We start from the raw sequence: 68626 nt of genomic DNA, 5'->3' as shown, positions 1-68626 counted from the left end.
GGTAGCTTCAGTCCCTCCGTGCTCCACACGCTTATGCCAAGCTGCTGCGCAGCCCTTTCCTCACAGTGAGAGGCGGGTGTGAGCAGAAGGCCACGTTGGCCTACCTATCTGTGTCTGACGCCCTGGCTGGGCTCTGAGGACAGGAACCATGTCTTTCTAATTCTTCTGTTCTGGGTGCTTCATGAAGCTAGTTAGAATAAAGGCTAGAAGTCTGCAGAACATAAGAAAGATCCTTGCATTGGGGTCAGAAAGAGGCCCCCACAAAGTCTAGATCTACCCCTGACCTGCTGTGTGACCCTACTTAGGTAAGTCATTTGACCTCTGTCCACTCCAGGTTCCTCAAGGTAAAACGAAGGACACATATTTCTATAGGGAGAATTTTTTAATTTTGGTTTCTCTAAAAAACGCAGAGTATTGTAAGAATATGTTTTTGATCTGGGTGGCACACACCTGTGATCCCAGTTCCTGGGGAGGCAGAGGCAGGTGGATCTCTGCGAGTTTGAGGCCAGTCTGGTCCACAAAGTGAGTGAGGACAGCCAAGGCTACACAGAGAAACCCTGTCTTGAAAAAGCAAGAAAGAAAGCAACAACAACAAAAGAGTATGTTTTTGTTTTAATCCCAGGTGTGGGCTATGGGGCTGCTTCGAAGCAGCCGACTATAAATTGTCTTGTGCTCTGGCACGGGCATGATTTTTCCTGCTGCAAATAGTTTCTGCAAGTGTGTGACACTTGGAATTCTGGGGACTTTTCAGAGGCTATATAAATGCAGAAGCAGGTGGATCGTTGTGAGTTCACAGCCAGCCTCTTCTGCAAAGCAAGTCCAGGGTAGCCAAGGCTACACAGAGAAACCCTGTCTCAAAAAACATAAAAAAAAACAGAACAAACAAAACAAAAAACCAAACCAAACCAAAACAAAAACCAACAAGAAAAGAAAAGGAAGAAGGAAAGGGGTGAAGAAAGGTGAAAGTACACACTCCAGCGTGTGATCCGGACCATTCTGGGTTTTCTGTGACCTGGGTTTTGATCCGCCTCAGTTAGGGTTTCCGTGGCCATGAAGAGACAACAACCAAGGCAGCTCTTACAAAGGGAAATGTTTGATTGGGGCCGGCTCACAGTTTCAGAGGTTCAGTCCATTACCATCATGGCGGGAAGCGTGGCAGTGCGCAGGCAGACGTGGTGCTGCCGGAGCTGAGAGTTCTCCATCTTGATCTGAGGCAGGAGAAGGGGTCTGCGTTCCACACTGGGCAGGGCTTGAGCACCAGAGACCTCAAAGCCCACCCCCACAGTGACACACTTCCTCCGGCAAGGCCACGCTCCGTAGTGCCACTCTCCATGAGCCGAGCCTTCAAACACATGAGTCTGTGGAGGCCAAACCTAGTCAAACCACCACATTGTCCAAACCCATATAACGTACAAACTTTGCCACATGTGAGCTGGGTGGCCCTGGCTGTGTGAATGAATTCCTCTGGACTTTTAAAACTAGTTGTATAAAATAGTCTTCAAGACCCTGTCTGATCTGGACCCTGCCCGCTCTCCACTTTAACACTACTTCAGGGTCTCCCTAGGTAGCCCAAGATGGCCTAGAACTTTCCATCCTCGTTTCAACCTCCCAGTGCTGGGATGACAGGCCTGTGCAGTCTGGCCTGGCTTCTCTGTTTCTCTTGGTTGTATTTATTATATTCCTTTTAGCCTCTACTACAGCCCGAACTCCTTTCTCCCCTCCCCAGTCAATACATCGAAGCCCTCTGTGGCTGCATTTGCAGATAGAGCGTGGGAATAGAGGAGGCAGAGGAATGAAAAGTCACATCTGTGAGCTTTTCCGCTTCTTATCTAGCAAATGGGATTGAAAGCCCTTGCCATATTCAACTCATGAGTTCTGCGCTGTGTCCCAGTTTGCTTCCTATTGCTGTAATAAAGACCATGACCAAAAGCCACTTGAGGAGGAGAGGATTTATTTGGCATGAAGTTTCTACCATCGTCCACCTTTGAGGGAAGTCAAGTCAGGAACTCAAACAGGGCAGGGTCCTGGAGGCAGGAGCTGAAGCAAAGATCACGCAGGAACCCTGCTCCTGGCCTGCTCCTTCTGGTTTGTCCAGATTGTTTATGGGTCTTTTCTTTTGTGTTTTTTTTTTTTTAGTTTTAGAGCAGGTCTCTCTCTATAGCCCTGGCTGTCCTGAAACTCACCATGTAGGCTAGGCTGGTCTTGAATTCACATACATCTACCTGCCTCTGTCTCCTGGATGCTGGGATTAAAGGCACAGCTTGCTATTAAACGACCTGTGGTAGTTTGAATAAGAATGACCCCCATAAACTCACACGGTTACATTATGGTCTGGGGTTTTATATTTAACTGTTAATTATTTTGCTCCCCAAGGTGTGCTTGCTGTCTTTTATGAGCTGACTCTCATGTACCCCAAATGTTGCTGTGTAAGCTTGCCTCCAAATAATCCCTGATTGAGCAATAAAATGCCTACACCTGGGCAGGGCAAAAAAAAAAAAAAAAAAAAAAAAAAAAAGAGAGATAGGTGGAGCTAAGGTTTGCTCTAAGGACAGAAGGATCACAGGAAAGGACAGAGAGGTATGGGAGAGGAGAAAAGGCAGTCGGCATGGGTTAGCATAAAGAAGAGCCACATGGCCGGGAGAAGCTTGCTCTGAGGTCGGGAATGGAGAGTCGCAGCCTAAATGAAAAGCATGAGCAAATATTTATGGCAGTTATGGGTGGGAAGTAGCTCGGATAGGAATAACTAAAGCAAGTGACATGGGATGTGGGGCTGGGTGGTGACAAGGTAGCCAAAGGGGTTAATCCCTGCCCAGCCTGAGGTATAAGGAATATTAAAGCTCTAACGGGTGTCCGTGTCTTTAACGGCTGTGTTAGCAGCTAAATAATAACCACTAAAACAATGTGTGCCTTAATAGTAAACATTCACGGCCAATTTTCCACATCACTCATCTGTTCTCTTCTATTTGTGTTTGGTTCCCAGTTGCTGGACTGTTCAGGAACGATTAGGAGGTGTCCTAGGTGTCAGTTAAAGCTGGGGCCTCCTCTTCTGCATGATCCACTGACGACTCAGACAGGGTGAATTAAGTTAGCCTCACAGCCACTGAGGAGGAAGACAGCCATGAGCATGACTCACAGCGCTCATGATAACGGTGTCTGCAGAGAAACCGTGCTTAGATACAAGCAAGGGAAAGGGATAATTATATCTGTCCACACCGCCGGCCCTCCTTTTTACTTCTTATCAGCCTGAACAGACTCGTAGGGAGTTGGGGTGTGAAGCGTGACACCCCGAATTCTATTCCTGGCACTGAGAAGGAGGGGAGGAACGGATGAAGGGAGAGGCGGAAAAAGAAAAGGAAAGGCTATGAATGTCTGTGCTTGTGTGTAATCCTAGCACTAGGGATGCTGAGGCCAGGGGATTTCACGGTCCAGGCTGGTCTGAGCTGCATGTTGAGCCCTGTCTTAAAATTATAGAGCGTGAGAGAACGAAATCTAAGCCCTTCCACTGCTCATCCTTCATGGATACATCCAGTTGATTTCCAGATCTTGTCTATGCTTCACAGAAACTGGCCTCCTCTCCTCGATGGGGGAAAAAAGCAAAATGCAGCAAGGTGCAGATGTCTGCACCTGTAATCTCAGCACTTGGCAAGCTGAGGCAGGGGGATTGTCCAAAGTTTGAGGCCAGAGTGGTCTACACAATGAGTTCCAGAACTGCCATATAGTGAGACCCTGTCTCAAAATAAACAACAGAAAGTGTCTATATGCAAGGAGGTGGTGGCTCATACCTCTGCTCCTAGCACTCCAGAGGCTGAGGCTGAGGCAGGCGATTTCTTAGTTCAGGGTTCTACAGTAAGCGTTCCAGGACAGCCAAAGCTATATTGAGAAAGCTTGTCTTAAAAAAAAAAAAAAGAGGAAGAGTTGAGTTGAAGAAGAAGAGGAGGAAAGAGGAAAGGATATAAAAACCAGGGACTAAGAGCTGGGATGGCTCTGTGGATAAAATCATTTGCTGTGCAAGCATGCAGACCTGAACTGAGTCCAGATCTCTGGCATTCATGTGCTTTTTGAACTGGCAAGATGGCTCAGTAGGTAAAAGCCTACATCACAATAGTAGGTGAAAGCGCACATACACACACACACACACACACACACACACACACATAGAAAAACCCAGTGCTGGGAAGGGGCAGGATAGAGAGAGGCAGGAGGATTGCTGAAGCTTGCTGATTGCCAAACAGTGAGTTCTAGGTCCAGAGACCGTGTAAAAAGAGTTAGGCAAAGAGGAACAGGGGAGTGCAAGATGCACACACACACAAACACAGAGACAGACACACACACACACACAGACAAATACAGAGAACTACAAAATTAAGCCCCAAACCCCAAACTGCCAATCACCACACAGGAAAATGCACTAAGCAGGTGGTTCTCAAAAGACGAAATCCAAATAGCCAATAAATGTTCTTAAAAGTGTCCAACAGCCAGGCAATGGTGGTGCACGCCTTTAATCCCAGCATTCAGGGAGGCAGAAGCAGGCTGATCTCTGTGAGTTTGAGGCCAGCCTGGTCTACAAATCGATTCCAGGGCAGCCAAGGCTACACATACAGAGAAACCCTGTCTTGAAAAAAACAAAAACAAAAACAAACAAACAAACAAAAACCATGACAAGGAATTCTGGGGAGAACAGGGGCAAAGGAGAGCCCTTATTCATTACTGGTCAGAGAGTGAACTGGTTAGTCACCATGGAAATCTGTGTAGAGCTGTCTCAGAAAAACTAAAAATAGGGGCTGGAGAGATGGCTCAGTGGTTGAGAGCACTTGCTGCTCTTGCAGAGGACTCAGGTTCAATTCCCAGCACCCACGCGATAGTGCATGGCCCTCACTAATGCTGATTCTAGGGAATCCGCTGTGGGCTTCTGAGAACACCAGGCCTATTGGTGCACAGATGTATATACTGGCAAAACACTCATATAAATAAAATAATAATTAAAAAACCCACTGAAAATAGCAGGTGTGATAACCCATGCCTTTAATCATGGCATTTAGGAAGGCAGAGGCAGGTAGCTCTCTGTGGACTCTAGATTAGCCTGGCCTACATACTAAGGTCCAAGCCAGGCAGGACAACATACACTACGTCACAGAGAGAGCCTGTCTCAAAACAAAACAAAAATCTAGAATTACCATGACACAGCTGAGCCATTCATGGCTGCATTCTGAGAAGACAGAATCCAGCCACAGGGATACCTGCTCACGACGTGCACCGCTTTTCACAGCCAGGAAGTTAAATCAGAGAGTGAACGGATAGTGAAAGTGTGGGGCTTATGCACAGTGGAATTTTACTCAGCTCTGAGAAAAAAGGTCACTATGAAATTTTCGGGAACGTGGGCTAGAGCTGGGAAACATGACATGGAGTGAGGCAAGCCAGGCGCAGGCAGACAAATGCTGTGTTCTCTCATGTGCAGTGTCTAGCTTCTAAATTTTAACCGTGTATGTCTGGATGAGAGTGTATGTGGGTGAAGGCCAGGGAAGTAGGAAAGGTTCCAGGAGATGGAGGAAAAGGGGCTTTAAGAGAAGAGGTGGGGGCTGGGGTGAGGTGGCTCAGCCTCTAAGAATTCCCTCCATTCTTGCAGAGGCCCAAGTTTGGTTCCCTGCATCCACATACGGTGGCTTACAACCCTCTGTAGGTCCAGCTCCAGGGAATCCCACACCCTCTCCTGGCCTCCATGGTGTGTTCATGAGCACAAACCCACACAGAGATGCACACATGTACACATAATTAAATAATAATAGTGATAAAATCTTTTCACCTGATATGGTGGTGCACACCTTTAATTCCAGCATCTAAGAGACAGAGACAGGCACATCTCTGTGAGTTCAAAGTCGGCCTGGCCTACACAGTGAGTTCCAGGACAGCCAGGGCTTTGTGAAGATACCCTGTATAATAAAACCAAAATAAAGAAACATTTTTTGAAAAGTCAGAGGGTGGAAAGACCATAGGATAAGCGAGCTATCGAAGCAGAAGGAGAACACTGGATTCAAAGGGGAATCAGAACAATAGGAGAGATGGTGTCAAGAGAATCTCAACCAGAATGAACTATGTATAAAAATACCATTCAGAAATGTCATTTTATAAGCTAATTTACGAATTAGAAAACTTTGATCTAATATCTGCATTAATATAACGCCACTTTCATAGGCATTCCTGTAGACTTTTCTCCTCTGTCTACACATAGGTATTTATGGTTTTGTTTGTTTGTTTTCTCTAGGCAGAGTTTCTTTGTGTAACCCTGGCTGTTTGTCCAGGAACTCAGTATGGGGCTCAGGTTGGACTCAAACTCAGAGATCCCTCTGCCTCTGCCTCTCGAGTGCTGGGATCAAAGGAGAGAACAATCATGACTTCCTTGTTTCTTTCCTTTTAAATATTTATTTACTTAATTATGTTGGCTTTTCAAGACAGGGTCTTGACTGTCCTAGAACTCCCTCAAACTCAGAGATCCACCTGCTCTGCCTCCTGAGCGCTGAGACCGAAGGCAGGCACCACTACTGCCCAGCTTATTTATTTGTTTTTATTTTATTTATGCATACCTTACAGGTATGGAGGTCGGGGGCCAACTTGCCAGTCAGCTCTCTGCCGCCACCGTGTGGGGGTCCTGGGAATCAAATCCAGGTTGTCTGACTTGCTGGTTTGTCTTGCGGCCCACGGTGATGCACTCTTAGGCGAAGTTTTTCTTTTCGCTGCATTGTCTGCATTTCCTACCAAATGCTTTGGGCTGAATGAAAGACAAAAGGTTCCTGGTGATATGTGTCTATGTGTTTGTGTGCACTCACCTGTCCAGGCACATGCAGAAGCCACAAATTAACCATGGGATGTCTTCCTCAATACTTTTTTTTCAACCATGCATTGGTGTTTTGCCTGCATGTATATATGCCTGGGTAAGGGTGTTGGATCCTCTGGAAACGGAGTTACAGCCTCGTGGAAGAATGCTGAGCCATCTCTCCAGCCCCTTCCTCGATCATTTTTACCTTCCTTTTTTTGAGGCAGGGTCTCTCACTGAACCAGGAGATTGCTTTTTTGATCGGGCTGGCTGGTCATCTGCCAGCTGCCTGTCTCTTCAGATAAGCTCCCTCTGAGTTTAACATGGTTGCTGGGGACCTGAACTGAGCTCTGAATGTCTGAGCAGCAGGCACTTTACCCATGGAACTGTTACCACGGTCCTAAGGCAACATTTTGAAACCTAGTTTTTAAACCTTGATCACACCCAATTCCAAATCTGTCGTTATAGTTTGGGGATTCAACCAAATTGGCTCAGGTTTCGTGATGGTTAAAAAGACCCAAGACAGGCCTTTGGACATGCTGGATGCCAGTGGCATAGCTCAATGGCCTGGCCTCAGAACCAAGCTAAATGCCAAAGGAATGGAGGTCTGGTATAAGAGCAGAGTCTGGGCAGCTGGAGAGATGGCTCAGAGGTTAAGAGCACTGGCTGCTCTTCCAGAGGTCCTCAGTTCAATTCCCAGCACCGACATGGCTCACAACCATCTATAGTGAAATCTGGTGCCCCCTTCTGGCGTGCAGCCTACATGTAAGCAGAACACATACATAATAAAGAAGTCTTCCTTTAAATGAAGAGTGGAGTCTGAAAGCCTTTCTTTTCTTTTTTGAGACAGGGATTCTTTGTGTGGGTGGGGTGGAGGACAGGGGGTTGGGAGGGTGTTCCTATAGGCTCTAAGACGGAGCTGAGAGCTGAAGCTGTGGGAGTACAGGACTGGAGCAAAAGACAGCCCAGAGAGTTCAGGGGAAAGGGGAGCCAGTAGCTTTGGAAAGATCCAGGGCCTTGCTGCCCATGTGGTGGGTGTCCCAAGGGCAGAGCAGGCCCCAGGATCCAGAGAGACAGTTCTGGCACAGACAAGGAGAAGAGCGGGTACAGAACACGGAGAGACGAGCAGGAACTCCATCCTGGGGAGGGTTCCAACAGCACAGAAGCCATGAGGGTGCAGAGAGGCTGCAGGACTTAGCAGGCCGCTCCCAAAGGGAGGCGAGGAAATCTGCACCAAGTATAGGTGTTAGGCCCAGCAAGAGCCTAAATATAAGAAGGTATGAAGAGAACTCAGGAAACTAATCATCCATCGATGCAAAAACACAAGAGACTCTTCTTGACCATTGCATAATGGGGTCACCCCTGCTGGTCAGCTAGGAGTGGCACCGAGAGACAAAGACCTTGGGTTTTTAAAAGACACAAGGCGGGAATCTCCTGGGGTTGCCTTCTTGGCGATTTAGGGTTGGAGGAAGTGTTTAACTTTTAAAATAATTGGTCAGTTCTGGTCACCCTTAGGTCCAGTCAGCCCTGTCGTAAATATCTGATCATCAAGTCAGTTTGGAATTTCCTGCCATCCATAGTTAAATGTGGGAGGGTGATTAACTCATCCCATGTCTGTTCTGAGGAGTGGGGGTTACAGGCTTTGGATCAAAGGTCAGGAGAAGGATTGGGGCCATTTGGCCCAGTTTCCAAACAAAGCCCATCTCACCGGCGCCAGCTGCCGACTTTTTCTCCATTTAGTAGAGATCTCTGCTTGTTCTCTTCCTTATCTCTGCCCTCACAGATGGCTAATGTCAGGAACTTTTACATTCCTGGGTTCTCTGGAGAAACACTAAGAGGCTTTAATTAACATGGGCCTAAAACTTGCAAATATAAGTTATTAGGCAATTAAAAGAAACATAGGTTACAAAGTTAGTCTGATTCTTTCATAGGCCCAGGAAGGCATGAAGAAAGACAGAGCAGGTAGCTCCCAGGGGGAGCGAAGGGGGAGATGTCCACGTTGGGGTGGCAGGCCAAGGGTACCCCCTTAGCAGGTATCCCTTAGCAGGCTGGGGGAGCCAGAGAGAGGTGCCCGTGTACAGGGCACAGCAGGCAGAGGGAGGCGGCCACTGAAGAACAGGACTCTAGGATCTGGAATCAGATTCTGTGGGGGGCAGGAGCCATCAGAAACAAATGAGCCGTACACAGGGTAAGAGAGTCAGATCAGACACTCGGTTGAAAGAAGGATGCAGGGGGCAGCAGGGAGGCACACAGCTAGTGAGGGAGCTGTGTGCACGCTGCGGCTCAGCTCACCTACCCTTTTGCTTTCTCCGGCTCCTGCTAGGGCGCCCTTTGCCACACACTTACAGACCCATCCACCGTAATTTAGAGACAGGGCATTTACACAGCATGAAATGGAATAAGAATCTCCTTTCTGTTCCCCTCGACTGCTTGCAGTATTTGAATAGGCCCTGAGTAATACTGGGTTCCAGGATGCTATCAGTTGGCAGCATCTGGATTGATGAAGGAATAATGAGGCCAAATTTGATTGCAAAAGTGAATAAACTTGGAGAGCTTCAGGTCAGCTGCCAGGTGAGGGGTTGGACGCCCTCCAATAGGCATCTTGAAGGGAAACCAGGAGGCATGCCATAGTATTCAAGGTCTTAGACCTGAAGTCCAGTGTCCAAAGATGGAGGGGGCACGGATCCCGAAGACAGAAGCTGTTCAATGGGTTGTCACCTCGTTGAAAAGGCTGAGGACACTAGTACCAGGGTTTTCGAGGAAAGCCAAAAAGTGGAAGCTGAGCTCAAAAATGAAGCCTAACTTTAAGGGAAAGGGTCTGGTGCAGGGTGGGCTCTTGCATCTCCAAGAACACCAGAGACGCAGAGAAACATTTATGCTGACCTAGAGGGATCATTCACCAATGACCAGTGGTAGATGGAGGGCCAAACATTGTGGACCAGAGGTGACTCTGCCATGAGTGGAGCTGGTGGGGAGGGTCCCAGTGTGGCTTTGACCCCCAGAGGACACTAGGGTATCATCCTTGTGGTGAAAGTTTACCTTGGTGAGTCAAGGCCAAAGAATGTGCAGAGATCTCACGAAAGAGATGTATTGGGTGGGGCACAAACAGCCAATTCTGAGTGTGTGGGGGGACTGATGACATGGTGAAAGAATCAGACTAACTTTGTAACCTATGTTTCTTTTAATTGCCTTATAACTTACGTTTTCAAGTTTTAGGCCCATGTTAATTAAAGCCTCTTAGTGCTTCTCCAGAGAGCCGAGGAATGTAAAAGTTCCTGACATCAGCCATCTGTGAGGGCAGAGATAAGGAAGAGAAAAAGCAAATCACCGGCTGGCGCCTGTGAGATGAGCTTTGTTTGGAAACCAGGCCAAATGACCCCAATCCTTCCCCTGCATAGCTCCTGACCTTTGATCCAAAGCCTGAAACCCCCACTCCTCAGAACAGACACGGCATGAATTAGTCACTCTCCCACCTTTAACTATGGCTATATCTCATATGGCAAGAAATTCCAAACTGACTTGGAGATCACATATTTACGGCAGGACTGACTGGACCTAAGGGTGCCCAGAACCAACCAATTATTTTAAAAGTTAAACACCTCCTCCAATCTTAAATTGCCAAGATAGCAACCCCAGGAGATTCCCACCTTCTGCCTTTTAAAAACCTAGGGTCTTTGTCTCCCGGTGCCACTCCTAGCTGACCAGCAGGGGTGACCCCATTGCGCAATGGTAAAAATACACCTCTTGCGATTTTGCAGTGATGGATGACTAGTCTCCTGGGTTCTCTTCATACCTTCTTATATTTAGGCTCATGCTGGGCCTAACAACGGCTTTATAAAGAATACGGTGGCTGTGATGATGTGGCTGCTGGCACTGGGTCTCTGAAGGCAGGCTGGGTTCTGGAGTGTGGGTAGTTCCTAACATATGCCCCGCCTGTAACCTTAACTATAAATGGTACTATATTGCCCCGTTCCAGAAAATAGCAACCATGTCTTTGTTCCAAAAAATCGTTATGACCTTCTTGCAACCGTACCTTTGTTTCAAAAGGCTGTTAATACCCACCTGTTGTTATGACTACCTTGTTATAACTGCTCTATTATAACCACATCCTTCTGTTCGGCTGTAACCCCGCCTATTTGCCTGCCAAATCCTCCACTTGGAACCCCCCCCCCCCGCCCCGAACTATTAAAAATCTTCTCCAGTCTAAGGCTGACCTTTTGAACACACCTTAGGAGCAGGCAGCCAGTGTACGTGAATTTACAGAGCTTTCTTTGATTTCCTTGGCCATGATGATTTGGGTCGGTGGTCTTTCTCCTCCTGTCTTTGGGATTAACAGGACCCATCCATTTTTAGGTTTATTTTATTTTATTTTTAGTTATTAAAATTTGGAGTAACGGGTCGGGGGCGGATTGCCCGAGTGCACGTGGGGGTCAGGGCCAACTTGCACTCTCCAACCACATGGGTTCCCTACATAGAACTCGGGGTGTCAAGCTCGGTAACAACCACCTTTCCCAGGGAGCCTCACTGGCCCCGAGGTCTCTGTGCCTAATGATCTGGATGCTTCTCTTTTAAAACTGGTAGCGCGCGAGAGGCGCAGACGAGGCGTGTCTGAACTTCATCTCCAACTTCTGCCTTGACCGTAAGATGCTAGTGCATGGGAACTGATACAGACCCCGTGAGCCCTCTCTTCTGCGGCAGCCCCGAAGGCTGCTGCGTACGCACCGCTACCAAGGAAAGCCTGCCTACGACACAAAATCCTGGGGTTAGGCTTGCAGGGCCCGGGTCCCCCGGCCAACGGCCCCAGCAAGATGGAGGCAGGGTCTAAGTCTTCAATCCCTCCCTGCGCTTGCCGGAGCCGGCTGCCTTTCTTTGTTTCTCCACCTTTGTCTCCGCCTGCCGTCCTTTGTTCCGACTCCCGCCCGTTCCTCTGCAGGCCCCCCGCCTCTGAGGGGCCCCTGACTCTGCTCGCACCAACTGACGCCTCCCTTATCTGTTTCTCAATCTCTTTGTCTCCGGTACTGGGTCTCTGCGCATCGTCTCTGGCGTCCAGGCTCTTAGGCTAGGACTTGGCGGGCTAGGGCTCGGCCTGGGCGCCCCCAGCCCAGCCCCCACCCCAAGCTGGGCTTTGCCCCCCCCCACCTCGTCGTCCCGCCCCGCCCGCCGGGTCTTTGTAGTCCTTTGTCTGCCTCGGTCTCTCCCACTCCGTCCGTCCCCGGGCTCTTTTCCGGTTGTCCCACGCGGCCAGCCGGGCGCCGGCGCGCCATCCGGACGAGGCGAGGAGGCGCGCCGCGGGGCCCCGCTGGAAGGGGTCCCCGCCGCCGCCACGGAGCCCCCGGCTCCTCCGGGTCCTAGAGCGGCTCGCCGAGGCCCGCGCTTCCGCTTCCCGTCCCGCCCCGCGGCGCCTGGGACGTGGGTCGAGCCCCCTCCCGGCGCGGCGCGGCGCGGCGCGGAGCCCGCATCCCCGCCGCTGGCCGCCGGGGCCCTGTTGCGCCCCTGGGAGCCGGACGGCGGGCGTTCGGGGCCCGGGGATCGCCGGAGCCGCGCCCGGGTCGCCGGCCCACGGTGCCGCGCGCGCGACACCGCCCCGGGGCGCCGAGCTCCGCGGACTGGGAGCGGCTGAGAGGCGTCCGCACAGGTGAGGGCGGCGGCCGGCGCTGCGCCCACAGGTAATGGGTGTCCGGGGGCCCGGGAAAGTCGGACGTGGGTGAAGGGGCCGCAGGGCAAAATCTGAGGGGCAGGAGCCAACGTTTCTGAGCACCTACTGTGTGCCAGGCCGGGAGGGGCACCCTCCCCCACGCTCTCCCCTCCCCCCGGCCCTCCCCCATCCTTACTTGCCTCAACCCTGCTGCAGGCCTCCGGGCTCAGTTGTGTGCCCCCCCAAACACACACACACACACACACACACACACACACACACACACACGCTTTTTCCCCAGCAGCGTGCATTCTGCAGCCAGCCTGGTGTAAATCCAGCCCTGGTCCTGGCTGCCCTCTCAACCTCCTCCAGCCTTCCTGCTCTCTAGTAGTTGAAAGCCTTAGTGAACCTAGCGTTAAGGACAAACCTTGCGTGCTCAGGTTAATCTCTTTCCCCCACGGAACCGCATTCCTTTTCGTGGTTTTTCTCTGTTGCTGCAGAGGGATGCCTGTCCTTGACTACTTATCTCTTGCCTCTTTTGGGACAGCGGAGCTGTTCCGAACCCGCAGTTAGACTCCTTGCCACTCTGTCTTTTCCCTCCTACCACCCCCGTATCTGTCTGTCTGTAGGGAAGTAAGTATACAGGATCGTTGAAGTTACAGGGGTGTGTGTTAGTGACACGGGCCTGTAATCCCACCAGGGTGGAAACTCAAAGCCAGCCTGGACAGTAAGACAGTCTCAAAAACTGGTGGGAAAAACAAAAGACAGGGATTCAGTAGGAAGACTACATACTAGGTTTTTGAAACAGACAGTGTAAGGTAACACAGGCTTGGGTGGACAGGAACTTGGCTGTTCTCTCCTAACTTTCATATGGTAGTGGGCACATGCCTTGAATCCCAGCTTTCAGGAGGCAGAGGCAGGGGGATCTCTGTGAGTTTGAGGCCAGCCGGGTCTACCCAGTGATCTCCAGGACAACCTCTGTACACAGAGAAACCTTGTTTCGAAAAAAAAAAAAGAAAAGAAAAAAAATTTTACCTTAATTCTCTGTTTCAAGGAGCGTAAAATAAAGAGACTAATATTATTAATAGAATTTGTTTAGTTTAGTGGTTGTTGATTTAAAACACAGTCAGCCAGGAGGTGGTGGTACTGAGAAAAGGCTTTGTTTTGAGACAGGTTCTTACTGTGTAGCCTTCTTGGCTGGCCTTGAAATAGCTCTGCCTAGTCGTGCCTCCCCAACGCCGTGATTAGAGGCATGTGCCACCATGTCGGGCAGGACTGAAGGTTCAAGGCCAGCCCGGGCAAGTCCTGGAAACCCCCCGTCCCAGCTGCAGCTCTAGCACGGTAGCACTTATGATCACTGAGAGACAGGTAATTAGTGCTCCTTAAATTCAGCAGGGAGGGAGACAGTTCAGGAGATGGAACAGCATTCAAGAAGTCTTACTGGGGAAATTACCGGAGTTTACCACTAAGGGTCGAGGCCCCAGGTTCCACTCCAGCAGCACCAGAAGGAAAGGTGAGGTTGAGCCGACGGGTAGACGTATAATTCTGTTTTCTTTTCCCAGGTCTAGGGAGTGAGAGCATGGAGGCCTCTCCGGGGAATGAGTTTGAACCCACTCTAGAGGAGAGGGATGGCTCAGAGTTCAAGGAAGAGGACCAGTTAGCCGCCGGCCACGAGATAGAAAGTGCTTCCCTCAAGCCTGAGGACCTGCAGAGCTGGGGGGAGGAGTTGTGGCTCCACAGAGAAGGCCTTGCAAAGCGCCAGCCCGGAGACCCGGGCCCCCAGGTCCTGGGAGAGCCGCGCTGGGGGCAGGGCAGTAATGACCGAGCTGCGGTGTGCGGCGAGTGCGGCAAGAGCTTCCGGCAGATGTCCGACCTGGTGAAGCACCAGCGCACGCACACGGGCGAGAAGCCCTACAAGTGCGGCGTGTGTGGCAAGGGCTTCGGGGACAGCTCCGCCCGCATCAAGCACCAGCGGACTCACACTGGCGAGAAGGCCTATCGGGTCCGGCCGGCAGCCCCGGGGCCTCCCAGGATGCCTCGATCCCGGGTTCCTGCCGGCGAGCGCCCCACTATCTGCGGGGAGTGCGGCAAGAGCTTCCGCCAGAGCTCCGACCTGGTGAAGCACCAGCGCACGCACACGGGCGAGAAGCCCTACAAGTGCGGCGTCTGTGGCAAGGGCTTCGGGGACAGCTCCGCCCGCATCAAGCACCAGCGGACACACAGGGGGGAGCAGGTCCCCCGGCCCGCGGTTCCCCGCCGGCAGCCAGCTCCGGCAGCTCCAGCAGCTCCCAGCAGGCCCAAGGCCCAGGACAAGCCGTACGTGTGCCCCGACTGCGGCAAAAGGTTCGTGCTGAGCTGCAGCCTGCTGAGCCACCAGCGCAGTCACCTGGGACCCAAACCCTTCGCCTGTGACGTGTGTGGCAAGGAGTTTGCCCGGGGCTCGGACCTGGTGAAGCACCTGCGGGTGCACACGGGGGAGAAGCCATACCTGTGCCCCGAGTGCGGCAAGGGCTTCGCCGACAGCTCCGCCCGGGTGAAGCATCTCCGCACCCACAGCGGCCAGAGGCCTCACGCCTGCCCGGAGTGCAACCGGACCTTCAGCCTCAGCTCCACCCTTCTTCGTCACCGCCTTACCCACGTGGAGGAGCCTCAGGACTTGAGTTGCTCAGGCTATCCCGTGGTCCTCCTCATCCCCAACCCACCACCACCCCCTGATGGCACCAGCCCCTCAGTGACGCCTCGAAGCCCTTCACATTCCAGCGATGGGCCCTTCGGCCTGCCTGGCTTGGAGGCAGAGCCTGGGGGTCCCCAGGCGGGGGAGCCACCCCCGCCGCTGGCCTGCGACAAACCCCACAAGTGTCCCGAGTGTGGCAAAGGCTTCCGACGGAGCTCCGATCTGGTGAAACACCACCGAGTGCACACAGGGGAGAAACCCTACCTCTGCCCCGAGTGCGGCAAGGGCTTCGCTGACAGTTCCGCCCGGGTCAAGCACCTCCGAACCCACCAGGGCGAGCGCACCAGGCCGCCGCCGCCGTCTACTCTCCTGCGGCCACATAACCCTCCTGGCCCTGTACCCGTGGTCCCTCAGGCTCGGGTGCGGGGACAGCCCTCTGGACCCAGCCAGCTTCACGTGTGTGGCTTCTGTGGGAAAGAGTTCCCCCGGAGCTCGGATCTGGTCAAACACAGGCGTACACACACCGGGGAGAAGCCATACAAATGTGCCGAGTGTGGCAAGGGCTTTGCAGACAGCTCTGCTCGGATCAAGCACCAGCGTGGGCATCTGGTCTTACGGCCCTTTGGGGTAGCGGATGACCAGCCAAGGCCCCTCCAGGAGGAGTCGCCAGCGGGAATAGAGTGATGGGGAGTCTAGGGAGGGTGGAGGCCCAGGGTGTCAGAGAGGAGCCTGGGAAACGGTGGGAGGGACGAGAATAGATAGAAACAGAGATTAAAGACCATAACCTTCATGCTCAGGAAACTATCTTGTGTAGGTGCTGGGACCTTGCCAGTATGAGCTGCTAGAACACTGCCTAGCACAGAGCAGGCACTCAATAGTTTAAAATTGACAAGCTGGACTCACTAAAACCCTGCTGCCTTTTCTTAACTCATCCCTCAGCTGTGCACAGTTGTGTACAGCCCTTAATTCCGGCACTCAGGAGACAAAGGCAGGCAATTCTCTTGAATTCATGGCCAGGCTGATCAACATAGAGATTTCTAGGTCAGCAAGGACTACATGTTGTAACAAAAAACAAACAAAAAAACCTTGATCCTGCCAACTTTAGGCTGGGAGAACAGATAATTTGAATTTGAGGTGTTAAAACAAGGCAGGGGCATCTTGACCACCCTGAAGGGGAAGTATTGCCATGGTAGAGGTGGGAAGCCACCTTGACCTGTGGATCACTGGACATGGTTTGAATCTGCGCTGTTGAGGGCCCTTCCCACCCTGACACTGGGGCACTGATGAAATAGAGCAGAACTAGCGGGGGCATTCAGAGCTTCCAGTCTGGATACAAAGCCTAGGTCATCGTGGACATCTGCAAAGACCAGCTTGCCGAGCAAGGGCAGGGCCAGTGCAGGCCAGAGAAGCTTCAAGTCTCCACAGCTAAGTGTCTGTCTCCTTACTAATAAATTGTCCCTTGTCTGAGGTTTGAGTGTGTATGTATATATGTGTGTGTGTACATGAATAAATACAAACCCCAGCAAGGATTGAAGTAGGTTTAGGAAATTGTTGTAGGCAAATCTATTGTTGAATATTAATATTTATTATTGATTTATCCTTTAGTTAATCTGGTTATTCCTAAATCAGCTGTATACCCAAATCAGCACACAGAGACTAGGATTTATTTAATTAACCTAGAGCACAGTTCTGCGCAATAGTCACTGTATCCTCACCTCCAAGTCCACGTGGTTTCCTCCCATTCAGATTTCACCCATTTGCTTTTAGTCAAATCTTAGGTCTGGTTCATCTCTCCTCATGGTTCCAAGTCCTCCGCCAATCTCTGCTCTCCTACCCTCCCACTCACTTCCTTCTCCTCCCCTCCAACCAGGATGTCCCACCCTGTACTCTCCATTGCTCAGCACTGGGCTGGTTGTTTTATTGACAATACAAAGAACAAATGGTGGCATGTTTACACAAACTTGAGACAAGTGATGCTTAGAATAAGCATCACAATGCAATGTCTGGATTGAAACCAGACAATGGGGTAGGGAAATCAGCATTTGAATGAACAAGGGTAAACTATACATTCCACAAGAACATGATGTCAACACACATCCCCCAGCCATGGTTCTTTAGGAATCCCTCTTTTAAGTCCATCCAATAAAAGATTGTCTCAGAAAACATAGCTGCTTTCATTGGAGGAAGGTGCCACGGCTGTAATCCCAGGATTGAGGAGGATGAGGCAGGAGGATCACTTGGACCTGGGACAGGCTGGGCTATCAAGTGAGATCCAGAGCCAAAGAAAATTAAGTCTTCAGGTGTGTCAACTGAATCTAGCTACCTAGACCCTTGAAAACAGGTGCCAGGGAAGGAGGGCTAGTGACTGGGGGCCTGGTGATGAGTAGCCCTGGCAGGATGTTGCCGACCTCCCCGGTACAGGTTCAGAAAGTCTGGGTGGTAATTCATCAGCAAGGGATACTGGAAGACCCGTTCCCCGAGGCCTTTAAGATTTCTGCTATTTCTCCAGCACCAAAACTTCCTTGGGAGCAGGAAGCAGGTGTATATCTTGTTCTAAGTGCCAAAAGTCAGGAAGGAGCCAAACTAATTGTCCAATGGCAGGAATCTTTAGTTCCATTCAGCTTATTTGGCAAGTCCCTGCCAGATCTGGTAACTCAGCCAATTGTTCAGGAAGTCAGAGAAGTTCTCCCAAGATCTTAGCCATCTGACTGGCTTTCACAGAAATCAATTGTTTCAAACGTTTATGAAGGTGCTTGCATACCCAAAACCCTGGAACTTTGCAGTCTCCCCCAGGCTTTTTAGAGACTTGTGCATCTCAGTGAGTAAACACCCCATTGGCCTTGAATGGAGCCCTTTGAGGGTCTTTTGGAAGATATTATATATATTTATTTATGCTTTGTCTCCTTTATCCAAGCAGACTCCAGTAAAACTGTGAATTTTTGTCAGGCCATGTCACTGCTCCATGGAAAACCCTGTCATCAGGCTGCAGAGATGGCTCAAAGGTTAAGAGCACTGTCTGCTTTCAGAGGTCCTGAGTTCAAGTCCCAACAACCACATGGTGGCTCACAACCATCTGTACTGGGATCTGATGCCCTCTTCTGGCGTGCAGGTGTACATGCAGCTAGAGCATCATATACATAAAAAATAAATCTTAAAAAAAGAGAGGGAGAGGGAAAGAAAGCTCCTGGGCTGGACAGTCGGCTCAGGGGTGAAGAGGACCTGTTTCTCTTCCAGTACCCACAGCGGCTTGCACACCAGTCCTAGCTTGTCTTCAGGGATCTGATGCCCTCTGAATTCTGCCATACTCATCACACACACAGATGCAAGCAAACACTCATACACAGAAAATTTTGAAATCTTTTTAAAAGAGGGAGGCAGCAGACCTCTGATAGTCCCAAAGATTTTCATGTTACATGGGCTGCCTCTCCCTAAGGCAGGTTCAAGAGGGCAGTACTGGACAGGAGGAAGACAAGGTTTTTATAACTCGGGCAGAGGTTTTTCAAATGGATTTGGCAGGCAAAATAGGTGGGGAAAGAGCAGTAGAAACGTAAGCATAAGAGGTCATCCGGGCCTCCTGAAACAAAAATGACTGTCAGGTGGTCCTAACAGGCACTCGTAGGTGGCCACAGCCTTCTGAGACAAAGGGAGGGCTGCAAGATAGTTGTAAGCGATGTTTTGAAACAAACGCGTGATTACCGTTCCTGGAACAAGCGAAAACAGAATCATTTGTAGTTAAGGTTACAGGTGAGGCATAGCCTAGTCCTTGAGAAACCGAGGTTTAGTCACTAACAGGAATGAACTTACTTTGTCTTTACTGTAAGATGGCTTTTAAGCCTAAGATGCAGGCAGGCTGGTTCTTCAGTAGTCAGAGTTCCAGCTAGTCATAACAACCTTTTGAAACAAAGGTAGGGCTGCAAGATGGTGATAAACAACTTTTTGGAACAAAGGCATGGTTGACATTTCCTGGCACAGGCAGTACGGAACCATTTGCAGTTAAGGTGACATGTGGGGCACGACCCAAGCCTTGAGAATCAGATTGAATCAAACAGGAATGGACCTAGTTTTGTCTTTACTGTAAGATGGCTTTCAAACCTAAGATGGAGGCAGGCTGGCTCATCAACTCCCGTTAAGCGTTAGGCCTCCCACTTGCATTGCTTTTTACAGAGTGCATTGTTCTCTGTTCTTTTCCTCCACTGAGAATTTAGCTGAGACAGTTAAAATGTAGAGATCTGAAGAGGCCAGATCCAAAATGGCTGAGGTAAGCTGTGTCCTGCCTTGCGGATTTTTACATTTTAATAAAGATTCTGAGGCAGAAGCCATATTCATGGGTCTAAGATGCCTCCCTTTCCCCCTCTCCTCATGATGGATCAGACCTTTTCAGGTTATTTCTCTGCACGTTACTCTTGAAAAGCCCACAAACGTGGAGGGGGAAGAATCAAAACCACAGTGCAAACAATGTAATGAAGGAGATCTGTAATGAAAGTTTTAGGTTGTTTGTAAACTCATGTTTTTGTTTTAATTCCAAGTGTGGGATTTCAGTTGGCCTATAGTTTGTCCACACCTGTTAACTGTCATGTGTGGAGGGTGATCTTTGCCAGCTGATCACAGTTTACCACACACAACAAGCGGAGGGGCATGTTCTAGGCATATAAATTGAGAGCCCAGAGACAGAAAATGGGCTGTGTCATGGGGGGGTGGCGTGTCGCAGTTTGGAAAGACCAGAGAGACAGACTGTATGGTGGTTTGGAGCAGACAGATGGGGAGAAACGCTTCAGGGCACAGCAGCTTTGAGGAGACTGCTGCTGGTGGAGATTGGTAGAGCCCTAAGAGAACCCCTCGACCCTAAACAGCTGGGAGAAGTCAGTCCTCTTTCCCCAGTAAGAGGACTACATAGGGTTGGGAAGTTGGAAGAGAGGTTGAGGCCTAAACAGCCCAAATAAAGTAGTTTTGTAGTTTTACAAAGAGTGCTACAGAGGAGACCTTCCTTGGTACACACGTTTGGCAAAGTGCCGAACGGCAGCAGTTTCTGGTGCAGCCAGAACCTAACTGCCACTTTAAGAATATTTAACTGGGGTGGAAAGAGGGCTCAGTGGCAGGAGCCTTTACTGCTCCTGCACAAGACCTGGGTCGGTTTCCCAGTGCCCATGTGGTGGCCCGCGACCATCTGTTAGCCCACCTCCAGGAGATCTGAGGCCTTCTCCTGACCTCCGGGGGCTCCTGCAGGAATGTGGTACACATACATGTACTCAGCCACACACAAATACATATTTAAAAAAAACCCTTTTAGGACCTGGACAGCTGCCTCGCCTGTCAAGTGTTTGTTGCTCTTTCAGGGGAACAAAGGTTGGTTCCCAGCACCCCTGTGCAGCCTCACAACTGCCCTCAGCTCCACCTCCGGACATCGGACACCTTCTTTCGGCCTGCTCAGGCACCTGCAAGCCTGTGTGCACACGCAGGCATAGCTTTTTAAACCTTAACTTAAAAAAAAAATAAATAAAAAGCGTTTAACTGCAAAGGAGCATTCCGACCATCAGGAGACAGCTTCCAACACACACAGACAGCAGCCTCTTCAGTTACCTCAGGCTGTGCGTCCCCGCTCAGTCTGTTTAGCCTTTCGTTTTGAAATGGAGTCTTCTGTCTTGCTGGCTTTGAACTCACGATCCTCCAGAGTAACTTGGGTCACAGAGGTGAGCCACCACACCGACTTCAAATTTCTGTTCCCAGTCCCACGAGGAGCTGATGTCCATGGGTGTCCATAGATGCCCTTGGCAGCATCGGAAGCGAGCCTTTAAAACAAAATGGTCCTCTCTGCTCTAATCTCTCTCCTTCCTTTCTTTTAACAAATTTTTACTTTATATATATATATATATGAGTCTCACTGTGCAGGCCTGCCTGGCTTCAAATTGCAGAAATCCACCTGCTTCTGCCTCCCCAGTGCTGAGTGGCACCGTGCCAGCTAAAAATACCGAGAAGGATAGGCAAGATAGTGAGATAGTGCTGTATTATTGTAGACTGGACTTGACCTTGGGCTAATTTTCCACCTACACTACCAGTTGTCAGAAATGCTTCCTCACTGTATAACTTAGGCAAATCAGTCCTCCCTGAGCCCTGGTGAAGTAAGTGCATGTGTGAGGCAGGGCCGTGATCCTTTGTGCTGAGCAAATGTGACCAAGTGGGTAAAACAGTCAGGAAACTGACGCGAATATGTACAAAAGCCAGGCACGGCTGTGCTCTGGGCATGGGGGTGGGGGTGGGGGGGGAAGAGAGAACTGGAACTAGGCTCGCCACTAGTTCGAAACTAACCAGGGCTACACAGCGAGACGCTGACTCCAAAGTCAGCAACGGCAGACTGGGCAGCCGCGGAGCTGGGCCGTGCGCGGGCTGTCCGGCAGGCCGGCACACGCGAAGAGGGACGGGGACGCAGAAGGGAGGGGAGAGAGGAGAGGAGGCAACAGGGCCCGCCGTCCAGGCGGGGCGCCAGCGAGAGGCCCGCGGGGGCGCACGTGGCCTAGGCGGGCGCAGCCGTCACGGCGGGGCTCGGAGAGCCAGCAGCGGGGCGGAGGGCGGCTGGGGGTGGTCGGAAGCCGGCTGCGGGGCCTTCCAGGCCCGGCCAGGCCTCTGGCGTTCCTTACGAGCTTCCGGACCGCCGACACCTCGGAGTCCCCGCTCCCCCTCCTGGGGCGGTTAGGGACAGAAGCCCTGGCCTCCGGCCTCTCCCCTAGGGGCGGGGCCAGGCGTGCGAGCCAATGAATGGCCGCCCCTGGGGCCCCGCCCCGCCCCCGCCTCCGGAGCCGCGGCCTGCGCTGAGCACCCAACCGCCCCTCGCCCAGGCCCGGGGCCGCACGAGCGCCGAACCTCGGGCTGGTGAGTGCGCACCCCACCCCAGGGCCTCCGCTCCAGCTGGCCTCCAGCCAGTCCCTTAGCGCTCGGGTGGCCGACCCAGGCTCCGGGGAGTGACTCAGCGCGAGGAGGGTGGCAACTCGCGGGAGCTGAAGATTCGAACTGTTCGGGGCCCTGAATGTCGGGATGAGTGGGGTGAACGGGTGTCTTCCGAGCTGGGCCCTGGGCAGTGCCGGAGTGTGGGGCCGGGTTGGGGTGGATGGGAGAGGACTAGACTCCGAGCCTGGGCAGGGCGGGGGAAGCCACGGCTGCACCGCCTTGTCTGGGCCGGGGCCACTGTGGGGGTGGGGGCGGGGGGCGGGTCCTGAGCCTCTGATCCAGCGCCCCGCCTCAGGACACCAAGATGCCTGGCGAACAGCAGGCAGAGGAGGAGGAGGAAGAGATGCAGGAGGAGATGGTGCTGCTGGTGAAGGGTGAGGAGGAGGAGGGTGAGGAGAAGTATGAGGTGGTGAAACTCAAGATCCCTGTGGACAACAAGGAGGTACGTGTTACGCCCTGAACCCACCCCCGCCCTCAAACCTGCGCCAGGTTCAGCGCCCCTCAGACCGAAGTCAGAAATCCGGCCCCCACCTTCTCCTGGATCTCAGATGGAGAGCCTCGGGATTAGCCCGTCCTTCTCTCCACTGCCCCCACCTGATCCGACAGATGTTTGGCCCACCCTGAGAGCCAGGCGCTGGGCTAAGCGCCCCTTGAGGCACCAAACTGAGTGGTTTCAGGCCCCGTGCATCGTGATGTCCCTCAACTCACAGTCCCGTGTCCTGAGTCCAGACGGTAGTGAAGGCCAGAGGTGGGAGCAAAATTCAGTCTCAGAGGTGAGGGAAGGTGAGGTCAGGCGACAGTAGCAGCAGCTAACTTTTGCATAGTTTACTGTGCGTCAGATGCTATTCTAAACCTCTCCGGTCTGGTTTGTTGGTAGGATTGACTCCATTTTACAGGTGAGGAACTGAGTCTTAAGACAGGACAGTTGGTAACTGACCTAAGATCTCAAAGGTGGAAAGTGACTGCCCCAGACAGGAATAATGGCCCTGCCAGTGGAGAACTGCGGGCCGTAGCGCCCTCATACTGCAGCGTGGCTCCAGGCAGGTTGGTCAGCAGACCAGGCTGGGAATCTGGCTCTTCATCCGAAGGTTTTAAAGACATCAGAGTAAATCAGAGTCTGCCTTAACTGCTAGCAGCTGTTCTACTTCCCAGAGCCGCCAGGACCCTGGGCTGTCCCTGCCTGTCTTCAGCAGGAAGGCTCTCCCTCCCGTGGGTTTCAAGGCCCACCTCCCAGGGGCCATTGGGAGTTGGTGGGAAAAAGGACCTGCTCTCTTAGACCTTCTCCACTGTAAATTAACTATGAAGTTCTATTTTTTTCCAGCTCTCTTGGCTTATCACCTTAGTCTAGCCTGCCTTTCAGACCCTGTGGGTACCTGCTTCCCCCTTGGGTTTGAACATGAAGGACCTAGAGCTCTAGAGCGAAGTGAGGACTTCCCTGTCTATCATCTATGTAGCAGCTGCCAAGGCTGTCGCTCTCGTTAATTTTCTTGTGGTACTAAAGACTGAGCCAAGGCTTTGCACATCTCTGTGCCTTCGCCAAGCCCCTTTCCACTGAGACAGGGTCCCAAACCACGTTGCCCGGGCGGGCCCGGAACTGATTTTATAGCCCGGGTAGGCAATCCATTGACCTCAGCCTTCCTGTTAATTGAGCGGGATTTCAGGCCTAAGAGAAGCTATTGGGCTTCGTCTCCATGCCTCAGTTTCCTCATTAGTAAAAGGGAGCTTATAACAGCATTTACCTCTTGGAGATGTAAGGACTGAGTGAGTACACGAGTTAGAGCTGTGTCTTGCACATAAACGTTGTATAGATCGTTCCACAGTTTTTCCCTTGGGAGTGAGGGTGAGTGTATCTGTGAATATGGCCAAAGCTGCATGAGGACAACAGGTGCCTGCGCCATTACTGTCCTCCTCATCCCTTTGATGAGGCCTCGCTCACTGAGCCTCCCTTCACAGCACCGAGGGGTACAAGGCCCAACTATTTTTTTTTCCCCAACTATTTTTTGTTGTTTGTTTGCAAGGTTTTTCTGTGTAGCCCTGGCTGGCCTGGAACGTGGAGATCTACCTGCCTCTGCCTCCCGAGTGGGATCAAAGGTGTGCGCCACGACAGCCGGCTCTAACCGTTACGTTTGCTTTTGTGTGAGTGTGCGTGCTTGTCCGTATACGTACAGACACTCACGTGGAGGCCAGAAGACATCTTCTGGGAATTGGTTCTCTCTTTCCACCATGGGTTCCAGGGACAGAACCTGGTTCTTCAGGGCTACAGGATGAGCCCTGTTACCTGCTGAGCCATCTTGCTGGCCTCCCAGCTCATTTTTATCGGAGGTTTTGTTTGTTTGTTTGTTTGTTTGGGTTTTTTTTTTTTTTTTGGTTGTTTTTCTTTTTTTGGGCATTGGACAGAGTGAAAGCAAACTATCTAGGCAGTGGGAAAGACTTGAAGGGGGGGTGTTCGGTGAGTGGGAGGTGAGGTGACAAGCAGAGGTGGAGGAAGGGCAAGAGCAAAGGCTCAGGGCGACACCAGGAAGGCTTCATTAGGGACCGAGTGTAAAAGGCTGTTAAGCAGGATAGGGGAGCAGCTCAGCCATACTGCGTTTTATCTTGTTGTGACATGGGAAGTCTTAAGCCAACTGTTGAAAATGATTAGATTTTCTATTTAAAAGAACCACTGTCGGGCTGGGGGTGTGTCATTCCATAGAGCTCCTGCCTGGCATATAGAAAGTCCTGATCCCCAGTATACATAATCAGGCATGGTGGCATGGACTGTGGGCCCAGTACTAGGGAGGTAGACAAAGGAGGATCAGAAGTCCAAGGTTGGGGCCAGAGAGATGGCTCAGGAGTCAAGAGCGCCCGCTCCTCTTCTAGAGAACCCAGGTTCAATTCCTAGCACCCACTTGGTGGCTCACAACCATCTGTGACTCCAGTTCCAAGAGATCCAGTGCCCTCTCCTTGTCTCCAGGGACACTAAGCATGCAGGCAAAACATTCATGCACATCATAGATTTGTTAAAAGCTCAAAATTACTCTCAGTTATATAGCGGGTTTGAGGCCAGCACAGGCTACATGAAACCTTATCTCAAAAACAACAAAAACACCCCCACCCCACCAAAAATTGGCTGCCAGAGCCTGTTGGTCTGCTTTGAAGTAACAGCAGCTGTAAGGGGAGAGGGTGTTGGTGTTTGGATACTGTCACTGAACTAGCTGAAGCTGAGGGATAATGGAGGTTTAGCGTGTAAGTGATAAAAGGTCAGTTGGGCCAGACTGTATAGTGTTGGGTAGCAATCAAATCCTAGCTCTACCATTTACTTACTTTGCCTCAGCTTCTCCAAATGTAAAATGGACAATAAGATCACTGAGTGTGCTAGGCATGGTGGTATACACAATTAAACCCAGCATTTGGGAGCCAGAGACAGGATCTCTGTGAGTTCAAGGCCAGCCTGGTCTACATATCGAGTTCCAGGATAGCCAAGACTATGTAGAGAGACCCTGCCTCAGACAGACAGATCATCAAATGTCAGTCTTGGGTGTGGGTAAGTGGATTAGAAGGAGGGTGAGCTGCCTGAAGGTTATGCACAGCCAGAGTTGGCCCTCTGCCAAGCTAGCTCAGTGATTCACTCTGTGGCCTTCCTTCCCTCTTTTCTCTGTGTACACACCAGTTATCTCTAAAGTGCCTTCCAGCCAGCATGGCGTTGCATACCTGTAATCCGTTCCAGCGCACGGGAGGCCAGGGCAGGACTCCAGGCTCCAGGCCAGCATGGGCCACAAAGCAAGTGCCTGTCTGGGGTGTGGCACCCAGCACCAGCCAACTGTGAGTGGTATCTGTCAGCCATGGCTGTTCCTTGTTGAAAACAGGCCTCAAGGGGCTGTGGATGTAGCTTAGTGGTAAAGCCGAGCGTATAGGTTCATCCCCCAGCACTGGAGGAAAATAGGCCTGGAGTTTGGAGTTTGGAGGAGTCTTTGCCTGCCTGCCAAACTCTGATCTGTCTGAATTTTAACTCATATTTATTTGTGTGAGTGTGTGTATGGGTCTAGTGGGTCCCATGGCACCTGTGGCAGTCAGAAGACAACTTTACAGAAGTTGTTCCTTTCCTTCTACTTAGGGACTCAAATCATCAAGTTTAGCAACCAGTGTCCTTACCAGCCTAGCACCAGCTTCAGAAACGCCGGATCCTGAGCCCTCCTGGGTGGTTCAGTCACGGGTGCTTTCTCCGCTCTCCGCCTGCTTCCTCTGGCTGTAGACCTTCTTACCTCCAGCTTAGACTGCTTAATTTTGAAATTTCTTACTTACTCAGACAGGTCGTGTATAGTGTTTAGACAAGACTCTGAACTTGTGGTCCTCCTGCTTCAGCTTCCAGATGGCTGGGGTTACAGGTGTGTGCCATTACTATCCACTACAGGTGTCTGGGCTTCGTTTTAAACATGCAGGTAGGTCGCTAGGACTGGAGTCAGGCTCTTGTGCATATTGGGTACCACTGGACTATATCACCAGCATACTATGAAGATCAAAAAACTGCTGGGTGTGGTGGTGCACGCCGGTGATCCCAACACACAGGGAGGCAGGTGGATCTCTGTGAGTTCAGGGCCAGGCTGGTCTACAGAGTGAGTCCAGGACAGCCAAGGCTACATAGAGAAACCCTGTCTCAAAAGAGTTTTTTTGCCTGCATGTGTGCCTGTGTAGTCCATCTGTGCAGTTCCCACAGAGGCCAGAGGAGGGTGTCGGAACCTCTGAAACTGAAGTTTCAGATACTTGTGAACTACAGTGTAGATCCTAGGAACTTAATCCAGGTCCTCTGCTACAGTAGGCAGTGCTGTTAACCACAGAGCAATCTCTTCAACCTCTAAAAGGAAGATTATGACACTAAATCTTGAGTGAGGCTTGAGATTCAGGCTGCCCGTAAGCCCTGTACAGCTGAATAACTGGAATTCCTCGTTCTCTTGCCTCTACCTCACAAATGCTGGAATTACACGCATGGAGCCTGCTGGAACTCCCTGTAGAGTGGAAGCTGGCCTTGAACTTCTGATCCTTCTGAGAGCTGGGATTACAGTTGCGTGCCACCATGGCCTGTGTGTGCCATGCTGGGATTAGGCCTGGGGTTCCTGTTTGATAAACAGCCTTCTACAAACAGCCTCATCCCCAGCCTGAGACTGTATTTTTCACAAGTGCCAAGGGATTCTGATGTGGCTGGCCCGTGAGCCACATCCTGTAGTAAGGAGCTTGCCTTTGGCGGTTGGGTTTTACACTTCGTAGGAAGAGAGGAAGATTTGGACTGAGGGTTTGGGGAGGACACAAGCTGCCTCCGTGGCTTCACATGGCCAAGACAGACAGACTTGACAGAGTCCTTGGTTCTGCCATTTGTTAGCTATATGGCCTTGGGTAATAGTTGATGTTGGTGGTAATAGTTGATGTCTGTGTCTCATTTCTTCATTTATGTGATGGGGCTGAAGTACCTAACACAAGGATTGTGAAAATTTCATTTGCTTCTTTTGTTTTGAGATAGGATCTCACTGTAGAGCCCGGGCTGGCCTCAAGCTCATGAGGCAAGGGCCTCAGCTACCCAAGTGCTAGGACAAAGGTCACTACCTCGGGCCTTATTATGTCTCAGAGCTGTACCAGACCATTACCGCATTCCTCCTCCAGGTGCCCGAGGCCCCTCCTCCTGTGCTGGAGACAATGAGCCTGACTAATGGGAAAGATTTCCTTCTCACAAGAGAAGCCAGTGTGAGGAGGTCCCCAGGCTGGGCAGCGCTGACTCAGAGGCGGGTGCTGGGAAGAAGGACCTAAAAGAAAGGTCATCTCCACAGTGGCCTTAGGTAGAAACAGACTCAGTGATGTCAAAACCAGGGCAAGGGAGAAAGTGTGGCTTTGCAGTACTTCAGACTGGACCTCCTACAGTACTTTAACTTAGAAGCTTTCTCGGAGAAAGATGGAGACTTAGGACCCTGTGTCCCATGCTAGCTATGAGTTCAGGGGAGAGTGGCACCTCCTCATGCTTTGTCAGCTCAGTCTCTAAGCTGTGGTGGTCTCTGCTGTCAGGAGGTAACCCTGTGATCCCTGACTCAGCCGATGGAGGGAGGAGGATTTCAAGTTCCGGGCCAGCTTGGGCTATAAGGCAAGGCAAGAACCTCTCTAAACAATCAAAATAACCCTGCATGCCAAAACACACTTGTAATCCAATAGTCAGGGGGCAGAAGCAGGAGTGTCCGTAAGTATGAGGTTGGCCTGAGCTACAGTGAAATACTGTCCCACCTGACTGAGAGGCGACAGGAAGATTTACTGTGATGGCACTCGTAAAGCAATGCCGTCAAAGCCTGGCATCTTCATTACAGAAGCTCCTTTCAGGGAGTACATTTCAAGACACCCTGCCATGACTGCCTGAAACCTTGAATGGTTTTATATATATTGTATTTAAGTTGTTGAGACAGGTTCTTGCTATACTCTCCAAGCTGGCCAAGAACTTGTGATCCTCCTGCTTCGGTCTAAGTGCTGAGACTACAGGCGTGCGGTCATGCCTGGCCTGTGTTTTTTCCTTTAGGTATATATCTATGATACAGTTTAATTTCCAAATTAGGTGCAGTAAGAGTTTAACAATAATAAAATATAACAATATACTATAATAAAAGTTGTTTTAAACTTACAAATTGTTTATTTCTGGAATTTTCCGTTTAGTATTTTCAGACCATGATTGACAGCTAGCAGCTGAAACTGGGGAGAGTCAAGCCATAGCTAAGGGAGGTCTGTTGTTATTATTAAAACCGGAGTTCTCTCAGCCGATTGCTAAATTCCCAAATGGTTATTTTCTAGTTTGAGTTCAAAGCCACTTTATTTATCTATTTTTTGATTTATGTTTTTGTCTTGTTTTGAGATAGGGTCTCACTATGTAACTCTTGCTGACCTAGAATACTATGTAGACACAGTTGGCTTAAATTCACGAGAGATGCACCCGCCTCTGCCTCCCGAGGGCGGGATTAAAGTCATGTGCCACCCTACCTGGCGCACAGTCAGGTTCTCATGGTAAAGGACTGACGGCCCCCAGGGAGCTCTAAAGTTTCTGAAAGGGAAGGGCCTGCTCTCCGTCACTTTCTGCTTCTTACGGTGTCTCCTCTTCAAAGGGAGGGTGGTGGTAGACGGAATTCTTTATCATGAATTAATGTAGGTTTCTGTATGTGTGTTTGTTTTTTAAGATAGGGTCTTTGTAATCCTGACTGTCCTGATACTTGCTATATAGACAAGGCTGTCCTCAAACTGGCAGAGACCCTTCTGCCCCTGCCTCCCGAGGGCTGGAGTCAGAGGCTCGCACCACCAGGGCCAGCACGAGTTAATGTTAACCGCTTGTTAACACTGCTTGTCTGTTTGACCAGGGGATGACTCCCCCCCCCCCTCCCATCCTCTCCTATGTCTATCCTCAAACTTCCTCCACGGACAGGAAGTTGTGCCACGCTTTCAGCCATCTATACGTGGTGCTTTTCTTTTGTTAGAAAGGGGTAATGTGCCTTCAGTATCCCTCTTCACTCTTTAGTACAAAGTGTTTCCCCTCACCTGCTTCTTACACAGCATTCTTTCCTTTTCCTGATTTTTATCTCTAGAAGTCCAGCCTAACTCATTTCAAGCTTCAGAACTTGAGGCGTCAGAGCAACATTTGGCTTTTTCTTCACAGCTTAAAGTGCTTGCTCAAAAAGTTTAAAAGTCTGGTCCTAGCCAAGCTGTCCCTGTCCTGGCTTCTGCCCACACTTGCCAGCTGGCTGCTCCAATTTCCCCTGGTGATCTCTTAAGACTCCAGGCTTGAATGACCATTTATAGGCTGAAAACCTCTCCTCTCCAGCCCCTGCTGCATACAGCCCCAGGCTGGTCTGTCTTCTTACCTGGTTCCCTCTGGAAATGGCAACTCCACCTGTGCAGTTTCTGAACCTTAACCTGGGTCCCCTGGGGCCTTTAATCAGAGGAGAGACAAGCAGACCTCACTAAACCCCAGTCATTTTCAGTCCTCATCCCTCGAGGCCAGTCTGTTGCCATCTCCCATCTCAAACTGTAAAGTGATAAAGAAACCAACATCCCACTGGCTCCGCTTCTCCTGAGCTTAGCTAGGCCAGCTGGCCTTCGGTCAGATGAGTGCAGTGCCTCTCCTCAGTAGGCTCCAGCTGCTGTCCTTTCTCTTCTGTCTTCCGTTCATTCGGGTTCCCAAAGCATGCCTTCGCTTTCCTGATGGAGGACCCTTTATTGTGGTTCTCTAACTCATTCACAGTAAAAGCCGGGTCCGTCCTGTGGCCCGGGTCCTGAAGTAAGAAGTCCTCCTGTTTCCCTTCTGATAACTTCTCCTATCACAAGTGTCTTCTTCCGCTGCATCCCAGCACTCCCCCTGTCAGCAGGACGGTAGGCAAGCTCTGTCACTGCTACATTGCCAGCATTGTCTCCACATGGAGCCCAGGCTGGCCTGGATCTCCTGATCCTCCTGTGTCACCTCCACAGGAATGGCATCACAAGACACCTAGCACTTTTTATTTGATGTCAGATCCCAGTGCCTCTAACTCCGAGGACCTGGGCCGTGGCCAATAGATGTAACGAATTAGTACAAATAACTGTAATGCCACCGGCGCTGTAACGTTTGAAGTCGTGAAAGGCGCACGATCCCGGAGGCGGGCATAGTTGCCCATTTCACCGACGGAGGAACTGAGGCTCCAAGAATTAGCAGCGTGCCGGAACCCGAGGTTTCCCCCGGGGCCTCTTAAGGCTGACCTGTCCTCCCTCTCCCTGCAGGTTGCCAGCCAGATGCCAGCGCCGTCGGCCGACCCGGCGCGCCCCCACGCGTGCCCGGACTGCGGCCGCGCCTTTGCGCGCCGCTCCACCCTAGCCAAGCACGCGCGCACGCACACGGGCGAGCGCCCCTTCGCGTGTACCGAGTGCGGCCGCTGCTTCTCGCAGAAGTCGGCGCTGACCAAGCACGGCCGCACGCACACGGGCGAGCGACCCTACCAGTGCCCGGAGTGCGACAAGCGCTTCTCGGCCGCCTCGAACCTGCGGCAGCACCGGCGGCGGCACACGGGCGAGAAGCCGTACGCCTGCGCGCACTGCGGCCGGCGCTTCGCGCAGAGCTCCAACTACGCGCAGCACCTGCGCGTGCACACGGGCGAGAAGCCTTACGCGTGCCCGGACTGCGGACGAGCCTTCGGCGGAAGTTCGTGCCTGGCGCGCCACCGGCGCACGCACACGGGCGAGCGCCCGTACGCATGCGCCGACTGCGGCACGCGCTTCGCCCAGAGCTCGGCGCTGGCCAAGCACCGGCGCGTGCACACGGGCGAGAAGCCGCACCGCTGCGCCGTGTGCGGCCGGCGCTTCGGCCACCGCTCTAACCTGGCGGAGCACGCGCGCACGCATACGGGCGAGCGGCCCTACCCGTGCACGGAGTGCGGCCGGCGCTTCCGCCTCAGCTCGCACTTCATCCGCCACCGGCGCGCGCACATGCGGCGCCGCCTCTACATCTGCGCGGGCTGCGGCCGAGACTTCAAGCTCCCCGCCAGTGCCACAGCCGCCACGCCCACCGAGCGCTGCCCGGAGTGCGAGGGCAGCTGAGCCACGGCGGGGCAGCGGAGGGCGCCTGGGCTCCTTCCTCGCCCACACCTTGGTCGGGGCGCTCCAGGACTGGGCGACAGGGAGTGCCCTGCCGGGGTCCCCGGAAACCGTGCCCCGTCCCCAGCCACATTCCCTTGGCCCTTCTGAGTGAATAAAGTATTCTATCTTCACCTCACGGTGCGTCTAAGTGAGGTGGGTGGGAAGGGGGAGGACAGGCACCGTGGAACCAGCTGGCCTAAAGGGGTCCCTGCGATCCGGGGAATCACACACCCGGCTGGCCCTGCCTCAGTCCCGAGCCGTAAACCGGATGTGCTCATGACGAGACGACTGCTCTGCAGCCTTTGGGGGTCAACGCAAAGGAGAGAGAAATGGGGCTGTGTGACTAGATCTATGTAGGTATAAAGCTCCCCGTTTAGGGTCTCGATATATGACCCTAAACTGACACAGGCTGGTGTTGAACTTTCGGGGACCCTCTTCCTGCCTCCTGAATCCTGAGGTTACAGATGTGCGCCCCACAGCTAGCTCCAAACCTCAGCTTGGCTCCACTTCTGGAGACAATAAGTGGCACAGCAGGGGCAAGGAAACCGGCGATCAAAAGGTTACAATCCAATGTTCACAACTGTGATGGGTTGGCTAGACAGTGACTCTTCTCCAGTATTTGGACTTGCAGAGGATCTGGGTTCCATCGCAAGCACACGCACACGGTGGCTTAACCTGTTCTAGGGGATCCAAAGCCCTCGGACTTCCACAGGCACTGACACGGTGCACAGACACACATAGGCAAAGCATACATAAACTTGCGTCGTTCTGCCTCAACTTCTTTAATGGGATCACAGGTGTTCTAGGCATGCAACACCACGCCCCAAAGGGAGGGGCTACTGTGTGTCATGGTGTGTGTGTGTATGGAGGTCAGAGGACAACTTGCAGGAACTGGTTTTCTTCCTCCACCATGTGGACCTCAGGAATAGAGTTCAGGTGTTAGCTTGATGGCAAATACTTTACCTGATGAGCCATCTCATAAGCCTGGAAGTACTGGTTCTGTTTTTAAGTTTTGAGTGTGTGGCTTTGTGGGTGCTTGAGCGCAGGTGCCTACGGAGTCCAGAAGAGGCACCTGGAGCTACAGAGATTTGTAAGCTGCTTTGATGTGTCTTAGCAACACGACTTCTGTCCTATGCACAAACATTACGAGCTGAGGGAGGTGATGCTCACCTTTACCTCAGCACCTGGGAGCAGATGGATCTCTATGAGCCCAAGACCAGCCTGGTCCAGATAGCAAACTCCAGGCCGGCCAACAATACGGAGACCTTTTCTCAATAAAAAGACAAAACAAAACACAAAAGCAGCAATTACACTTCACTGCTGAGCAATCTCTCCAGCACCTCGAGATTTATCTAGCTGGGCAGTGGTGGCACACACTTTTAATCCCAGCACTCAGGAGGCAGAGGCGGGTGGAACCGAGTTTGAGGCCAAGCTGGTCTACAGACCTAGTTCCAGGACAGCCAGGACTAAACAAAGAAACCTCATCTTGAACCATGACAGACACCCTCACCTTGGAAAACAAAAACAAAACGAAACAAAAAAATTAAGTGTAGAAAAATTTAGGAGCCAGAGCTCCAAAGACAAATGAGGGGGGCTACAGGAGGTATGATTAAATACAAGGAATAAAGGAGAGGGAATAAAATTAAATGTTACTGCATTAAGAATGTTTGGGAATAAAAGCTAAAACATTTTTAATCTGCTGAGTTGTCTTACCTGGGAAGGCAAGAAGGGTCAGAGAAGAGGGGCGGGAAATCGCTCCCACTGGGCTCTTGCACTGCCCTCTCTGGGGAAGGCAGGCCTACGGGTCTCAGGGGCGTGATGTTACCACACACCACAGAAACTGTTCACTCGATACCATCTAGCTAGAGAGGAAGAACAGAAAATGGCCAGGTGAGAGGTAGGTGACCTTTACTTGTACCAAGGGACCAAGAGGAACAGAAGCTGTATTCTGCACTCATCAAAGATTTGTGGCCCATCTTTACTTCCTGTTCTCTGCTTTTGTACGCTTCAAGTTGAAAAGGCAGAAAATCAGCTACTAGTCACAGGAGGAAGAGCCTTCTTCTCGGCAGGACTTGAGATGTCCTCTCTAGCTACTTTAGAGAAATCTAGGAGTTGTTGCCTTAAGTCATTTTATTGAGAGAGAAAACCTGCTGGGCCTCAGACATGTCCTTTAATAAGAGCAGATTAGAACAAGTCCATTTCTGCTGCTGAGACACTGTGTTTCTAGGTGGAGGCCTGGTTTCTCAACTCAGGGGCAGGATCGGCAGAGTCCACAGCCTGGCTTTCAGAGATGGTCCCACGAGGCAAGTCTGTGTACTTGCAGGCAGAGCCTCGGGACAGATGGACTGGGTACCGTCGGCGGTTGGTGTCCATTTTGGAGATCACTGCTTGAGGCAAATCCACATGACAGCGGGCTGCCAGAGCGACGAGGTAGATGAGGACGTCGCTGAGCTCCTCCTGAAGGGCTGCTCGTTCCTTTGGCGGCCATGCTTGAGGACCAGGCTCTGCATCAGACTTCCACTGACTACAAGGAGAATAGGACCGACACTCAAGCTTGCTAGTTCAATGGGCCTGTCAACCACGGCCCAGAAAATCCAAGGACAATCTACCTGACTGGGCTCTGGGTAGAGCCAGGTGCGGAGGAGACTCTAACAGAAAACAGCCAGACCCCTGTGGCTCTACCTAAACCAAGGAGTGACCAAAAGAACACTTAACTCAGACACTCTGAGGTTCAATTCGACTTTTTACTCACCCTGGCTGCTGCCATTCCAAACCAAACCCTAGACCTGAGTCAGTGCAGAAATTCACATTCACCCTCTTCTCTTCCTCCCAAAGCCACGGTTACCTTTCCTGTTTGTGACAACTGTCTTCCCCCATGAGCACTGGCCCCCATGGCCCTAGATTTAGGTCTCAGTTCAGGGGTTACCACCTCAGAAGCGCTTACTTTCTCATCTCCTTGTGTTACTCCCTCCCTTCCACACCCAAGATAGGCTCTTCGGTAGCTCAGGCTGGTTTCAGATTCCCCACACGGCTGAGGACGAACATCTAATTCACCTGGCCTCTGCTTCTCAAGTGCTGGGATTACAGCACGTATCACATTTGACTTTATTTTCTCCTTAACCCTCGTCACAGTTTCAGAGCATTTAAATTAGCTCATGTATTAGCAGTCCCCTTCCATCAGGAATGGAGGCAGCCTGGTCCAAGGCCCCATCTTATTCGGTTCCAGATGACCTAAGGCACAACGGATGCTAATTCATCTGTGAAAAAGGAATGGCCTGCCCTCAGACACATTTTTTCATCCCTACAATGGCTGCCCATTTAGATCAGACCAGCCTGCTCTACTTCATTCTCTCTCAGGTGTCCAACCTGCCCTGCAGGCGCAGAGACCTTTCTGCCACTCAGGCTGGATCAGGCCTTCTGCCTGAACTCCATCACCTTCTATCTTATTCGCCTGGGTTTGCCCCACCCTTGTCTTCTAGAGTTCCATCTTCTACAATGTGCCTATGACGGGCCAGACACCTGAAGCCCACAGAGAACAAAAACAGATACAAAATCCTTCATCTTTCTTGGGAAAACTAATGCTGAATTGGATTCTTCCAGAATTTAACTTACTCTTTCTCACCTTACTACTATTTTTTTTTTTTTTTTTTAAAGAAAGGATTTATGGGGCTGGAGAGATGGCTCAGAAGTTAAGAGCACTGGCAGCTTTTCCACTTGTCCTGAGTTCAATTCCCAGCATCCATATGGTGGCTCATAACCATCTATAGTGAGATCTGGTACCCTCTTCTGGTATGTAGGCAGAACACTGTAAACATAAAAAAAAATAAATCGTAAAAAAAAAAAAAAAAGGATTTATTCTCCGGGTATATGCAAGCTATGTGTCTGCATGTGTACTGCATATATGCAGGAGCCTCTGAGGCCAGAAGACAGCATCAGATCCCCTGAAACTGCAGTTAGGGGAGGCTGTAACCCGTTATGTGGGTTCTGGGAACTGAATTCAGCTCTTCAGCACTAAGACATCTCAGCAGCTCCCTCACTGCCTCTGTAAATCCAAGTTCCCTGTCTGGCAGGCCACTGGGCAAGTCATCTTTGGAAATTCCTTATTTTGAGCTCCACAGGGGTAAAACGCTGGTGACAACTGTCTCCATCCCCGTTTTTTGTTTTCTCTCTTTGAGACAGGGTTTCTCTGTGTCACCCTAAGTGTCCATGTAGAGCTGGCTGGCCTCCAACTTACAGATCCACCTGCCTCTGCCTCCCAGGCGCTGAGATTAAAGGTATACGGCCACCACTTCTTCTTAGACCGAGGTATGTCTGTTTCTGCACTTTCCTTCTCTCCCCAGAAACTCTTCCCATCACCCTACAGGGCTGGGACCCGTTTGTCATCTCTGTATCCCAAACAGCAGCACAGGATACAGCCGAAAGAAAAAGAAAACGGAATCACACGTTTTCCTCCCCCAGAAGCAAAGCCTCTTCCAGGAAGCCCGCCGTCTACTCACAAGAGTTCTGCCAGCTCGCCGACTTCTCCCACCAAGGCTAGGAGCAGGTTCCGAGGCTGGTGGAACTGCTCCCAGTCCCGTTCAGCAGCAAACTCTGCATGGAGGCGCCGGCTGGAATAAAATAGAGGCGTGGAGGTTCAAGTCTCAGGGAGAGAGGGTGAAGGGCAAGCAGGGCCCGGGCAGGTACCCGCTCCCTCATACACGCAGATGGGGCACCGGACTAGCAATCTTGGTCAATTTCTTGGATGTCCTCAAGTTACCACCTTTTAACAAGACTTTCTTCTCATCTGGAAAATGAACGCGCCCCTCTGCAGATTATAACCTGAAGCCAGGTTTATCAACACTATTATTTCATTTTTTGATGCTACTACGGCTGGTACCCCGCCTTCACGTCCCTATCGCTGGACGCCTAGGGTCTAGCTACTCTCAGAATGCAGTTTTGGGACATTTCCCCCTGGGGTCTTCCTTGGCATTCTGCAAGAAAAAGAAACAAATAAATAAGTCCCTTTGCATTCCGGCCTCTCCTGTTCAACTATCCATCACTCCTGGGGTGCACAGGTACGTAGCAGACCTCCATCTATCTCCCCGAAGTTAAGCCCGGGGGCGTCCCCCGATTTCCCCGGCTTCAGGCATGCCCCGCGCAGAGCCCCGCCGGGAGGGCCCAGTGGGTCCTGAGCTTGTTGTTCTTCGCGCGGACCACGTGGAGGACCCCTTCCCACTCCATCAAGAGGGTCGGCCCACCCGGGCTGGACAAGGAGCGCTTACATGTCCTCCAGCGTGGGCTCGGGGCTGAAGCTGAACGGGCCGGCAGCAGCAGAGCCTTCCCGGGCCGCATCGCCTCGCGCACCGCCACCGGCTTGGGCCATTCCGCCCACCGCTCCTCAGCGCGCCCGAGCGAGCCCCGCGCCGAGTTCAGATCGCCTCCCGGCTCCCGACCAATCACGGCGTCGCGGGGCGCTCCCGGGGCGGAGCCAGAGGGGGACCCAATCAGCTAGGCGCATTGTCGCTACGGCCCGCCCCTTCTCCGGACTGGACCAATCTGAGGTCGCCCCTAGCGTGTTTCCCCAGTGCGTGTCCTCGAGTTTTTCCCCCCGGGCGAAACTTCTTAAAGGGAAAGGTACCAGTTTGAGCTGGGAAGAAGACTAGAGCAGAAAGCCTAATGCGAACGACGTGTTTGCTTCATGGGCTCCAGATGGCGCCATAGTGAAATGGCAGCGCGGAGGAGGCGGGTCCTCTGAGAGCAAAAACCTGACAAGGGGAGGACCCAGCGCATGCGTCGTCCTTCGGTTGGGGACCCTGCTTAAGGCTCCAGACAGACTTCACACAATTTGAATGAGTCTGACGGGAAGGAATGCAGACGGCCAGACAGAGGAGGACCAGGCCGTGTATCCCATTTCAGTGCCCACCCCAGCATTTCCCAATGGTTAGTTGGCAGCCATCAACCCATCCTTGTCCTACAGGGAGAGGAAGGCATCCCTCCGCTCTACCCGCAGCATAGAACACAAGGCGCTGCAAACTGTGGCAAGTAGATAGGGTTCTGGCCCCCTCGCTCACCTATCCAGCTCCATGGCTCACTATTGCACAGGACACAAGAGGACACCAAACCCGCTTCCACTAGCGAGTCCATGAAGAAGGCTTCTTTCTTTCTTTCTTTCTTTCTTTCTTTCTTTCTTTCTTTCTTTCTTTCTTTCTTCCTTCCTTCCTTCCTTCCTTCCTTCCTTCCTTCCTTTCTTTCTTTCTTTCCTTTTAAAGACTTATTTGTTCTTACTTTATGTGTGTATGTTTTGTCTGTGTGTCTGTCTGCGGATTACTTGTGTGGGAGGCCAGAAGGGGACATCAGATCCTCTGAAACTGACAGTTGTAAAACGCCAGTGGGTCCTGAGGATAACAGCGTGGCCCTCTGCAAGAGCAGCAAGTGCTCTTATCCTGGGAGCCATCTTTTCAGCCCCTTGAGACTTTTTTTTTCCTCTACAAAGAAAATTATGTGTATGCATGTGCCTGGGTATGTGTGTGTGCACATGACTGCAGTTGTCTGCGTGGGTCAGAGGTGTGGAGTTTCAGCCGTCGTGAGCCTCCAGACCCTGACCCCTTTGCAAGGGCGACAAAGGGTTTTTGGTTGGTTTTGTTTTCTTAGAGACAGGGTTTCTCTATGTAGCCCTGGCTGTCCTGGAACTCACTTTTTAGACCAGGCTGGCCTCGAACTCAGAGCTCAGCCTGTTTCTGCCTCCCGAGTGCTGGGATTAAAGGCTTGAGCCACCATGCCCAGCTGCCACAGTACTATTTATAATAATAGTGAAAACAATGAAGGGCAATTCAGAGGCTACCATAACTTGAGGTATGTTGAGGTCAGCAGTTGACGCTGAGTGCAAGCAACAGAAATAATTCTGAGCTGGTTTAAACAAGACAAAGGAACCTGAGGCCAGCACAGTGGTGCATGCTTGTAATCCCAGCACGTGGGAGGCTGAGACAGGATGATCAAAAAAGTTCCAGGTGATCCTCAGCTTTATTGAGAAAATTTAAGGCCGGCCCGGGCCACTTGAGACCTTGTCTCAGCAACGCAATACAAAACCAAACAACGAATTAAAAAAGAACACTTTATTAAGAAAACGAAATTTGTTATAAGGGCACAAGAATGAGGCCTGGTTACAGACGGGCCTCAGGAATGGACTGGGTGGTGGCATCCAGGTTCAGCAGTTCACACGTCTAACCATGGTAACCTTAGGAGGCAGGTCACCATTGGTCCTCCCTGCTTTACAGAGAAGGAAAGTGGGAAGTGAAGACATGTAATCAACTGGTGAGTTAGCAGAGCCAGACTTCAGAACCGGGCTGTTTGGTTTTGGAGGCCGTGCCGTTAGCACCTATGCGTGTGACCCTGAAGCTCAGTGGTGGAGGGCCCGCTCAGGGCCTAGAATTGATCTTCCACACTGAGCCCACAACCGAAACTAAAAGCACTATGAAATGATTGATGCTGGGTGTGGTGGCTCATGCCTTTTGTCCCAGGACTTAAGAGGCAGAGGCAGGTGAATCTCTAATGAATGCAAGGCCAGCCTGGTCCAATCAGTGAGTGGTTCCAGACCAGCCAACCAATAACTTGTCTAAAGGAAGAAGAAGAGGAGGAGGAGGAGGAAGAAGAAAAGAAGAAGAAAGCTGATTGGTTAGCTGGGTAAACAGGGACTGGTGATTGTAGCAGGCCCCCAGACCTTAGCACAACTGACTCCATGATGGGAATACCATTCAGGCTGTAAAATTCAACACACAGACAACACCACTTGCCAAAAATAAAAACAAGGACCTAAATTAATGCAAAGTCCATATTTCTGGGAAAGTCTCTAAGTGTACTAACCTTGTTCTTTGGCTTCTGTAGTTCTGCTTCTGGCTAACTGTTCTTGTTAACTGAAGTTGTCAACCCAGGACATGGGTTTGTTGTTTGTTTGTTTGTTTTTTCACTTAAAAGCTCACCCTGAGAAAGGCTCCTGGGACCCTGAACACCCACTGTAGTCCCTGGCTGGCTAATAGACTCTATTGGCTTAAACCGATGTCTTCTCCGATAGATAACCCCCGACAGTGACACACACTTGCAATCTCAGCATTGCAGGAAGAGTGAGTTTGAGGCCAGCCTGGGCTATATAATGAGATGGGGGGGGGGTGAGACAAGATTTCTCTGTGTAGCCCTTCTTGTCTCGAAACTCACTCTGTAAAGACAGGGATGCCTTTGCCCGTTGGAATCAAAGGCACGGGTCACCACTGTCCAGCTGTGAGACACTGTCTTAAAACAAAACAAAAACCCCAGCATGTTCCCACCTCTACACAGTACAGAGCAGCCCAGGAATGAGCAGGCCTTGACCCTTGGCAACGTGGTCAAGGCACTTGTTTTCAACAGCTGCAGAGCGCCTTGCTTCAGCATTCAGGTTCGAGAAGGTAATAAGACCCTTGGTTAGTCGGGCCACTTTTAGTTTAGTTGAGCTTTCTAGTTTTTCTTTTAAAAAAAAAATTATTCATTTAATATGTTTTGCCTGGTTTCCAGGGAGGCCAGAACAAGGCATCTGATCCCCTGGGACTGGAGTGATCGTGAGCTGCCATGTGCGTACTGCGGATCACCCTGCCTACGAGTGTGTGGCGCAGTGGGCATGTGGAGGTAGGTCAGGGGGCAACTTTGTGGAGTCGCTCCCTACAGTTGGCCCCAGAGACTGAACTCAGTGGGTTTTTGTGGCCAGGGCCTTTCCACCATGGGCACAGTGGCCCGTTCAGCTGCTCTCTTTTCCCCAGGTCCTTTCCTCTTCACTTCACATCCAGACATTTTTCTCCAATTTCTCAGACATACCTCAGCAGCCCAAACCTCTCTGCTTTAACCAGGGCTTCCATTTATTTGGTCTTGTCTTCAGTGCATGCTTGAAGGACCTAGCCTTCCAGGAAATTGGATCTTTCCAAACCGAGAGGGACTCTCCAGCACAAGACAATGACTATTTTACAGGATGTGTGGCTTGGGTCAGGCAGACATGTACCTGCCTGCATTCTCTCTGCTGATCTCGGAAGAGTCTGGCTACCTTCCCCAATGGTCCCACCCAGTATGGTTCTCTGGGAAATCAGAATGGACGGTATGATGGCTGCTTGAGAATAAAGTGGCAGAGGCTTATGGCTACGTAGGTCATGTGGCTGCAGAGAGAGGCCATAGGGAGTGATGAGATACTAGGAGCTGAGTGCCCTTGACTATGCGTTCACACACACACACACACACACACACATACATGCAGGTCAGAGGACAACCACAGGGGGTCTGCTCTCTCCTCCATCCACGGCTTTCTGGGGTTTGAACTGAGGTCATCAGGCTGAGTGCTTTTACTGCTGAGTCATCTCAACAAGACCAAAAGCTCAGTTTAGAAAAACCAACCAACCAAACAAACAAAAAAGAGAACTGGGGATTAAACCTAGGCCTTCCTGGGTGGGGAAGCCCAGTGCTCTAGCTAACCCCAGCCCTCCTACAGGATAATTTTAACGTAAATTAATACAGCTAGGGATAATTATAAATTAAGAGCAGTGAAGCAATTATACAGGCGTGAGCGGGAGACCGGCTGGGTTTTCGAGGTGTGGCTGAGTGGCTAAGTGCCTAGTTCGTTCAGCACTGTGAGTTCCGCCCACAGGACTTCCGTAGCTGGTGGCTAAGTCTAAAAGGTCCTTTGCGAGGTTGTTTTGTTTTAATTTAAATTATTTTTAAATTCCCACAGTGGGTTTGGATAAAAAATAGATGGTAAATTGTCCATTGACAGATCTGGGTCTTACACAGCTGGCATGATGTCAAAATCTAGTTGACGATTTTCTTAAACTGATATTTCTCTTGAGATTTTTTTAAAAAAAGGTGCTTTTATTGATTTCCAGAGACTACCAGCCTCAAAATCTTGAGGCCTAGAATTCTTTTCTATTCAGCAAAACAAATCATTGTGTATGGAGGTTGTCTGTTAAACGAAAAACTTTTTTTTTTTTTAATATTTTTGGACTGGTGGTGCTGGGGATGGAACTCAGGGCTGGGCCGCATACATGCCCATTAGCTGTTCAACTGAGCTGCACTCTCAGGCCTTCTGACGAGGTTTGGGTTAGGACTGGATTGAAAATAGACCAGCCAGTCAGAGTCTAAAGTCAGGTTCTATTGGGAATAAGGAAGAGAAAAGGGAGAGGTTCTGGGCGGGTGGTGCTGATTTGTCTAATGCCCGCGGAAAGGCTAATGGGTTTAAGGCTCCTGAGAGCCGTGGGAGCATCAGCTGAAGTTGGCGGCCTGCAGTGGGGTCCGTACAGCAGCCTTGGTGAGGAGCTCTGTGAGACAGGAGGACCGATGAACTTTTGCTGCTATTAACTGGCCTTCAGATCAACCGTGTTGCCGAGCGTTAAAGTACTGTGGTGTGGTTACGTGTCCTTTGTTCCGTGGAGCTGTTGCCTGGCTGGGTTTTTCTCTTTTTTTCCTTTTCGTGTGTTAATTTTCTGTGTGAGTATCACTGATTCTTTACGCTTTGTCCACTGTCCTTCCCTTACAGCTTCCACACGATGTAACGGCCGAGGCTCGGATCTGTATTTCCTCTCCTGGAGGCTTCTGGTTCTGTCTGGGTGGGTGGTTCCTCAGTGGGTTTCACCTCCCTCCAGTGAGGTCCAGATGGCGTGTTTCGTTTTCACTTTGCTCCCTGGGAGCACAACTCCCCATAGGCTGTTTTTTTTTTTTTTTTTGTGTGTGTGTGTGATGCCGAGGATTAAACACAAGGCCTAACGCGCACTAGGTCAGCAACCAACACTGAAACACATTCTTTTCTTTCAATTTGTTTTAAAAAGATTTATTTGTGTCTAATTGCATCTATAGGAACATCTGCACCTCAGAAGGGGACATTGGATCCCATGGGGCTACGGTTATGCACAGCTATGAGCTGCCATGTGGGTGCTGGGAATTGACTGAACTCAGGAAGAGCAGCCAGTGCTCTGAACCACTGAGCCATTTCTCCAGCCCCTGAAACACCTTCTTAGCCCTTCCAGCGGTTTCCTGAGAAAGACTGCATAAGATAAAACCATTTTGATAAATCACATGTCTCAAAATATCTTCGTTTTAAGAAAGTGTCTCGCTGTGTAGCTCTGGCTGGCCTTGAACTCAGGATCTTTATTTCTGGCAATTTAAAGCTTCATAAAAATTAGTATGTCTTAGAAATCCCTACACTAGAGCGGGGCACGTTGGCTTAAACCTGTAATTTGGTTGTTGGGAAGCCGAGGCAGGAGGATTGCCACAATGTCAAGGCTATCCTAGGGTTCATAGCGAGTTCCAGGATAGTCCTGGCTATAAAATCTGACTCCTGCCTCAAAGCAAATAGTAATAACAAATCTCATCATACTAGGAATTCAAGAGGATTTTCAGCTTGTTTTCTGTTTTGTTTTTAAGGCAGGATCTCATACAGCCCAGACTTGCCTGGAACTCTACGTACATATGGGTGGCTTTGAACCCTTGATCTTCCTGTCTCCACCTCCAAGTCCCAAGATTACATGCATGTACCAGCAGGCCCAGCTGCTTTTGTTTTCTTAAGAAAAACAAGAAACCTTTCTTTTCCACATGTCTGAATGTTTTGCCTGCATGTCTGTATATGCAGGACATGGCACTGAAGTTATGGATGGTTGTGGGTCACCATGTGGCTGCTGAGGATGGTACCTGGATCCCCTGGAAAAACAGCTGGTACAGCTGTCGACAAGGCTCCCGCTCCCATTGTCCAGCTTTCTAAGTTTGAGAACACTTGCATTGTTCTCTAATAAACTTCGTTTTTCTTTCTTTCTTTCTTTTATTTTTTTGGAAACAGGGTTTCTCTGCACTGCCCTGTCTTTCTTGAAACTTGCTCTATTAACCAAGCTGGTAAGTTTCTTTTCCACCTTGCTACTGGAGTTCCTCTGGGCTGCTGGACCTCTTGGCTCACCTGATTTTCATATATTTTCTTTATTAAACATCTTTTTGTAACTTCGTTTTCTGTTAATAGCCTTTTCCAACTTTATCATCTCTTACTGCATTGCAAGTTTAGCATTTTTGTTTGTTTGTTTTCCAGACAAGGTTTTTCTATGGCTGTCCTGGACTCCCTTTGTTGTCCAGGCTGGCCTCGAACTCACAGAGATCCACCTGCCTCTGCCTCCAGAGTGCTGGGACTAAAGGTGTGTGCCACCACACCCAGCCACAAATTTAGCTTTCTAGATCCTAAGCATTTTGTCTCTTACTAATCATCCTTTCATAGCTATATTCTCTTCTTTCCTATGCTTATCCCCGAATTGTCTGTTTTCTTTTTGTTTTTCAAGTTGGAAGTTTGCCTCATGTGTCTGGTAATCCTTGATTGCTCATATTGAAAAATAAGAATGAGCAAGGCAGTGGTGGTGCACACCTTTGATCCCAGAATTTGGGAGGCAGAGGAAAGTGAATCTCTGAGATTCAGGCCTGTCTGGTCTACAGAGCGAATTCCAGGACATCCAGGACTACACAGAGAAACCCTGTGTGGGAAAACCAAACCAAACCCAAGGAAAAAGAATGAGGGGCCTCGCTGGTAACAGCATGTATAGCCTTTAGTCCCAGCACTCAGGCGGCAGAGGCAGGTGGAGCTCTGTGAGTTTGAGGTCAGCCTGGTCTACATAGTGAGTTCCAGGACAGCCAGGGCTACATAGGGAGACCTTGTCTCAAAAAAGAAAACAAAAATAATGAGGGGTTAGAGGGATGGGGCAGGTGTGATGCACATATACACACAGGCAAAACATTCATACACATAAAAGATAAACTAAAAAAAAAAAAGTGAGCCGGGTTTGGTGGCACATACATCTAATTCTCCACATGGGAAGCAGAGGCAGGCGAATCTTTGAGCTCTAGGTCAGCCTGGTCTACCTAGTGAGCTCATGCAGGACAGGACTACATAGCAAGACCTTGTCTAAAGGAGTAACAAAAGGCATGAGGTAGCTAGTGAGTGTAGCTCAGTAGTAGTGTTTGGCTGGCATCTCGACTGAAGGAGGGAAGCAGCATTGCAGAAACAAACAAACAAACAAACAAACAAAAAAGTTGCATTCTCAGCAGAGACAGGAAGACAAAACTTTTGAGCAGGACATCTGGACAAGCCTGGGTTGCACAGTAAGATCCTGTCAGAAGTGTGTGTGTGTGCGTGTGTGTGCCTGTGTGTGTGTGTGTGTGTGTGTGTGTGTTGGGGGGAACATTAAGGTTTTTTTTGTTTGTTTTTGTTTTTTTTCAAGGGTTTCTGTGTAGGCTTGTCTGTCCTGGACTCACTTTGCAGACCAGGCTGGCTTTGAACTCAAAGCCATCTGCCTGCCTCTGCCTCTGTGAGCGCTAGGATCACAGGTGTGCGTCCCCACCATGCCACCTGGCTTAAACATCTTAATGTATTGAATGAAACTTCAAGTGGGAGACTTCAGGATGGCGCTTATCCTTATCAAGAGCCTCGTGCTTCTATTTAAACGTGTTTTCTGGACAAGGTTATTTTCTCCCCAGTTTTTCATTTGTGTCAAGCCACTGATGGCTTAAGCTTCCTGGCTATTTTTTTCTGATGGTAAAGATTAAACTAGGACTCTGCCCAAGTTATTATCACTGTAATACATCTCAACCGCATGGCCAGTGTTTTAAACCTTATCTTTTCTTTCTCCTTTATCAAACCGCCCTCCCCACCCAGTGTCCTAAGTAGGAGGTACTGAACCAGGCTTTTACACATGCTGGGCCTTCCCCAATCAATCACAGCGTTTTCTTTTGTAGGGGCTTGTTCAGAAAGGGCCTCACGTAGATGTAGCCCAGGCTAGCCTTGAGCTATATAACCAGAGGTCCTTGAACTTCTCATCCTTCTGCTTCTGCCTCCTAAGTGCCAGTGGCAACAGCCCAGGCTTATTTGGTGCTAGAGAGTGAACCCAGAGCTTCAGGTATGCTGGGCAAGCATTCTACCCACTGAGACACACCCCCAGCCCTCGGCTCCGGCTTCCGGTCTACTGCTGGGCCTGGACTTTCCTCCCAGAGGTCAGAGGCTGTCACCTACCTCAAAGTGAGTGTCAGGGGGTGTGGCTCTGTGTGTAAGCTTTTAGCCAGGCTCCTTGCCTTAGCCTCGCTGAATCCTTCCGGAGCTATCTCCTGTTAGCATCTCCCCCCCTTCAGACAAGCCTCTTTAAGCCAGTTTCACCCTCTTTTTCCCATTTTAAAAAACTGTGATTTTTTTTTTTTTCTGTCTATCCTAGAATCCCTAGAGTTTACAGCCATTCCAAGTCCTCCTCTGTCATCTAAGGGGACAGTGCAAACCCAAACCCCTGGCTCAGGGGCGTGGACAACGTCCACTTTCTATTTTGCAGGTTAAAAGAGGGCTGAGTTCAAGGCCATTCTCCACTGCATGAGAACCCGTCTGAGATTAAATGACCCACAGAACCAAACACGAGCCACAAGCATTTTCCAACGAAGTCCCTTTTATTTAGTTAGCTGTAAGAAATTGTCTTTATTAATTGAATCTCCGGGAATTCGGTGTGAGATTTAGTATCTTAATGCCCACCAACACCTGGCTCTGAGGGTTAGTCAGCCTCTCCCAGTCCTGTCGGAGTTAGAGGGAGAGACGTCATCAGCAGAGACCAAATCAGGTGGCTGCCCTCTTCCTTTCCTAGTTGGACAAGTTGCTCAACTCTTGTCCAGGACAGGAAGAGGGGCGGTTTCTCTGAAAAATTAATAACGAATTTGACAATGAATCAGTAAGAGTTCTAACAATTTAGACTTATCAATATGTTGGTCCAAATAATTTCTTTTCATGTTGCAGTTTACTTTTCCCATGTGTATGCTTAATAATCACACTTCCCTGTGCAGAAATGAATCATCTCAGTGCAAAGAAAAATTCCTCCAACTGGAACAGCCTCATCTCGCTTTGGGGAAAGGGCCCCTGCTCCTCAGATGGAACAACCACCCCACCCTCCCCATGTGACTTCTGATGGGCCTAGCAAGGGCACCTGCCCTGGGCAGGCAGCCTTTGCAAAGGTCTTAAAATCGAGCCCGGTCAACAGTCTGTGAGCGTGTGGATCGGCTCTGAGTTCGAAATGGCTTCTGCTCTTCCGTTTCAGGAACTAGGCTCAGAGGCTGCGTTGGAATTCTCCGGAGTGGGAGCAGCAGCGGCGGCGGCGGCGGCGGCTCCCCGAGGTAGAACTTCAATAACCCGAGGCTTGTCGATGATGCGGGCTGTGCGGTTTCCCTTCTCCACGATGCCAACGATCCAGGCTTGGTGACCCTCTCCGTACTTGGAAGATTTGATCTCTGAACAGAAGCGGGCCGCTTGTTCTCTCGGCAGACAGATCAGTAGTCCCCCGGAGGTCTCCGCTGACGTTCCCTGGAGGAGGCCGAAGCGCCCGCTGGCTTTGCTGATGGCAGCCATCTTGGCAATGATTGGCAGATTGTGAATGACAAAGGACACTTCGTTTTTCTGCTGTTTTGCGAGGTTCTGAGAGTGTCCCAAGATGCCAAAGCCCGTGATGTCTGTCGCCGCGTGGGCATTAAAGGTGTGCATCAGGCCCGCAGCAGTTCTGTTCAGGGTGGCCATATTGAACATAGCTTCCTGATAGGCCAACTCCACTTCCTCCCTGGAGACCACCATCTTGATTTTGCTCCATTTCTCGGGATTCTCCAGCCACTGGTGGGCATTGGCGGCGACCTGAGTCCCCAAGGGTTTGGTCAACACCAGCACATCCCCCACCACCGCGCTGTCGGGCATGATGAACTCGTTCTGCTGGCACACCACAGTGGCCACCCCCCCGATGATGATCCAAGGGTTGACCACGGTCTGTCCGCCGGTCACCGCGGTCCCGCCCTCCTCCGCGGCGTCGCGGAAGCCTTTGATCATGAGCGGCGTCACCTTCTCGCGCTCCTTCTCGCTCATGCTCTGGCTGACGCTCAGCAGCATCAGCATGTTGTCGCACTCCGTGATGCCCATGGCGTAGAGGTCGCTGAGCACGTTGGCGCAGGCGATGCGCCCCATCATGTAGGGGTCCTCCACCAGCGGGTAGAAGAAGTCGGTGGTCTGCACCAGCGACAGGCCGCCGTGCCTCAGGGGGATGACGCACGAGTCCATGCCGATGCTCAGCGACGGGAAGGCCGAGCCGGGGCCGGGCCGGGCGGCCAGGCCCGCGTCCTGCACCGCCTCCTCCTGCCCCGCGAGCAGACCCGGGGCCAGCGGGGGCTGCAGCGCGGGCCGCGTCAGTCCCTCCAGGAGTTTGAGCAGCGTCTCCTGGGGGACCTTGCAGCCTCAGCCCTTCATGCCGGAGAAGCTCGTCAGCCGCCAGCTCGGGCTGAAGCCCAGCGTCTGGGGATCGAACGGCCGGTAGTTGGAGAAACTCCGGCCCGCCGACCAGCCCGCCTGGCCGAAGGAGCCCTCCGCGGCCACCAGGGCCGCCATGGCCTCCCCGCTGGCCCCCGCCGCCGCTTCCGCCATCGCGCCGACCGGAGAGCCCCGGTACCTGCGGGAGAGCAAGCCTGCCGCGGCGGGCGAGGGTCCCCGGGCGGACGGTGCACCCCGCGCGCCCGACCGCAGGACGCAACCACGCCGCCCGCCCGAGCGCCGCGCGGCCTCTATTTATACACGGCGTGATTGACAGCCGCCCCACCCAATGGCGACTCCCGCCCCGGGAGGCGGGCTTCCTCTACTCGGAAAGGTACCTAACAAGTTAACCGTCTGCTTGCACAACTGGTCCCCCCGCGAGGTCGTCACGTGAACCCCTTGTAACTGGCCCGGAACGCGGGTCTCTACGTAGGCCAGGCTGACCTCGAACTCGCGTCCACCCCCCCGTCTGTCTCAGCTTCCCGAGTGAGCTCCGGTGTTACAGGTGGGAGCCAGGATCGCCTCCCTCTCCACCAACCCTCCCTCCTTCCCGATCTCTCCCCACCCCCTCAAAGGTGCACCAGGCCTTGGAATTGGCTGGAGGAAGTTTGCTGACTTGGAATCACTAAAGACTAGGCCGCTTGCAGAAGGAAGCCCTAGCACCTGGCTAACCCCGTGAAGGTCAGAATAGTCCTAGGGTCATTTGACAGGTCCCGGAGCCAGTATAGGGTGAGGAAACGCTTTAAGGGGAGGACTCGGGGAAGAAAAGGGACATTACAAAGCAAAGCTATCATTCATTACATAAGGAAATTGCAGCATCGATGTGAACTTTCCCACGGCCTTCAAGTGCTGCACGGGTTCCCCGTGCTGTTTTGGCCATTGCCTTCCAGATGAAGAGTTGCTGTCTCCTGTGGGAGTTAATTTACCAATGCGACAGAATAGCTTCCCTGGCTACTCTGTGCTAAGACGTCTATGTTTCTTGAAGTTAACATATGAAAATTCATGACAGAACCAGGAAGGAAGGCTTGTTAGTGTTTATTAAAATTGTAAATGCTAAACCCAGAGGAGTGGCTTCATGCCTGTAATCCCAGCATTTGGGAGACTGAGATAGAATCGCTGTGAGTTCCAGCCCAGCCTGGACTACATGAATGAATAAGTGAATAGATTTCCCACTGTCACTGGGTGTAATCCCGGCACCTGGAAAGCTGAGGTAGGAAGATGATGACCTCCATGCCAGCCTGGGCTAATGAGATCTTGTCTCAAGAAAACCTAAAGTAGGGGCTGGAGAGATAGATGATTGGTGGTTAAGAGCACTTGCTGTTCTTGCAGAGGACCTGGGTTCAGCTCCCAGCACCTACATGGCAGCTAACAAACACCTGTAATTCCAGTCTCCAGAGGATCTGATGTCCTATGCTCCTTCTGGGAGCACCAGGACCGTATATAGTGCACAGTCAAACGTGCGTTCAGAACACTCCTACACATACAAAATAAAAGTAAACAAACCTTTCCTTATTGTTGCCGTCATTGATGACGTGTCCAAGGCTGACTCTGTGTACGTTCTCATGGATTCATGGAATGTAACTGAAGTTGTCAAGATTTTCACAGCAGCTGGGTGGTGTGAGACAGAGGCAGGAGGGTCTCTGAGTTCGAGGCCAGCCCTGGTCTACAGAGCTAGTTCCAGGACAGCCAGGGCTACACTGAGAAACCTTGTCTCAGGAAAAAAAAAAAAAAAATCAAAGATTTTTCACAGTAAATGCTTTTACTCACTAAGCCATCTCGTTAGCCCCAGATCATAATTTTTTAAATAAGAGTTATAGCTGTAATGGCAACGCTCTGAGTTGTTTTTATGTATTAGCTGTTTTCATCTTAATGCTATGAGTTAGACTTCTATTTTCACTGTATAAGAGCATGAGGTGTGGGGGCTGGAGAGATGACTCAGATGTTAGAAGAATGTTTGCTGCTCTCTCAGAGGCCACAGATTTCGCAGCGCCCACTTGGTGGCTCACACATCCCTAGAACTCCAGCTTCAGGGGAATTTAAGACCCTCTTCTGGCGTCCTCACACACATGCCCTCAGACACTCACACATACACAAAAATGAAGAGGCAGGGTTTCTCTGTGTAGCCCTGGCTGTCCTGAAACTCTCTCTGCAGACCAGGCTGGCCTTGAACTCAGAGATCCACCCACCTCTGCCTCCTGAGTGCTGGGATTACAGGCATGTGCTACCATCACCAGGCTTAAAATAAATATTTTTAAAAAGAAAGAAGATGAGGTACAGGTATGTCCTATTCAAGGTCACCACCATATCAGAGTAGGACTGAGTTAGAATCCAGCAATCTAAACCAGAGACTTCTCACTGAGCCTGCCTGGGATACTTCAGGACATACTGAGAACAGTTAAGACTTGAGGACATGATTGTTTTTTAAGATGTGGTCTCACTGTGCAGCACAGGCTGACAGAAATCCACCTTCATCTGCCTCCTGGGTTCAGGAATTAAAGGTGCATACCCCTGCACTCTGCTTTCAACTTCTTAAGAGATAGGTTGGTTTTTATTTTGTGTGTTTGAGTGTTTTGTCCACATGTGTGTAAGTGGAAGAGTGGGGTTACAAATGCCATGTGGGTTCTGGTTCTGAACCTGGGTCTTCTGAAAGAGCACAAGGCATTCTTAAATCTCTGAGCTATCTCTCTCTGGTCCCTCAACTCTCCCTTCCCCCCAAGACAGGGTTTCTCTGTGTAGCCTTGGCTGTCCTGGACTTGCTTTGTAGACCAAGTTGGCCTTGAACTCACAGAGATCTGCCTGCCTCTGCCTCTTGTTCTTGTTTTGCTTTTCTTAAGAAAACAAAAGTAGCTGGGCCTGCTAGTACATGCACGTAATCTTGGGACTTGAAGACTTGAAGGCAGAGACAGACAGATCAAGGGTTCAAAGTCACCCATATGTATGTAGAGTTCCAGGCAAGTCTGAGCCTTATGAGACCCTGCCTTAAAATATGGGCCCAAAAAACTTTTTTCAAGAGAGGAAAACATAGGCCCCAAAGAAAGCTCAAGAATGAAGGTGCAGGCCACCAAGCCTGAGGACCTGAGTTTGATCCCAGGGACTCAAGCAGTGGAAGGAAGAGAACTGACTCCCACAGGAGTCCACACAGGCATGCACAGATCCACCACATACACGCTCACACACACACTTGCTCACATACGCACAGACGCATATGCACTCATGCCTACGTACGCGTTTGCGCACCCCTATAGAAACACATCTGTACACACACGCACGCACATTAAGCAAAATGTAACTTAGAAAAAGTAAAGTACATATTTTAGAACTTATAAAAGCAAAAATGGAACAGCAATAAAACAGCAAATGTGGACACAAAAGATCTTTGGATTTTTTAGGGTTCTTAAGATGTATTAGTTATACATAACAACGTGGTTCAAATGGCAGCTCTTAAATATATTTACTGTCTCTTAGTTAGCCCCGAAGCTCTTTCCATCCCCCTTCATTCTGCTGACGACCTTCCTTTTCCAGACTAGTTCTCCTCCATCCTCCTGTCTTGGCCTTTGGGGATGTGGGGCCAGCCTGCCACTCCCCCTGACCTTAGATCTTTGACCTGTCCTCTACACGCAAAAGATGCAATCAAGCTGTGACCTTGAGGAAATGATAAGACATTCCTGCCTCTCCATGCTGCTTCAGTAAACTGGGGATCATAATTCCTGTTTAGGTGGTAGCATGCTGCCAGAGTGAAGAGAGTCAAACGTAAAGGCCTTTGCAGCTGCTCAGGGTAAGGCTCACTGGACGGAGCCTCCTGTGTCAATACAGGAAAAAGAAGTTCGGTCATCACCTGGCAAGTTAAAGAGTGACGAGACTGGGCAGACCTGCTGTTTACCTTCTCTTTTGATTTTTGGACTTTCCCCTCTCCGTTAAAATCTGCCCCATTTGTAGTCAGTCGTGTAAGCTGGTGTTACAGTCTGGATACGAAACGTCCCCCAGAGGCTCGTGTGTTGAACAGCGAGGCCTCAGCTGAGGCCTCATCTGGTGGTTTTGAAGTCGTCGGACCATGAGGGCTGTGATCTAACCAATAAATCAATCCAAGAGTGAGTTCCTGACTTGATGGCTCCTGGGGAGGTTATAAGCTAGAAGATGCTCCTAGGCCAGAGGAAGTAGGTCTCTGGAGGTCTTGAAGGGTGTGTCTCATCTCTGGCTCCTTTCTCTTGCTCCATTTCCTTCCTGACCTTCTTGAGGCTGCCACCCTGCTTTTGTGGTGATACTCTGTCTCACTACAGGCCCGTGACACACTTAGGGTGCAATTTTTGAAGGGCTAGTTTCTCCTTCCACTACGCGGGTCCAGGAGACCAAACTCAGGTCTTCAAGCTTGGTGGCCAGTGCTGAGCCATCTTGGTGGCATAGGGCGGTAAGCACGCTTAATTGCTGAGTCATCTCTCAGCTCGGGGTAGAAAAATCAGTCTGTTGAAGCACAGGGAAGTTCAAACAACCCGAGCTGCCGCTGCGGGAGGGAAGCACATCGGCATGTCAGGCCTCCTCCGTGCCAAGCATGGTCCTTTATACCTGTAGTTCCAGCACTCAGGAGGCTGAGGCAGAAGAATTGCTGTAATTTGAGGCCAGAGTGGGCTACACAATAAAGTCGAGGCCTGTGTGGGCTACTCTGTCAAAAACAAACAGATAAACAAAAACCCCTCAGCTCTCTCAGGTCTTGGCTCCAAGGTGACCAACAAAGAAGAGACAAGGGTCGTGCCAAAAAGGGGGGTGGCCTTGTGCAGCCAATTCCCTGCTCCGGCCGCTCCTGCTTCGTGCCCAAGGACAAGGACATTCAGTTCCTCACTCAGAACATTGTAGAGGCTGCTGCTGTCAGGGACATATCTAAAGCAAACACCTTCATGCCAATGTGCTTGCCAGATTCTATGTCAAGTTGATTACGGCGTGAGCTGCGCCATTCCCAGCAAGGTGGCCAGGAATCAACCTCACGAAGCCGGGAAAGACCGAACACTCCCACCATGATTTAGACGCACTGCTTCTCCACCCCAACCTCCACCAAAGCCCATGTAGAAAGAGGTGTCTTCATAAGCACGGAAGAAAAAAAAAATCTTGGAAGTATAAAATGGAAGTTATACTTTAAAACCAACCAACCAACCAATTTCCAAATAGAATTACATGTGTGTGGACTACAGTCCCTTCATAATGCACAGGGCACCCTGTCACACGTGGGGTGTGTGTGTGTGTGTGTCCATTGACAGATTAAGTATCAGTTGTCCAGAATGCTCAGAACCACGATGCCCCACTAGTATACCTAACTTTTAGGTTTTTATGTCTCAGTTAAAACAAACAAAAGCTTGGGAACCAGGAGAGGGAGCTCATGCCTATAATCCAGGCACTTAGGGGGTGGAGATAGTCAGGGGACCAAGGCCATGCTTGGCTACATAGCAGGTGGCAAACTAGCCTGGACCACATGATACCTTATCTCAAAAACTAAAATTAAAATAAATAAATAAATAAATAAATAAATGGATGTATGACCGCTTCTGTGCCAGGCATTGTACCAGACACCAAAGATACAGCAATGAACGCAACAGACAAAGCCCGACGTCAGGCTGGCAAGGTCGCTCCTTGGGTAGTAATGACCCTTGCTGCCAGCCTGGGTTTCTGGGTTCAATACCTGGCACCTACACAGTAGAAAGGGAGCTGACTCCTACAAGTTGTCCTCTGAGGGGGAGAGATGGCTCTTGAGTAAGTGTCCTGTGGTGGGCGGAGAAAGCCTCACTGAGCAGGTGCCTTTGACATAAAGGCCTGAGTGAAATGAGTGCGTGTGTGTGTGTGTGTGTGTGTGTGTGTGTAGGTCTGAGGAATAGGGGTGAGCAACCAGGGCCTAGTGAGCGGGGAAAGCAGAACTGGAGGAAGGGTTCAGGTACCTCGGAGCCCCACAGGAGAGCAGCAGGGCCTGTGGCCTCCAAAGCCCATCGCAGGAGTAACAATTTCACTTTGTTATAGGAGTCTGTGCATTCTAGAGCGACACTATCAGGAGGGGGCTGGAGAGCTGGCTCAGCACTGACTGTTCCCCCGGGGGAGCAGGGTTCAATCCAGCACCCACAGGGCGGGCTCACAGCTGTAGCTCCAGTCCCAGGAGCCCTCTTCTGACCTCTTTGAGCAACATACACACATGATACTCAGACAGACAGACACGCAGGCAAAACACCTATACACTTAAAAGTAAATAATAAATTAAAAGTAGATCTTATTCTGCAGTCCAGACACTGGAGGCCCACAGTCTCGGAGGTGCCTTTTCCTCCCTTCCGTTTGACTCTTGCTGTTTCTAGGCCTGTTTCAGCCTCAGCTCCAGCCCCTACCTTCCTGGAACTTACCCTGCGGGGCTTCTATCAACAGGATCTGCTCGGGAAGACTTGAGCCTGACATTCAGAACCACAGCCCTGGCACCCTCTCTGACACCTATCTTCACAAGTGAGATATCTGGGGGAAATGTGAGTCATCTCCTGCAGGGAGGGGGGGGTGGGATGGCGAGGGGGGGGTGGGGTGGCGAGGGGGGGTGGCGAGGGGGGGTAGAGAGAATAGTCTAGGTTTGAGGTCTTTAGGGCAGCCTTTGGCTGCTGTAGAGCAAACCTAACGTGTGGAAAAAAAAAAAAGGCCAGCAAGGAGGGGGGTGTGGCTGCCAGCAAAGGGTCAGGGAGAGAAGGAGGCGGTAGTGTCAGGGACACCGAAGAGAGCCAGGTTGTGCTGGGCTTGGGGTGAGGGTAAAGGGCCGGGAAGTTACAGCAGAGTGATAGCTACAAAGTGTCCTTCGGAAACCCAGGGAGCAGCAGCGCCCCCCACCGAGTACAAAGACACGCTGAGAGAGCAGATTCCGGAAAGATTTTGAAGGTGAAGTCGACAGAGCTTCCTATATGCAAGCTTCTGTGGGTCTGTTCATGCCGGCACAAACCCGTCATCCCAGGGCTCGGAGGCGTAGGAGTTCAAGAGCACCCTCAAGCTACATGACAAGCTGAAGGCCAACACGACAACCCTGTCCCAAAAAACAAAGCAGAATTCTCCCTCCATCTCACTCTGTGTGTGTGTGTGTGTGTGTCTGTCTGTCTGTCTGTCTCTCTCTCTCTCTCTCTCTCTCTCTCTCGCACACATGGAGTCCTGTTAAGGATTAAAGGCCTTTCCACCCCGCCCCTGAGAACTGTGCAGAGGAGACTGTTCAGCGGGGGTGACAACCGCTAGCGGCTAGGCTGTGCTCTTTGCAAGGTCACTCGGGCTGCGGGGCGAGTACAGCCTGCAGGGGCAGGGTGCAGCAGATGCCCAGCGACGGCTGAGGCGGCGTGAACAATGGGGTATGAGGACGGGATGGACAGGAGGCGGCACCGTGACACCCGCTTCTGGGTCAAAAGCTATTTGCCACCGTTTTGTTCTGTTCTGTTTTTTCCTCTGCTCAGAACACACCGTTGTCTTCACCACAGAGTGGGGTTCACGCTCTGGGAGGCCCTGTGACCTTGGGCTGTCCTGAGCTTGCCTCACTAGGCTCTGGGACCCCAGAGCTCAAAGAAAGCCTTGCATCCCTGCATATACGGACAGGATCAACGCACCCGAAGATGATAAGTCCAAGTCGTAAGGCGGAAAGGTTGGAGACTGGGTCCATTTGGAAGAGCAGCCGGTGCTCGTAACCACTGAGCCATCTCTCTAGCTCCCCATCATTATTCTTTCCTGATTATAAAAGTGATATGGGCTGAAGACGAGGCTTCCCTAGCGCCCTGGGGTCCATCCTTACCACCAGGCGGCGCACACCTGTACCTCCGGGAATCAGAAGCTCAATGTTATTCTTGACCACACAGTCAGCTTGAGGGTGTGCCTGGTAGCCAATCCTCTGGCAGACCAGTCTGAGCTTTTAGCCACTGGTCCAGATCTCCAGCCCCTAGACATTTCTCAAAACTTTATCTTCTATCTCCAGATAGAACTCAAGACATCTCTGTGATGTTGAAATAATAGCCATGCCAAGTTCAAAAAAAAAAAAAAATCCCCTTCTGAATACACTTATTAAGGAATGTTTAAGACAAGGTAGGGTTTGCGGGCCTAGCTCCAAGCACTTGCCTAGCATGCACAAGGGGTTCACTCTTCAAGGTTAAAAAAAGGGGGGTGGGCAGAGAAGCGGCAGGAAAGAAAGATTTCCTGTCTGGGAGATAAGCAAGATAGCACATCTGTTCCGTTGCGTGTTCATTCTGCTTATGTCCTCATGACAACCTGCACGAATTCATTCTCCATTGTTAAATATCAAATAGTGCTGTATCATACATACATGCATACATACACCCACACAGTTCTCCTTCCCTCCCCCCCTTACACACACACACACACACACACACACACACACAGAATCAACCTTCTGAGTGCTGGGATTAGAGGCAGGAATATTTTTTTCTTTTGCCAAAATGGTTTTTGTTTTGTTATTTATGTGTTTGTTTGTTTGTTCATTTATTTATTCAAAACAGGGTTTCTCTGTGCTGCTCTGGCTGTCCTGGCACTTACTCTGTAGACCAGGCTGGCCTCGAACTCAGAGATCCGCCTGCCTCTGCCTCCGGAGTGGTGGGATTAAAGGCCTGCATCACCACTGCCCTCCCAGCAAGCAGGTGGATTTTTTTACAGGACCCGGAAAGCATTTTCCCACGGCAGAGCTGCAGGTGACACGGTGGCTCTGCTTGGAGGGTCTCAGAAAAGCTGGCTGAGCACATAGTAGGAACATAGAAGGGTGTGTGCAGGGCAAGGAAGGGTTGAATTCGATGACTGTAGAGGGATTTTAATCCAGCAACAAGGCTGCTCTGGCTGGAGTGCAGACACGTCCTTAGCACACGCCTTTAAGTTAGTTTGTAGAGGGAAGCACCCATGTTTGGAAGTGATGTCTAATTGTGAGGCAGACAAAGTGACCAATCAGAGAAAGACTTGACAGAATAGGATAGGCCCAACTCTCACGAGAAGAGAGAGGAAAGAAAGATGACTTAGAAGAGAACAGCACAGGGAGCGAAGGAGAGAGAGAGAGAGAAGGAGAGAGATTTATTAGATATAAATTACATTGGTCAATTGTCATAAACTGTTTCAGTTTGTTGAAGGCAGATCCTGAGAGAAACAAGGTCTTCCCTCGTCTCCTTCAAAACTCTTGGTCCTGGGTCAGCCTGCTTTCCAAGCTCTGTAGCAGAGAGAGGAAAAAACAACAAAGAGATATGGGTATTAAACATTTGATATCCAGGGGTTGGAGAGATGGCTCAGCTGTTAAGAGCACTGGCTGCTCTTCCAGAGGTCCTGAGTTCAGTTCCCAGCACCCACATCATGGTTCACAACTCTCCATAACTGTAGTCTGAGACCACTGGGTGCCCTCTTCTGACTTTCACGGGCACCAGGCACCCACACACAGCTCACATCCATGCATGCATGCAGAACACTCATACAAATAAAATAAGTAAATCTGAAAAGGAAGTAAAAAAAAAAAAAAAATTAGCAATAGCAACAGGACGGTACCCACGTCTAATTGCCCTGGCCCTGGTCTCAGCCTATATACTGGCGTCTGGCTTTTATGGCTCTTAAATCCCCAATAAGCAAAAGTGTGGCAGGCAGGGAGCCTCCTGCCAGGCTTGGGGCCTATGGACCTCTGACCTGAAACTCTGACCCACTAGCTAGCTGGCGCCTCCTGGCTTTCTTCCGGTCCCAGCAGGCCCGATCGCCCGCAGGCCGTGGACAAACCTGTCCATCCTTGGGGTGCCACACGCTTCTGGCTACGGTCAGCTAGGGTCTCCTGGCTCAGCCCTCCCCCCACCACCACTTCCCTTTGGGTGTGATGACTCAGGAGTGCTGGTCACCTGCCACACTGCTCCAAGAGATTAGAAAGAGACTCTGCCTTGGAGGACGTTTTTACAAGTCCTTCACCACAGCCCAAGGTACTCTGTATCACGGCTCTCCCAGTAGACGAGCACGAAGATCCTAAAGTTCTAGGAACCCATTTCCTGGACTTTTGGAGGGTGGGCTAAGCTGAACCTAAGGGTTTCGTAAGGGTGACATCCCTTGGGGATTGTATCCACAAACAGGCAAGGGACACGGGGTGGCTCGCTCCAGGGCCTTCCTTTCTAGCCTCTGGCCTGTGATTGCTTTTGTGTATGGCCAAAAGAACGCGTGGTTTACAGCCAGTGACCCGGGGGCTAGTGACTGGCCGTGGCTTTTCTAGGCTGTCATCCTCTGGGAGCCTGGGACTTCTGCTACCCACGGCTACAGGCGTGCCATCTCTGCATCCGTATGGGAACACAGACCTTAGTTATTGCCTTGCCGACACCTCCTCTTAAATGGGGCATCAGGAGCTGCCTCCTGGCAACCTCAGCTCCTATCTCCACTCGCACTGAACTGAGAAGGGTCCTCAAGTCTCTGTCTAAGCAAAAAAAAAAAAAAAAAAAAAAAAAAAAACAAAAAAAACTCCAAGTAAGTAAGCGTTCACCTTATAGTCATCCGCCATGATCAAAGGAAGAGCAGAACCTTCTCTGATTCTATACTAGGAGAGGGCAAAAGGACAAGTGGTGAGTAACAGGAGACAGTAGACGTCATCAGATCCGGGCTTCAGCACAGCCGAGACTGACTAGGAAACTGAGAGAATAAACTGAGGTTCCCAGCTGAGCTTTCTCTCCAAAGATGAGCTTCCCATCTCTTTCTCACCGTAGACATTTTATACACGGGAATGATTTACCCATGAGCTGTTCTCAAGAACACGTTTTTATTTGTGTTGAGGTGGGTTTTTTTGTTTTGTTTTGTCTTTTAAGACAGGGTCTTACTATGTATCCCTGACTGGCCTAAAACTCAGAGATCTGCTTGCCTCCGCCTCCCAGGGGCTAGGACTAAAGGCATGCACCACCATTCAGCACCATCCCAGCAAGGATATAAAAAAACTTTTTTAAAGGTTTATTTATTATGTACACAGTGTCTGGCCTGCATTTAGGCCTCATGCATGCTGGGAGAGTGGCTTATCACTAGGCTACAGCCTCAGCCCTCCTCTCACTTCTAACTGGCTAATCCTCCCTGTGCTCTCCAGTTAAAGTTCTAGAAGGGGTCAGCTCACTGGCTGACCTCATTGGCTCACCCTTTATTGGGCAGAACCCCTCAAGGTCATCTCGACTCTTGGGCTGCTCACTGCGGCCAACACTCAGGCCAGATAATCCACTGTGCTTGAGGCAAGCCACAGAGCCCTCCCACACCACCTTCTCTTTTTTTCTTCCCTCTCTCTCTCTCTCTTTTTCTTCCTTCCTTCCTTCCTTGTGTGCTTGCTTTCTCTCTTTCCTTCTCTTTTCTCTCTTTCTTTTTTATTTTATTATTTTTATTATTATTACTTTTTGCAATAGAGTCTCAGCTCAGCTCTGGCTGCCCTGGAACTCACTATGTAGACCAGGCCGGCCTTGAATTCATAGAGATCCACTTTGCCTCCCGAGTGCTAAGCTGAGAGCTGTGTGCCACTTCACCTGTCCCCTTCTTTTTTAAAGTCATTACATTTTTACTTTGTGTGTGTGTGTGTATGTGTATGCTCTCACATGGCGGCCAGAGAACAACTACTGGGGGTCAGCTCTCTTCTTCCACAATTTGGGTCCCTGGGATTTAGGTCACCAGGCTTGACTTGGGGTGCCTTTACCTGCTAAGTGTCTTACTGGCCCCTTTTCTTCTATTTATGCATGGCTGGAGATCAAACCCAGGGCCTCACACACCTGAAAGGTGGATTAGTCAAGGTTCTCTGAGGAACAGAACTGATAGAATGAATTATATATAGTTAGTCCGACAATGGCAGTCTCTGTACAGAAAGTCCGAGAATCCAGTAGCTGTTCAGTTCATGAGGCTGGATGTCTCAGGTGGTCTTCAGTACAGGCCGGAATCATAAAGAAGCAGGCTCCAAGGCCAGTGAGGGGATGGACTCGTCAGCAAGATGGAGCCGGCAAAGAGCAGCTGCTCCCTTCGTCCAGATTTCAGGCGGATCGCCCTACTTCAGAAGATCCGAATTTAGGGTGGGTCTCCACACTCCCAACAATCCACTGAAGAAAAACCCCTCACGGGTGTACCCAGCCATTTGGGTTCTAGTTAATTCCAGTTGTAGGCAAGTCCATAAACCAAACAATCACACAAGGCAACTGCTCCCGCGCTGAGATTGGTCCCGGCCTTTGTTTTGTTACATTTTTGATTCAGAATGCGTGGTGATTAGAAAAAATGGTCCCCATAGGCCCACGGGGAGTGGGGCTATTAGGTGTGGCCTTGTTGGAGGAGGGTGGGCTTTGGGCTCTCAGAAGCTCAAGCCAGGCCAGTGTCTCCCACTCTCTTCCTGCTGCCTGCGGACCCGGATGTAGAGTTTTCAGCTGTCTCTCCAGCATCATGTCCAGCTGTGGCTAGTATGTTTCCCACCACTGTGATACTAGACTAAAACCTCTGAAACTGTAAGCCAGCCCCAGTTACAGGCTTTCCTGTCTAAGCGTTGCCACGGTCCTGATGTCTCTAAGTAAGAATATGTCACTGCATGTCCAAGATGCCGTGGCTCCGCGTCGCGTCCCAGCCCCAAGGGCTAGGAGTGCAGGTGAGTGGTACGGTGCTTAACGGGGAACTGTAGATCTGTGCTCGCTGGGACTGACAGTAAAGGCAAGAGGAACAACCCTGGTGGAGACAAATGTTGCAAACCATGTTGCCATTTCCTGATTACATTGTTGACTTCTGTCTGAGGGCTGAGGTCACACTGGAAGCAGGGCTTCTCAGAGCTCTCATTACCTCACCAGCAGAAGTCAGGAATAAAGAATGTAGCTTTCCAGTCAGGACCGTGTCCATTCAGCAGGAGCCCCCGGCCTGAACAACGCCAGCCTGGGCACTCATCCCAGAGTACCCTCAGCAGGCAGGGTCCTTCCAGGGATCAGAGGATTTGGTTTCTCCTGTTGTAGGAGACCTACAGTGGCCTTTTAAAAGATTTATTGTGTATACAATGTCCTGTCTGCGTGTACACCAGAAGGGGGCACCAGATTTCATTATGGGTGGGCCATGGCATGGTTGCTGGGAATTGAACTCAGGACCTCTGGAAGAGCAGCCAGTGCTCTTAACCTCTGAGCCATCTCTCCAGCCTGGTCCTCCTAGTCTTGCATTTGCTTTTGATACGGGACTGTGAAGGGCTTGGGGGCCGCATGTGGCAGCAGTCATTTCTTTTTTTTTTTTTTTTAATATTTATTTATGTATTATTTACACAGAATTCTGCCTGCATGTGTGAGTGCAGGCAAGAAGAGGTCATCAGATCTCATAATAGGTGGCTGTGAGCCACCCATGTGGTTGCTGGGAATTGAACTCAGGACCTTTGGAAGAACTGACAGCGCCCTTAACCTCTGAGCCACCTCTGCAGCCCGGCAGCAGTCATTTCATTGAAGCAACTATACTGGAATTCATTTGGGGCTTCCTGTGGTTAGATTGTTTCAGATAGGCATCCTGTAGCCCCAGGTGTGTGCCCGAGGCCAGCATGGCACACGCGGAGTCCGGAAGAGCACTCAGTGTCGGCCTGCGTCCAGAGCAGCTTGCAGAAGTCAGTCATGGTCACCATCTAAACTGACTTAAAGTGTTCCTCATCTACATTTGTAATGCGCTTTCAGACTTTTCTTTCTTGTTTTTCGAGACAGGGCTTCTCTGTGTAACAGTCCTGTCTGTCCTGGAACTCACTCTGTAGATCAGGCTTGGCCTAGAACTCACAGAGATCTGTCTGACTCTGACTGGCAAGTGCTGGGATTAAAGGCCTACGCCACCACCAGTTAATTGTACTTTTAGAGAAAAATATTTTGTATCTTCTTTTTTTGTTTGTTTGCTTGTTTCTTTTTCTTTTCTTTTTTTCTTTTTTTTTTTTTTTTTTGACATAGGGTTTCTTTGTGTAGCTGTGTCCTAGAACTCACTTTGTAAACAGGCTGACCTTGAACTCAGGCAGATCCAAAGATCCACCTGCCTCTGTCTGCCAAGTGCTGGGATTACACACCCATCTTTCGTGACTCCACCACAATAATATATATATTGAAAGCAAACACCAGCAACAAAACACTGTCAGCCCCAGTAAACAAACAAGCAAAAAGCAAGGGCTAGAGGTACGTCCTAGGAGTTTGACCAGCAAGCATAAGCCCCTGGGTACAAACTCTAGTACCATAAAACAAACATCCGTACCCAGCTTTTTCTTTCTCCGACAGAGCCTCATGTATCCCAAGCTAGCCTTGAACTCTATTCTCCAGCTCCCCCTGTCAAGTGCTGGTAGTCACTGGGCTCTACTTTATAGTTACTGAACACTGGGAACAGCCCAGATGCCTGCCAGCTGAAGGAGAGCAAAGTGCGTGCTTCCCATGACCACTGCTCAGCAGTGAGAGGTCACTGGGTATGCGACATTGTAGTGAGCTCAGCTGCACTGTGTAAGTGAACAAAGCCGGAAACAGAGGACCCAAAACGGCCTGACTCGATGGGCCTAAGGATACCTCCTAACCTAACACAAGGGAGACCCAAACACTCACCATTCAGCACACCGCCACTGGACACCCACTGTGCTCCAGGGCCAGTTTAGGGCCTAAGGACAAGGTGGGGCGCAACGATGATGTCACAGCTCCAGGGACTCTCCATTCTGACGCAAAGATGGAAATACTAAGATCGGTGAGGACCGGAGGAGGCCGCAGCTAGGAGGCAGTGGGTGAGGCTTGAGCAAAGAACAAAAGGAGGAGAGGGTGGGGGGAGGGATGGGCTCCGAGGCCTCAGGAAGGGCCCTCCAAGTAAGAAACTGGCAGGCCAGAGTGACAGAGGGGTTGAGAGGGCAGGCGAGCTGTCAGCCGGTGACTGGTGAACCAGAGAGAGGAAGGGAGAGAGGGAGGTGGTGGGGAGCCAGATGGATGGATTTTTAGGGGCAGAAGGCCTTCTACCGGTATCACTGCATTCTCAAACCCATGGGGTCACACTTCTAAAGAATTCACACCCACATACCTACAGCGCCAACCCTCAAAAGCTATGGCTGAAGAATGGGGAGTTCCAAATCCCTTTAGGGGAACATGTGCAGAACAGAGCAGCGCCAGGTTTGCCGCCGGAGAATCTAGGTGATTTCTCAAAGGGCACAGGAGACAGGAGTCATGGATTTTCTGTGTACAGGTTCTATGAACCCTGTGAGAGAGTAGGATTGGATCCACTTATTATTCTTTATTATTAATATGATTATTATTTTCTGAGACAGGGTTTCTCTGTGTAGCCCTGGCTGTCCTGGAACTCATTTTGTAGATCGGGCTGGCTCCGAACTCAGAGATCTGCCTGTCTCTGCCTCCTGAGTGCTGCCTTGAAAGGCGTGTGCCTGGCACCATGTGTGGCAATTTGGTCCATTTTCTCCCTTTGGTTTTGGTTGTTTGAGACAGGGTTTCATGTAGCTCAAATAGCTTCAGTCTCCCCTTCCCTCCCCTCCCCTTCCCTTCCTGCCTCCCCCTCTCTCTGAGAAAGAAAGGGTCTTTCTATGTAGTCTAGGTTGGCCTCAGCATTGAGCTGTACAGTCCAGACTGGCCTGGAACTTGTAATCTTCCCGGCTCAGCCCTCAAATGCTGGGATCACAGGCGCACGCCACTAGTGTCTGAGGTTAATATGGTAGTCCCATCTAGAAAAAAAAAAGGGGGGGGGGAGGAGCTGTGGCTATGACCTTTAGATCCATAGAGCATCAAAGAAAAGAACAGAAGGAACAGGGATGGGAAATAATTAAAGGACCTGATAAGGGACTAGGAAGGTGAGAGAGAGAGAGAGAGAGAGAGAGAGAACACCCATGTGCTGCCTCAGGATTTCCCCCACTGTGGTCCCAGCGTGAGATCTTGTGGCCAAGTTCCTCAGGGGAATCACTACTCTCTTGGCTTGACCATAACTTCCTGTAACCCGTGAACCCCACAGCTTCCTCAGCCTCATGGTTCTTTTTTTTTTTTTTAAGATTTATTTATTTTTATTTTATGTGTATTAGGTTTTCTTTTCCTTTCCTTCCATACATTGGCTGCATTCATGTCTGTGAAGGTGCCGGGCCCCCTGGAACTGGAGCTACAAACAGCTGTGAGCTGCCATGTGGGTGCTGGGAATTGAACCAGGGTCCTCTACAAGAGCAGCCAGTGCAATTAGCCGCTGAGCCATCTCTCCAGCCCCAGCCTCATTGTTCTTAAACAGGAGGAAAAACAAACAAACAAGTATTTGCTGTGGTTCAAATACAGGTTTCTCCGTGAACATATTCAAACACTGACCCCAAGGTGATCGTAATAAGTGAGAACTGAGCTGGGGTGCATCTCAGTAGAACCAAGGGTGAGGTCCTGGGTTCAGTTACCAAATGAAAGGTGTGTGTCATCATGTCCAGATGTCAAACCTGCCCCTTCCCCTTTCTCCTTCCCTTCCTCTGGGCATGGCAGCGGGGAGGGCTCTGCCCTTAGAGACAGCTCTAGTGCCCCATAAACAGCCTTAAGTCTGTCTCCTTCTCCTTTTAAAAAGCCTTTATTTAATAGATGGGGGGGGGGGGAGGCCAGGACGGCCAGATGGAGGCATCAGATCCCTTGGAGCTGGAGTGGCAGGAGTTTGAGAGCCACCAACCTTTATCCGCTGAGCCATCTTGCTGTGTGGCTCAGGTTGACCTTGAATGCAACCAAGCCCCCTGCTTTGCTTGGGATGACCCAGCTGTGAGGTTTCCGATCCTCAACCCCTCCACTCCTGCTGGACTTTTAACTTCTCATTTCTCCTTTTGTAATGAGAATGCCCATCCTGCTCCTATTCCTCCACTGGATTTTGGAAGCTTTTAACTTGCTGGATGTGTCAGGTTCAAAACTGGAAGAAGATCCAGTTCCTTTTGGCCTCAGTGTGAACCAAACATTAGGTTCCACCTGAATTCAACTGAGACAATTTAGAGGTTCCACACCCATCACTTGGGAGGCAGAAGCAGGTGGACCTCTGAGTTCCAGGTTGAGCTGGTCTGCAGAATGAGTTCCAGGACAGCCAGGGCTACACAGAGAAACCCTGGAGCAAGAGAGAGAGACACAGAAAGACACACACACACACACACACACACACACACACACACACACAGGGAGAGAGAGAACTAGTGAGAAAAGCCTCTGACCTTGCAGGCTGAGAAGATTGCTTAGCACAAAGAGAAATAAAACTTCTTTCTCAATTTCCAGTCAGTAAATGCTCTTATTCCCTCTTTTGTCAGCGTGGGAGAGACCTTTCTTACTTGTCAAGTGCTGCTACTGCCCATTTCCTCCTCTTCCTCCTTTTTCTTTTGAGACAGAGTCTTCCTAACTAAGCTGCCAAGGCTCACCCTTGCCATCCTCCTGCTTCACCCTCCCCAGTAGCTAAGACTATAAGTTTGTGTGACATATGCCCTGTTTTTATGCTTTTTAAAATAAAAAGTAAAATTACTCGTTTGCATTGTTTAAAAAAAGCAGTTAATAAAGAAGTGTATAAGGCTCCTTCTACAGAAATAGCCATTATTTAGAATGGGGTTTGTAGAGGGATGGTGCTCCATTGCTAACCTAGGAGGCATGAAGGCTCGAGTCTGTTATAGCACTCTGTAAAGCAGGTACAGTGGCACACGGCGGTGATGCCAGCATAAAGGTGCTGGGGGCAGGAAGATCCAGAGTCAAAGTCTAGGAGTTCAAAGCCATTTAAAGAATGTATATCTGTTATTTGTTTGTTTGTTTATTTATTTGAGAAAGTCAATGTCAGTCTGCTACAAAAGTATATATCTGTTAGATACCTATCTATCTGTCTGTCTGTCTGTCTGTCTGAGACAGGATTTCTCTGTGTAACCCTAGCTGTCCTAGAACTTGCTCTATAGACCATGCTGGCTTCGAACTCAGAGATTTGTTTGTCTCTGCCTTTGGAGTGCTGGGACTGAAGATGTGTACCACCATGCCTGCTAAGATCCTTATGATTAATACATTTATTTATTTATCTATTGCGGGGACATGCATGTGTGGGTCAGAGGACAAGTATCGGGGGAGTTAGTTCTTGATTTCTATTGTGTGGGTCCCAGAGATTGAACTCAAGTCATCAGGCTTGCCAGGAAATACCTTAACTCACTGAACTACTTCACCAGACTCATCCTGTAGATTTTCAAAACACACACATATAAATGTTACTTTGTTTTGTCTTTGAGATGGGGTCTCATATACTCCAGGTTGGCCTTGAATTCACCAAGTAGTTAAGGTGATCTTGAACTTTTGATCTGCCTGCTCTCAACCCTTCAAAAAAAAATATTTTGAGACAGGGTTTCTCTATGTATCTCTGGCTGTTCTGGAACTCACTCTGCAGGCTAGGCTGGCCTCAAACTCAGAGATCCTCCTGCCTCTGCCTCCTGGGTGCTGGGATTAAAGGTATGTATCACCACAACTTGCCTAGACCTGTTCTTGAAGCGTATTTCCCATATCTTCCTGTAATAATTTCGGCGTTTAAAATTTTGATCCCCTTTGAGTTGATTTTCCTTCCAGGTAAAGGGCAGCTCTCACTTAATGCTCCTGCAGTAGACACCTAGCTTTCCAGGAGCAACTCATTGACTAAGCCGTGATCTTCCCGATGCACATTTTTTGACATTTTTTTGGCCTATTCAGTCACTATTAGTATATTCAAACCAGATGCGTTGCTCCTGGGAGGCCAAGATGGGAAGATTGCTGTGTGAGGCCACCCTGGGCTAATCCAGACCTTATCTTAAACTCAAACCAAACACACACACTCTCTCACACTCTCACTCATTTAAAAACTTACATATATATATATATGTTCATGAAGTTGTACAAACATCTCCAGTATCTAAACCCAGAACACTAAACATTACCCAAAAGAATTAAAGCCATTAGCAGCCACTCTCTCTTCCCCTGTTCTTTTGACAATCACTTTCAATCACACTCTCTCTCTAGACTTACCTGAGGGCTGGGGCTGTAGCTCAATGACAGACAGCCTGGAACACCACCTTTGTCTTCTAACCCACACATATAGAAGACATTTGCTTATTCCGGACGTGCCAGAATAAGATCCCACCCGAGAGCTGTGTGCCTGGCTGCTTTCTCGGAGTCCGCTCTCGGGGCTGGTCTGCACCGTGGCTTGCCTGAGCAGTCCCTCACTCCTGCCTCTGCCCTGGTCGCAGGGACTGCCAGCGGCCATGCCTGGCCCGCCCTTTCCTTGACCACTGATACTGTAGAGCTCCCCTTCATGTGTTTGCTGGCCATTCAGAAGTCATCTTTAAGAAATGTCTGCCTGGGCTGGGGATGTAGCTCAGTGGGAGAATGCTTTTTTAGCCCACTCCCACGCACACACATACACACGCCCTAGAATCAAGGCCCAGCATCACAGAAAGAAATGTCTACCCAAACCTTTTTGCTCATTTAAAACGTAGGTTATGGGGGCTGAAGAGATGGCTCAGAGGTTAAAACATAGGTTATTTAAAACATAAACAGCCAGGCATGGTGGCGTACACCTTTGAACCCAGCACTTGCAAGGCAGAGGCAGGGGGATCTCTGTGAGTTCCAGGCCAGCCCTGTTTACAGAGTTTTGAGGCAGCCACGGCACAGAGAAATCTTGTCTCTCAGAAAGAAAAAAAGCCAAAAGCAAAACAAAAACCAATGCATAAGCAATACGAGCTGAGGGGCATACCTCAGCAATAGAATCTGTCAAGTATGAAGCCATCTGTTTGGTCCCTGCACTGAAAAAAAAAATTAATAACTTATTTTTAATTTTTAAAAATATATTTGCTAATGAAACTTTGATTTTTTTTTTAAACTGTTGTGTGTGTACTCATGGGTGGAGCACATTGGGGTCAGAGGCCAGTTCTGACCTTTATGTAGTTTCCGAGGGTGGAGCTCAGATTGTCAGGCTAATACCACAAATCTCTTTGTCCACTGAGCCTTCTCATGAACCCACTAATTAAATTTTTCCAAAGAAAAGAAATTAAAAAAAAAAAAAAACCAAAAACCCAAAGTTGTCTTTGTGGTCTGAGTCCCTCATGTACATCTTGAGTATCACTATATCACCATCTATGGGATTTACAAATATCTTCTCCTATCCTAAGGACTTTATTTATTTATTTACTTACTTATTTATTTTTGGTTTTTGGGTTTTTGAGACAGAGTTTCTCCATGTAGCCTTGGCTGCCCTGGACTCACTTTGTAGACCAGGCTGGCCTTGAACTCAGAGATCTGCCTGCCTCTGACTCCCCAAGTGCTGGGGTTAGGGGAGTGTGCCACCACGCCCAGCTTTCTATTTCATTTTTTTTTCTATTTCATTTTTAAGAAACAAAATTAGAATATGCTAGTAGTCCCAGAGGCAGGTGGGCCTCAGATCTCAGACCCTGGAGGCTGAGGCCAGCCTCCCTGCAGAGTGGCAGAGAGTCAGGGCTATGTGGAGAAACCATGCCTTTAAAAAAGTTGAAAAGAAGGAGAAGGAGGAGGAGGAGAGGAGGAGAAAAAGGAGAAGAAGAGGAGGAGGAGGAGGAGGAGGAGGAGGAGGAGGAGGAGGAGGAGGAAGAAACAAAATTAGCATTCCAAAAATGGAACATACCCCGGGCTGCATCTTTCCCCCATCATCTTTTATCACCCACATTCTTCCTTTGTGGTTTGGCAACCTCATTTTAGGGTTGTTACCCGAGAACCTTCTATC

The 68626-nt window shown here is 50.4% G+C and overlaps 4 protein-coding genes, 3 long non-coding RNA genes and 1 pseudogene across 13 annotated transcripts; 4 read left to right on the top strand and 4 right to left on the bottom strand.

Annotated features, from left to right (window-relative positions):
- The first annotated feature begins 12311 nt into the window (after nt 1–12311).
- Znf48 (zinc finger protein 48) lies at nt 12312–16584 on the top strand. 2 transcript variants are annotated; one of them, XM_021635880.2, is made up of 2 exons: nt 12312–12443; nt 14006–16584. In XM_021635880.2, exon 2 carries the CDS (start codon nt 14023–14025, stop codon nt 15799–15801), a length of 1779 nt encoding a protein of 592 aa, XP_021491555.1. In that variant the 5' UTR covers nt 12312–12443; nt 14006–14022; the 3' UTR covers nt 15802–16584. The 2 variants fall into 2 exon arrangements, with proteins under 2 accessions (XP_021491555.1, XP_021491554.1); XM_021635879.2 differs by having other exon boundaries at nt 12327–12474.
- Nucleotides 16585–17273: 689 nt separating this feature from the next.
- LOC132647148 (uncharacterized) lies at nt 17274–21652 on the bottom strand. Of its 2 annotated transcripts, none has more exons than XR_009585439.1 (3): nt 20695–21652; nt 18922–19008; nt 17274–18818 (listed from the first exon to the last, which is right to left on the bottom strand). It is a non-coding gene; the product is annotated as an uncharacterized LOC132647148 (long non-coding RNA). The 2 variants fall into 2 exon arrangements; XR_009585440.1 differs by having other exon boundaries at nt 18922–20903; nt 21421–21652.
- A 174-nt stretch (nt 21653–21826) lies between these two features.
- On the top strand, nt 21827–31784 carry Znf771 (zinc finger protein 771). Of its 4 annotated transcripts, none has more exons than XM_021635884.2 (3): nt 21827–21981; nt 22352–22498; nt 30802–31784. In XM_021635884.2, the coding sequence occupies exons 2-3, from the start codon at nt 22361–22363 to the stop codon at nt 31612–31614; spliced, it is 951 nt and encodes a 316-aa protein (XP_021491559.1). In that variant the 5' UTR covers nt 21827–21981; nt 22352–22360; the 3' UTR covers nt 31615–31784. The 4 variants fall into 4 exon arrangements, with proteins under 4 accessions (XP_021491559.1, XP_060222801.1, XP_060222803.1 ...); XM_060366818.1 differs by having other exon boundaries at nt 22339–22498; XM_021635887.2 differs by lacking the exon at nt 21827–21981 and adding an exon at nt 25706–25857 and having other exon boundaries at nt 22362–22498.
- A 1756-nt stretch (nt 31785–33540) lies between these two features.
- Nucleotides 33541–37088, bottom strand: Dctpp1 (dCTP pyrophosphatase 1). The gene is made up of 3 exons (XM_021635888.2): nt 36915–37088; nt 36150–36260; nt 33541–34177 (listed from the first exon to the last, which is right to left on the bottom strand). Exons 1-3 carry the CDS (start codon nt 37013–37015, stop codon nt 33877–33879), a joined length of 513 nt encoding a protein of 170 aa, XP_021491563.1. The 5' UTR covers nt 37016–37088; the 3' UTR covers nt 33541–33876.
- A 239-nt stretch (nt 37089–37327) lies between these two features.
- LOC132647147 (uncharacterized) lies at nt 37328–43175 on the top strand. Of its 2 annotated transcripts, none has more exons than XR_009585437.1 (3): nt 37328–37572; nt 40174–40284; nt 43057–43175. It is a non-coding gene; the product is annotated as an uncharacterized LOC132647147 (long non-coding RNA). The 2 variants fall into 2 exon arrangements; XR_009585438.1 differs by lacking the exon at nt 37328–37572 and adding an exon at nt 39980–40067.
- Nucleotides 43176–46070: 2895 nt separating this feature from the next.
- Sephs2 (selenophosphate synthetase 2) lies at nt 46071–48345 on the bottom strand. The gene has a single exon (XM_021635882.2). The coding sequence runs from the start codon at nt 48086–48088 to the stop codon at nt 46724–46726; it is 1365 nt and encodes a 454-aa protein (XP_021491557.1). The 5' UTR covers nt 48089–48345; the 3' UTR covers nt 46071–46723.
- Nucleotides 48346–52495: 4150 nt separating this feature from the next.
- LOC110548000 (small ribosomal subunit protein eS26-like) lies at nt 52496–53642 on the top strand (annotated as a pseudogene).
- A 3425-nt stretch (nt 53643–57067) lies between these two features.
- Nucleotides 57068–62632, bottom strand: LOC132647146 (uncharacterized). The gene is made up of 3 exons (XR_009585436.1): nt 62497–62632; nt 58449–58502; nt 57068–57155 (listed from the first exon to the last, which is right to left on the bottom strand). It is a non-coding gene; the product is annotated as an uncharacterized LOC132647146 (long non-coding RNA).
- Nucleotides 62633–68626: the final 5994 nt, after the last annotated feature.

This window comes from Meriones unguiculatus, chromosome 14, assembly GCF_030254825.1.
Source record: "Meriones unguiculatus strain TT.TT164.6M chromosome 14, Bangor_MerUng_6.1, whole genome shotgun sequence".
In the NCBI taxonomy this organism is placed as follows: domain Eukaryota; kingdom Metazoa; phylum Chordata; class Mammalia; order Rodentia; family Muridae; genus Meriones; species Meriones unguiculatus.
The sequence above is the reverse complement of the archived record's forward strand: the minus strand, read 5'-3'. Positions and strand labels throughout refer to the sequence as shown.

Coding starts and splice junctions, on each gene's coding strand:
- Znf48 (XM_021635880.2), top strand. CDS start 14,023: ATGGAGGCCTCTCCGGGGAATGAGTTTGAACCCACTCTAGAGGAGAGG.
- Znf771 (XM_021635884.2), top strand. CDS start 22,361: ATGCCTGGCGAACAGCAGGCAGAGGAGGAGGAGGAAGAGATGCAGGAG. Junction 22,499..30,801: donor TCCCTGTGGACAACAAGGAG/GTACGTGTTACG, acceptor CTCTCCCTGCAG/GTTGCCAGCCAGATGCCAGC.
- Dctpp1 (XM_021635888.2), bottom strand. CDS start 37,015: ATGGCCCAAGCCGGTGGCGGTGCGCGAGGCGATGCGGCCCGGGAAGGC. Junction 36,261..36,914: donor GAGCCCACGCTGGAGGACAT/GTAAGCGCTCCT, acceptor ATTTTATTCCAG/CCGGCGCCTCCATGCAGAGT. Junction 34,178..36,149: donor GGCGAGCTGGCAGAACTCTT/GTGAGTAGACGG, acceptor TTCTCCTTGTAG/TCAGTGGAAGTCTGATGCAG.